Source organism: Drosophila novamexicana, unplaced genomic scaffold (genome assembly GCF_003285875.2).
Source record: "Drosophila novamexicana strain 15010-1031.04,08,12 unplaced genomic scaffold, DnovRS2.1 tig00001361-arrow-arrow-pilon, whole genome shotgun sequence".
In the NCBI taxonomy this organism is placed as follows: domain Eukaryota; kingdom Metazoa; phylum Arthropoda; class Insecta; order Diptera; family Drosophilidae; genus Drosophila; species Drosophila novamexicana.
In genome coordinates this window covers 64,279-125,226 of record NW_020824852.1, presented here as the reverse complement: position 1 = coordinate 125,226, position 60,948 = coordinate 64,279, and the positions used below count along the sequence as shown (strand labels likewise).

General features: G+C 43.0%; 7 protein-coding genes across 7 annotated transcripts in view; 3 read left to right on the top strand and 4 right to left on the bottom strand.

Annotated features, from left to right (window-relative positions):
• Positions 1 to 18,855: 18,855 nt before the first annotated feature.
• LOC115767294 (probable U3 small nucleolar RNA-associated protein 11) lies at positions 18,856 to 19,690 on the bottom strand. Its single transcript, XM_030711527.1, has 2 exons — positions 19,193 to 19,690; positions 18,856 to 19,132 (listed from the first exon to the last, which is right to left on the bottom strand). The coding sequence occupies exons 1-2, from the start codon at positions 19,673 to 19,675 to the stop codon at positions 18,926 to 18,928; spliced, it is 690 nt and encodes a 229-aa protein (XP_030567387.1). The 5' UTR covers positions 19,676 to 19,690; the 3' UTR covers positions 18,856 to 18,925.
• A 409-nt stretch (positions 19,691 to 20,099) lies between these two features.
• On the top strand, positions 20,100 to 23,716 carry LOC115767302 (RNA cytidine acetyltransferase). Its single transcript, XM_030711537.1, has 5 exons — positions 20,100 to 20,387; positions 20,450 to 20,897; positions 21,018 to 22,287; positions 22,357 to 23,350; positions 23,522 to 23,716. Exons 1-5 carry the CDS (start codon positions 20,185 to 20,187, stop codon positions 23,637 to 23,639), a joined length of 3,033 nt encoding a protein of 1,010 aa, XP_030567397.1. The 5' UTR covers positions 20,100 to 20,184; the 3' UTR covers positions 23,640 to 23,716.
• LOC115767303 (ribosome biogenesis protein NOP53) lies at positions 23,658 to 25,537 on the bottom strand. Its single transcript, XM_030711538.1, has 5 exons — positions 25,300 to 25,537; positions 25,059 to 25,232; positions 24,655 to 24,981; positions 24,177 to 24,587; positions 23,658 to 24,117 (listed from the first exon to the last, which is right to left on the bottom strand). The coding sequence occupies exons 1-5, from the start codon at positions 25,425 to 25,427 to the stop codon at positions 23,718 to 23,720; spliced, it is 1,440 nt and encodes a 479-aa protein (XP_030567398.1). The 5' UTR covers positions 25,428 to 25,537; the 3' UTR covers positions 23,658 to 23,717.
• Positions 25,538 to 25,883: 346 nt separating this feature from the next.
• LOC115767310 lies at positions 25,884 to 27,857 on the top strand. The gene is made up of 3 exons (XM_030711548.1): positions 25,884 to 26,102; positions 26,269 to 26,754; positions 26,811 to 27,857. The coding sequence occupies exons 2-3, from the start codon at positions 26,300 to 26,302 to the stop codon at positions 27,616 to 27,618; spliced, it is 1,263 nt and encodes a 420-aa protein (XP_030567408.1). The 5' UTR covers positions 25,884 to 26,102; positions 26,269 to 26,299; the 3' UTR covers positions 27,619 to 27,857.
• Positions 27,858 to 30,760: 2,903 nt separating this feature from the next.
• Positions 30,761 to 50,463, top strand: LOC115767322 (tumor necrosis factor receptor superfamily member wengen). The gene is made up of 5 exons (XM_030711562.1): positions 30,761 to 30,875; positions 39,722 to 40,245; positions 40,315 to 40,549; positions 48,566 to 48,748; positions 49,260 to 50,463. Exons 1-5 carry the CDS (start codon positions 30,761 to 30,763, stop codon positions 49,376 to 49,378), a joined length of 1,176 nt encoding a protein of 391 aa, XP_030567422.1. The 3' UTR covers positions 49,379 to 50,463.
• A 6,072-nt stretch (positions 50,464 to 56,535) lies between these two features.
• On the bottom strand, positions 56,536 to 58,179 carry LOC115767304 (E3 ubiquitin-protein ligase rnf8-like). Its single transcript, XM_030711540.1, has 2 exons — positions 57,514 to 58,179; positions 56,536 to 57,429 (listed from the first exon to the last, which is right to left on the bottom strand). The coding sequence occupies exon 2, from the start codon at positions 57,415 to 57,417 to the stop codon at positions 56,647 to 56,649; it is 771 nt and encodes a 256-aa protein (XP_030567400.1). The 5' UTR covers positions 57,418 to 57,429; positions 57,514 to 58,179; the 3' UTR covers positions 56,536 to 56,646.
• A 1,258-nt stretch (positions 58,180 to 59,437) lies between these two features.
• LOC115767255 (cohesin subunit SA-2-like) overlaps positions 59,438 to 60,948 on the bottom strand; it is a 3,932-nt gene continuing 2,421 nt past the window's right edge. Inside the window, exons 5-7 of the mRNA XM_030711466.1 lie at positions 60,493 to 60,948; positions 60,149 to 60,445; positions 59,438 to 60,087 (exon numbers count right to left, since the gene is read on the bottom strand). The exon at positions 60,493 to 60,948 is cut by the window's right edge and continues 1,052 nt beyond it. Coding sequence (XP_030567326.1) covers positions 59,575 to 60,087; positions 60,149 to 60,445; positions 60,493 to 60,948 — 1,266 coding nt within the window. The 3' untranslated portion in view covers positions 59,438 to 59,574. The remainder of the gene's footprint in view (positions 60,088 to 60,148; positions 60,446 to 60,492) is intronic.

Genomic DNA, 60,948 nt, shown 5'->3' with positions numbered 1-60,948 from the left:
ACAGCTGCTGTACCAACACGCACTTCAGAGGCAGGCCCATGCCCACGGTCCGCAACCCGCGGCCCACTCCACTCCATAGCACGCGGCGCAGGGACGAGCGAATCTGCAAATAAACGCAGAGAGAATGCAGATGCGAATGTGAATGTGGGCATGGGCACGGGTATGGGTATGAGTAGAGGGGGGAGTGTGTAAATGTGAATGTGAATGCGAATACGAATGCACCCGTCGAGACCTTCGGGTCAGTTGTTTAGTGGCTGCTGTTGCCACGACGGATTGAAACAGAAACAAGTGGGCTCGACGGGGTTGTTGTTGTTGTTGTTCTTGTTGTTGCCGTGGAAGTTGATAGGCGGCAAACAGCGAGAGCGAAGGCCGCAAATGAAAGGGTACGGGCACATGTTGCAATCTCTGTACGAGTACGACTGCGAGTGCGAGTACGAATGTGAATGGGTGTCTATCAGGCTAGACATGGACCACAGCCGCCGTAGACAGGCAATATCATGTTGTGGCGCGAGGCGACCCGGCTCGACTTTGCCCCAATCAAAAACTCATCATTGCCATTGTTCGCCGCTGAAAGGCAATTTGATTGATCTTTTCAGCGCAAGACGGCCAAAGAGCCGCCAAGACGTAAGCCCCGTCGCGCCATTGATCGAGAGCGCCGCATGGGGGCGCGACAGCAGCAGCAGCAACATCTACAACAGCAGCAGCAACAGCGGCAGCAACTGCAACCATCATCATCAGCAACTCTTGTTGATCTGGCAACTAATTTTCTTTACCCCCGCAACGCTTTGCGTAACGTTTTTCATAACAGATGCTAACTGGTCGTCCGCAGGTCTTTTGGGCACGGCTCCCGGGGGAGTTTAGCTTTAGCTGTAACAGTTGCAGTAGCCACGCCGGCAGCAACAACGACAGCAACAACAACAACACCTTGCTGCCACACAGGTCATCTATATGTATCTATATCTTTGCCAGTCAATCTCCAAGGCGCACATAAATATATAAAGAAGACAACAACGGAAAACTGCCAAAACATAAAAATACAAAAAAATGCAAATCACTGAACCTCAAAAGCCCAACGAGACACCAGAAACCCAACGCTGAGCTGGGAGCGAAGGGTGTTGGGCGAGAGATTGGACTGGCTTGGATCGGATTGGCTTGGCTTGACTTGGCCTGGGCTGTGCTTGGTTGGGTTGGGCTGGGTTGGAGTTTTTGCGGCAGGCAGCCGATGCTTTGCCGGGTGGTTGGCAGCAAAGTCAAGCCAGGCAAAAGTATTACAATAATTATGATAATCTATGCCATAAAAAAAGCACCACCCAGAAACTCAAATCGACACCAACAGCAACAACAACAACAACACCCATTTGTGGCTCACCCCCTCACTCCACCCACACACACAGAGGACTTGCGCTGTGGCAGGGGCAGGATATGCAGGGAATTACCATACTTTAAGCTACCGCAAGGCAAACGTAACACGGTGAAGAAAACCTGCAACGCAATCCACAAACATTGCCCAAGCTTAGATATCTTCATATTACGTATGCTAAGTACCTAGGTTCTAAGCGGAGAAAAAACTCTGAAAAGCAAATAGACATGAAATATATAGAATGGATGAAAAGAAAGAGAGAGAGAGAAAGAGATAGATAGAGAGAGAGAGAGAGAGGGAGAAAATGCCGTTAGTGTGGCACGAAGAACTACGAGTGGAAGCGTTACAAATAGACCAAACCAAGCTTTAAGATGCTTTCTTGCTTCTGCATTATTTCCGCACGATAAATCAATATTTCAATATCGAAACAGAAAATATCGACAGTTTAGCAAAGCAAGCCTGTAATCGAAACGTTTAAGGACAGCAGAAAGAGGAAGCGCAAAAGTGTACGTGTCTCTTATTTAGTTTGTAAGAAAGCAAAATCCTTTCAAAGCAGCTAACTCACTTGCAATTTATCCACTATTAGGTAGCAAAATGTTGAAAGGATTTTCTCGTTATGCGCCTCTAATCCTTGTTCCACATGTGATGAAACTTCCACTGGGCTACTGGCTGACCATCTATCTGCATTAAAAGCAGGTGTCTCTTAAAGGTAACTGTAACTTTTAATGTGGCTGTTAAACTTGTTGTTGTTGTTGTAGTCGTTGTTGTTTTTGTTGTTGAGTGCTACTGACGACTATTGACCGACCGTTGGCCGTGGGCTATTGGATGTGGGTGGCAAGTGTAGCGAGGGGGGCGATCTGTAGCTTCAGCTGCAGTTTTTGAACATTGTGTGTTTGATTTTTATCTGTGTACGTGGCGTCGCATGGCGTGGCCATTCCGTAACGTCACATAGACGCGACCAGTTACTTTGACCGCCCACTGGGCCACTCGCACTGAGGCAAGGGGATGGCCACGACCCTGGCCCTTGGTGCGCTCCACTGATCCAACTGGCCACATCGACATATCGACAACAACATTGTCCCCGGAGTGCGAATGCGAGTTGGCAACGTTGGCAGTTTCCAGTGCGATGACGCCTACATATCCTTGTGGCCTGCCAGTGTTGTTGTCAACATTGTTGTTGTTCTTGTTGTTGCTGTTGTTGCTGTTGTTGTCGACAGCCCATCAAAATCAGGCAACTGCTGCAAATGCTGCCAATGCTAGCGATGAGGCAGCCGCTCCCCCAGCGCTCGTATTTCGTTTACAATTTGACCCTTGAAAGGCACACAGACGACAACAAACAGTATAAACACCCACACGCATCAAGCGAGGGCTGCCACACAAGTTTCAGCTTCAGCTAACCAGACCTACCGAATCGAAAGTTAAACAAACGCAGTTTAGTTCTAAATTCTTTCACTCGAATCATAAGTATCTAGGACTGGGCGAATCTTATTAAATACGTATTGTTATTATTCGCGACTTTTATATAACTTACATAACTTACATTCCTTACATTCACTATTTAGTTAACAATTATTTAAAAATTAAAATAAAATAATATACATGATTCTTCAGCTAGACATATTATAAGGCTTACTAACATGAAATGCACTTTATTACCGAGTCATTCACGATTACCTTTGATCCCAATTTACGTACTGTTCAGCCGCTACCAACTTAACAAATACAAATTAGATGCGAGCTGCCAGATCGTTTAACTAAAGTTTATAAAGAGCAAACATCAATTTTCTGCAAGTCGACGATCAAATACCCCTTGTAGACATATTCCTGAGAAGAGATTTAGTACAAAAGCCGTGATTCCCAACGATTGTGCCAATAGCAGCCGTATTATATAGTAGTCCGATGTGACAACGTTTTCTTTGCCAGAATAATAAAGTTTGTAGTTGCTTGTAAATATAACCTTATGAAGTGCAAGATATTTCATTCTATGTGTTACGTTATTATATTATAATACCCATGAAAATAATTTGAGCAAAATATGTCAATCTATGCATTATATAATTATTTCATTATCTATTGGCCGATCGATAATATTTAATTACTTAAGCATTATACAGATTTTAGCCATACAGCACTAGGGAATACTACTTAAAATATAATGAAGTTGGGCAATATCTTAAATGTCTAATCAAGTGATTGCTCTTAGATAATGTAACACAAATTTTAGAGCCAAGTTTACGTGTAGACTTTCTTTCTTCCGAGAGCTTATGACTCGAAGTTAGTTAATGTGACTTCCATAACTTCCATTGTAAATAATAGATATGTAGAGAAGTTTATCAAAAACTTGCTAACAGCACCTCGCGCACAGAGCCTGGGACCCGGCAATGGCAATGGCTGGAAGCAGAACGGGCTGAACGGAGGAGGAGTGATGGGAGGGGGTGTCCGATTTTGATTGCAAAGTGTGAGTCGGACGACAGGTTGTTTTCTGTATGGGTTTTGGCAGCAAAGCCATTGCTATCCAATGGCTCCAGCAAGGGGCTCCAATCCTCCATTTGCTGCCGTGGGTAGTTTTGATAAAACGTTTCAATGGCTGAGCACATAACAGTTGACTGGCTGCCTGGCCGTGTCTCTCACTCGGCTGCGAGTGTGTGCCAGTGTATGCGAGTGTGTGGGTGCGTGTGTGTGTGTATGTGTGTGACAAAGACCATAAACTCCAAAAAAGCTCGACATACAACCAGGACAAACGTTGTTCCTGCTGCTGCTGCTGCTGTTGGTGCCTGCCCCGCTCTTGGCCCGATTCGCCTGCTGCTGCCGCTGCTGCTGCTGTTGACGATGCGACGCTGACTGGCATTTTGAGGGTGGCAGCGGTGATAAAAAGTTGTGCTTGTTGTAATAACAACAGCTCTCGATGCTCTGGCAACGACAACAACAACAACAACAACAACAACAACGACAATGCCAACTCCCAAGCCGCATATACAAACATGCTCAAGTTTTTTGCTTGTGTGTGGGCGCGCTGGGTTGGCATTTGGGGCGTGGCATTGATAGAGCGCAACGAGGGGTAGGGTTCCGGGGCAGTCGGGGGAGGCTCGAGCAAGATTGGGAGCTGTACGAGCCGGCTCAATGAGGCTATTTGGAACACAACGATTTCGCGTCGTTGTTGCTGCTGCTGCTGATGTTGATGACGATGATGATTACACATTCGTGTGTATGTATGGGTGTATGCGTGTGTGTGTGTGTGTAGTTGTTGTGCTGCAGATATTCATCGAAAGCAAAATGACAGCCTAGAGACACATTCAACAGCAAAAGCAGCAGCAGCAGCAGCATCAGCGGCAGCAACAGCTCCAGAGCCAAAGATAAGAAATGAATGACAGGCTAAAGAAGAAGAAGAAGAAGAAGAAGCAGCAGCAGCAGCATAAGCAGCACAAAACCAGGAGCCACAAATGGCGACAGCCAGACAGACACACTCCAGCTGGAGCAATGGAGACGCACTCCCGTGCCCCTGGCCCCTGGCCCCTGGCCCGTAGCCCGTAGCCCCTGACCCTGCCAGGCAGTTCCATTATGGAGGTGGCATATCAGTCAGTGTCAGTGTGAATGCGAAATTGCTTTGCTTTTACGATGGCTCGTCGAGGACTCGTTGGGTCGTTCGCATTGCTATATTGCTTCTTCTTCTCTTCTTGTTGTTGTTGTTGTCATTTGGTGGCACGGCAAAGGTACATAAAAGTAATGGCTAATGGATATTATGTACCCAGAAAGAACGTTACGTTCTGTAAGGTAAGCAAAGCTCGCCCCTCTCTGCATCTAGTATAAATCACATGTATATAACTCAGGGCCCCATTGGGATACGTGCAATGATGAAAATCTCGCCGAAATAGTTACGCTTATAAAACAAAAAAACTAAATAGAACATAAACAAAATGTGCGCTCAGTTGGCCACGCGGCATAAAAATGCAAATAAATAAAAGACTCTTGAGTTTCATTTAAATTTTATGTTGACCCGAATACTTCAGATTCCTCTACAATTTAGCATATACATCTGCTCGAGCTATAAACAATTTTAGACAGGGTATGACAAGGCTTCTGCTGCACATGCTCCTGGCAAAGTTAGCTAGTACTTTAATTTAAAACTGGCCACCAACATTCTGTTATCAGGCAGTTTTAGAAGATAAATTTCCATGCTGCCACCTTTTGATACACTGAACATCTGGCAGCACTCAGCTATGTTTACAATACGAAAAACTTCAGTTTAACTGGCAGTTAAATGCCTGTTGATGTAAACTTATCAACAATTTCTACATTAGTCAAATTTGATAATAATTTAATTGTTAGTAGAAAAGCATTATTTGTGACAGGATGAACTATGAACCCAACTTTATATGCATTTTATTTGTGTTAAGTACACAGTAAGTTAATGTAACAACATATTAAAATATCAAGCTCTACTGTCAGCGTTGCCACATCATTGACCAATATCCAATACTCGCTTAAAATCCTGAATGAGACTTCATCGAGATCAACCTTTATGTGTATTTTCTTTGTATAATTTTAATCTAAAAATAATTTTACAAATACTATGTTCTACTGTCGGCGTTGCGATATCATGAACTAATACCTCCTAGAACAGCCAGCTTGCTCATGAATGAGACTCTTACGAGACTCTTTCCAAAATCAACTTTAGGGCAAGAAAAAGACAACTTTATATGTAGACAACTTTATCGACAACATTTTACAATATGAACTGCAACTGGCAGCGTTGCCACATCATTGACTCATCGCCAATAGAACTGCCAAACCGCTTATTACCATGAATGAAGCTCCTATCAAACCCAACCTTGCCAAAGAAATGGACAGCCTTATGTACATTTTCTTTGTATTTTCCTTTTACTTCTATATATTTCATGCTATATATTAGGTCTGCATGACCACGTTAATTTATTTCATTCAATATCATATATATATACATACCGATTCTTATTAATCATATAATTTTATTAACTATATAATTCTATTAAATTTTTTAACATCAAAAATACTTAAAAGTGTTGAAAGAAGGGAAATGATGTTAAGCCAAACCAATTGAAAAAAATAAATTTATTGGCCTGGGCTTACATTAAGCCGTTCTTTATCCAGCCAATTCGCTTTTAAGGTTCTGTTTATGGCATAAGGAATCGAAGTTTGGGCTGCAGCTTTACAACCTGTTTTGCAGCCTGGTTTCAACTGCAGCCAAGTTAAAAACTTATCTAGCTATTCAATAGTTTGGCTTAACTGATTTGTAACTCTTAAAGAAATGTATTCTAGTTATATGCTTATATGCTTATATATGGGCTAAGCCCACGAATCAAGCTACCCAAGAATAAGAACAACAACAACTGCACAATAAATACGTGCATCGGCGTTTTAGTCACGTAGCAGAAAAAATAATTCAAACAACGATAAGGCAGCCCCAAAGCAACAACAACAACAAACAAGGACAACAACAACGTCAGAAGCAGCCGCTTTCGTACTGTTACGGGAAAAATGTCGGCCGGATATCAACAAAATATAGTTACACCCCGCCTAACATATATTCTTTATAGTAAATATGTGTGTGCGTGTGTGTGTGTGTATTTGGGCTTGTGTGTATTTTTGGGGCGTTGCATGTCAATAGTGTGTGGCACTGAGAGAATTGGCCGTATTGGTGGTTGCCACGCTTGGCGGCCATAAACCCAGCCCCAGCAGCCCCTTACAGTCAGCAACTGCGAGGCAATGGGCCTATCTGTCTATCTTTATATCTGCCTCACACATACACAAGCACACACACACGCACACACAATACACAAGCCTCAAAGTCTATATATCAGTGCTCCATCTATGGCTCAGACCTTGAGTTCTTGGCACCGTGGTCAGAAACGTGAATAAACTGAATAAAACTGAGTTTGCGCTTCAATTTCCAATTAAGAAGGAAAACTTGTCAATAATACTCTTTTAATGCTTGTAAATATTTAAATATATTTGTAAATAAAATATTATATTATTAATTTCATGTCTGTCCCAACTGATCCCCATCAATGCACGTCCAAGTTGGGGCTTTGCAAAGTTCCACCCACAAGTGTGGAATCATCGTCATTTATTCGGGGTTAAACTCATTTTTAAAGCTCTCTGCTTAAGTTCATTTAGAAAGTATAATAGCTCCCACTTTTCGACAAGTCTTCTTGGAGGAAATGAGAAAGATTTGATGGGTGAAGTTGCTGGTTCAAACTCATTTCCAAGGATCTTTATGAAGAGCAATTTAAGACGCGTTTTTCGGAAAACACAATTCATTCACAATTCGACGTTTCGGCTCTAAATGTATGCTTTGCGCAATTTTTGAAAATTCACCCAAAACTGTGGAAAATTGGCGGAAAACGGTTACTAGTATTTTTTTATTATTATTCTTTAACCCCCGCCAAGAAAACTAAACTGTAAAACATTTCTTTTTATTTAAACTTTACTTTATATTATTATATATTCTGAAATTGAGTTTGGTTCCACTGTGACATTTCGGTGGCAGGCCAAGCTCGATAAGACACCCAAAGCTCATTTGTTACGCTCCCTGAGAGATGGCTCTGGCGCTGGCGCTGGCTCTGGCTCTGGATTCGAGTTCGAGTTCGATTCCAGTTTCGGGTCTGGGACAACGCCTTACATAGCAGCAATAGCAGCAACAACAGCAGCAGCAGCTAATATTTTTGCTTCTATTTGTAATCCTCAGGGCTGAGTCCGGGGCGCAGAATATTGTTACCTTTGGCGCTGGGTCTTGGTGGAGTAATAACTTTATGCTAAAGTCGGCAACCAAAATCAGGCTCAAACAAGCATAAAACTTTTCCAAACGCCAGTTCTGTGTGTCCATGCGTGTGTGTGTGAGCCAACCCTCAAGATTGCCCGGCCGGATAGTCAGCCAGCCAGCCAGCCAGCCAGCCAAGCGACGTTTCATGTCTGGCTCTGTCTGTAGTTATATCAGCGCCGTCATCATCGATATATAAACTCTTGACTGACTGTGTGACTGACGAACGGACCAACTGACAGACAGAAGCAGACGGAGCCGATGGCTGGTTAGATAGTCGCCCATTGCCAACGTCCCAGGCAGCGCCTTGCCTTGGCCTCTGCGCTCATTCATCCATTCATTCATGCCAGTCCAGGCAGCCCCGTCAGCTGAGGCAGCCCAGTCAGCCAGCAAACCGATACACCGCATTAATCGGCATTGGGGAGGGAAGGAAACGAAGGCAAGAGAGTAGCTCAGTTGCCTCTCGTAGGCAGTGGAACAACACGGGGTGGATTGTGGGCGGGGTGCAATACAGGAACTCACCATGCGTATACGTAATCTGGCATTAGATTACTGATCCATGTCAAATCTTTGGCTTAGGTCCCGTCCAAGCGCACGTCTCTGCAAGCGCGTTGTTTTGATTGATACGAACCAAACGCAACTCCAATTCAAATTCAGCTCGGCTGCCAGTTGCCAGTTGGCAGATGGGAGTCACCTCCGATTTGGTGTCGACGGAGCTCTGGATACATTTAGCAGACCGCCCGCCCGCCTCGAATTCCACTCATTCCATTGCTTTGTTTCATCCTGTTCCTTACGCGCCGCTGATTTAATGCGCATCGCTTCCACATCAACAGGCAGCCGTCCGAATTCCAGGCTGATGGGGACAGCCGCTTACCGCTGCCCTCCCTCCTCCCACCTCCCACCAGCCGCTTCTCTAACCTCTCCAAAAAGAAAAAAAGTAGAAGCATTACTTATAATATTAAGCAGTGGCAAACGTACAAAACAGACAGAAGCCCAAAATCAAATCGAAGGTAACACAAGCTCGTCGAAAGGGTGTGCGTGGTGTGTGCGGGGTGTGTGCGGGGTGGTGTGTGCGTGGTGGCATTTTGGGGTGTTGTTGTGTGGCGTGGAAACTGTGGCTGAACAGGTGAATTATTAGACAGCGGGACGACGGCAACTGGAAGCAAAACTGCCAACTGGCAACTGGAAATGCCAGTTGATTGAACTTTTTGTGGAGCAGCATGGAAGGGCCAGGTGTGCGGCGACGACGGTGGGGCAAGTTCAGGTGTTCGGTTAGGATTTAGTGAAATGCCAAAGAAAAGTAGAAAACCAATCTCGCACTCTGATGCTCTCACATTCGACTGCACGCCGCAGCGCCGCCATGCAAATGACGCTCGAGGACAGCGCAGTCAAAGATTGGCAGCTCGATAATCGAACCGTTTGTTCACATCAAATGCTCTGGAAGATCAACATGAATGTAGTACTTAGTACTTAGTCCGCAGCTGCTTTAAGCTGTCGCATCCAAATTGTCAGCCGCTGTCGAAAGCTTGTGCCGGATTTGACGATAAATGCATCGAGATATTCAACCGAATTCAGTTTCGACTTAAAATCGAAGATAACAAATAACAAAATATATATTGTTACTGTTAATTGATTTTCCAACTAACTTTTAGCTTTCATTGAGATTAACATAAGTAGTTCGCACTTGCTGCGTAAAAGTGTTTACTCTACTTCAAACTAATTAAGGAATTTGATCAAATAATTTATTCTTACAAATTCTCATGAATTAAATTGTGTTTTTTTTTTTTATTTTTACTTTTATTATTTCTTCATTTAATTTTTAGCATTATTTGTTATTGCATTATATATTTAAATAGCAATAAATAAAGTATAGACTCTAAACAAATAGTGAGCTTATACGGAACAAAGTATTTAATCAAACATGAATTTTGTACGAATGCATATAAGTATTATGTATGTGTGTGTGTGTGTGTCTGTGTATGCGTGCATGTTTGTATGCATTTATGAACATATGTATGCATGCATGTTTGTTTTCTAATATTAAAAGCAGACCAAGCTTATTTGTCGCTGTTCTGCAAATTTAAATAAAGCGAATTTCTACCAAGGCTCTACTCCTCGATTCTCAAGAATTCAAGTAGGCTCTGGAGTATTTCATGCCTATCTAGTGTTTTTTTTTTTTTTATGTATTTATTTTTTTGTTGTTTATATTTTTTTTATGTGTGTATGTACGTATGTAGGTATGTATGCATGTATGTATGTATGTACTTATGTATGCATGTATGTATGTATGTATGTATGTATGTATGTATGTATGTATGTATGTATGCACGTATGTATGCACGTATGTATGTTTGTTTTTATATATATGTATGTACGTATGTATGTTTGTTTGTTTATATGTTTGCAAGTATGTATGTATGTATGTATGTATGTATGTGTGTATGTTCTTATGTATGTATGTGTGTATGTGTGTGTATGCATATATGTATGTATGTATGTATGTACATATGTATGTATGTATGTATGTATGTTTGTATGTTTGTATGTTTGTATGCATGTATGTATGCAAAAACGCATGCATACAGACATGCATGTATACATGTTTATGTATACGTATGAATGCATCCATGTATGCTTATATACAAAACAAGCATCAATGCATGTATGTATAAACAGGCAAACATTTAGCATGTATATATAAACTTAAAACTTCGCCCAAAAAATCCGTGAATCGCATTTCTACCGAGGAAGGAATGCATTTTTCGAAAAGTGTGCAACACCCCTCAAATGAATTTTTAAAAAATCTTTGAAAATGAGTTTGGGACTGATCGCGTTTTTCCCGTCTTAACGTGCACCTTCATCAATAAGGTAACTACAGTGAACATTTCAGCTTCCTAGCTTGTAAGGTTTGGCCTGTGCGTTGATCAGTCAGTCAGTCAGTCAGTCAGGATAAATTTTTTTATATATAGAGATTTCATTATTATTATTATACATCATAATTTTTAATTCAATTCAATTTAATGTGTAGTATCTTTTACCAAATAATTTGTAAGTTTTTCTTTCAAAATATTGAAAAATAGAAACTTTCAAAAAGTTTTTTTCCGAAACCGAAGCGTTCTAATTTGAGAATCAAAATGATAAGTTTCAAGACGAAAAAAATACAGATGCTCTCACAAGCTCGCCAGAATTAAATAATTAAATAAACTGAAAGAGAAAACCAGCCTTGGCAAATATGCCACACTTATAGATGAGAAACACATAAGAAATGTTATCAGTCGTGCAACAAATTCGGTTAAGGCATTTGGCTAAAAAGCTAGGCACAACAGATCGAACAGGTGGCACGAGGTGTCTAATAAAAAGAGCGGACAAACGTTGCATTGATATATAGTATAGTTCATGTATAGGTAAACATAGCCTGAACCTAGGGCTTCCACATGAGTAGCTCGGGATATTTACGGCGGGTTAGTTCGATAGGCACGTTTGGGAACTGCGCCCCAAGTGGAAAACGCAGCCCACACAGCGGGACGACATCATTAATAATGCACAGTTTACCTTAAGAGGATTTTCAACGCCTCCCAAGGATAATAGGTAAGGACACAAGAGCACACCACGCCCCACTCCGCTAGCAGCCCCAAAACTTGCCCAAATCCCCCTCGCCGCCACGCATTGTAAGCAAATATGAAAGTAGACGTGGGAATATAATGTGTGTGTGTGTGTGTGTGTGAGAGAGACTGTGTGTGTGTGTGTGTATGTGTGTTGTTGTTGTATCGGTGAGTCCACAGCACGCCCTAATTTTGGGCTTATTATTAACCAGCTCGCTTGGCTCTGTGCTTTGTGCTTGTCCTCGTTTTTGTTGCTTTTGTGTGTCGCCGCCTTTGACGGGGGCGTGCGTTGGCAGTTCGGCGGGTGGGCGGGCGGTTGCACGGGAGGCGTGGCCACAGTTAACGGCAACAACATCTGTGAAGATGCTGCCAAACGCCGAAACGCCAGCATAATTATAATAATCATTTCATAATCATATTTTATTTTAGTTGTATGGCCCGCCCGCTGCTCGCCCGTTCGCCCTCCGCGCCCCCTGGCCCTGTTCCTGGCCCAAGTACGCCCCTGGCTTGTCCCAGCAGGTTTCCTCGCCCGTTTTGCTCTGTTCGCCTGCCTCGACATTTCTTTTATTTTATTCCATATTTTTTGCCTTCCTCATTTATTTTATATACATATATATATATTTTTGAAACAGTTGCCAGCTACGCAGCGAACGGGTATGGGAAGGGGGAGGGAGTGGGCACGGACTGGAGTGCGACAGATGTGTTTCTCATTCGATTTTTAATATGCGGCCAATCTAACTGTAATTGGTTTGTTATTGTCTCCCGGCTACGTAGCATGCGGAGCTGCAGAAACCTCAGGAGACTTTTTCTGCATCGCTTCCCGAGGGGTCGCTTCCCCGTGTTTCGCATTTCGACTCTAGTTTGCTCTTGCCCTTCCCCCTCCCCTTCCCCTTCTCTCTCCATCTCTACCTCTCTTGCTCGCCTGCTGTGGTAAATATCTATCGTTTATTGTTATTGCTCTTGTTCGCTCTATTGTTTTCATTGTTCGTCCTTCGTCCTGCCGACCTGTCGCCTCCCCCCAACTGCCCCACCCCCCTGCGACTGTTGCCGGTTAAATTTATGAAAAATGTTGTTCACACTTTCCTTTCGCAACATTCGAGCGCCTGGGCCTGGGGTTAGAGCCAACCTCAAGGGTGTCTGCTGGGCCATGCCTTTGCTGTTGTTGCTGTTGTTGCTGTTGTTGTTGTTGCTGCTCCTGCTTATGTTGCTGTTGCAAGTTGGTGTACCAAATGGGTTACATGCTTGCACATGTTGTACTCCACCTGCCACCTTTCTCTGGCCGAAAAACCAACATTGGCCGCCTGGGCTATGGCTGAGCAGATTTTAATAGGATCAAAGATTGTGCTTGTGGATGCTGCTTAAGCCGTTGAGCTCAGCTAAAGGACTCCAACAAGTTGATTCTGTGAAGAGTGCTGCCCATTGTGGCAAACAGTGTGACCAGCTGTGTGTTTGTGTGTCTTGGATATATATCTTTATGACTGACAGTGCTTACAGTGTGAGCCCAATATTATTTCATATTATTAAGCATTTTTTAATTTAAGTAAAATTGACATGCAAATTTTTAAAAGTACTTAGGCTATCGTTTTGTAATTGATCATGATCAAATACATTTAATCATCAACATCGCTTAAGTTTTAAGTTAAAATATTCTTACCTATGCGTATGCCTGCGATTCCTAGAAAACTGATCCAGTAATGCTCCTGAGCATGTTGCTCAAAACAGTGTGACCCTATCGACCTATGAAGCATAACCTAAAGAGAACTCTAGAAATTTGAGTGTACTTAATTTCTTAGCTCAACTGCAATGATGGGCACTTTTCCACGCTCTTCTTCTTTCCAATTTCGCCCTACCAGTTTGGGGTTAAGCTCTACCAAGTTTCAGTCAATTCAATTCCTTTTTTGGTCACATCGACTTATTATTATTATTTGTTGGCCGGGACCACAACGAGAAACTTATAAAGCATAACGAATGCCGAAATGCCACAGAAAAGGGTCAAATTCTGGTTCATGTGTGGGTTAAGGGCATGCCCAGAGCGTGGGCTGTGCGGGAGAGGCAGGGAATGGGATTTCGTCGTCGTCGTCGTCTAGCGGGTTTTTTGTGGGTGTGCGCTTTATGGGCGCTTAAGCCTCGTCTCGGGACGCATCTGATATCAGATTTGTCGCCGTGTCACTGTGCCTATCGCTATCGCTATCGCCAAATGTGTGCGTTCCTGCTGCACACACCCACCCCCCTTCCCTCCTTAGGGCTACCATCCCACCCTGTGCGGCAGAGCCTGTGCCCAGGGTCTCTTCATTCTAAACGATTGATGGCAGCAGGCAGCAGCTCCTGTCAGAATCCAGATCCGAGCACACATGCACACGCGGCAGCAGCAGCCCATCAACCCATCAATTCCGCTGACCCCCTCCCCATCACCCTGCCCGCACCTACCCCTCACGGTTCTTGCCACGGTTTTGGTGAGGAAATGATAAATTGCGCATTTGGGAGTTTTAAAGGTCAATTTAGGGGTTAGTCTGTGCGCCTGTCGTGGTTACAAACTGCCTGACAGACAGCCTGCCGAACGGGTAAGAGAGATGGACGGGGAGGGGGTGGTAAGGAAAGGAGGGAGGGGGGCACAGACGGCCAGTTGCGCAGCCCATAAACAGCGACACTTCAAAGTTAACTCGCACAATAAAAAATACTTGTACGATTTCTCACACACACACACATGCACATACATATATATATGTATATATGTATATGTATATGTGTAGCACATTCGTAACCATTTGGAAAAGGTATGAAAAAAAAAAACAAAAGTGCGCTTAAGTTTTGGCTTTTTTATACGTGTCGCAAAGGGGTTGCACTCGAGCACTCGAGCACCACTGCACCGCTGCACCACTGTGCCTGGCAGCGGCGGAGGATGCGCCAGAGGATGGGGCAGAGCATGGGGCAGAGGATGAGGCGAAGGCATTTGCTTACAGCATTTGCCCGGTGCGCCTGTTGACTTCTAGTTGCCGTTTATATTAATGGCCCAGGCAACTCGTCTGTTTGTGTGTGTGTGTGTTTTTTTCTGCCGAGTTCGGGTTCGGGTTCTATGCTGCTGCGGTCAGTTAGAGCGGCGCGTGCTTTGGCCACGGGGGAGGGCGAGGCGCGACCAGGTGCCCAACAAGCCGAAACAATTGTCACTTGGAGTGTCAAATTATGAAAATCTAAATGGAAGCAGGCTGAGCTGGCTGAGACCCAGTCGAGGATCAGGGCTGCAGGTTAAAACAACAGCAACAACATTAATAATAACAACAATAACGACAAGGTGAGAATATCTCCGGCACTCCGAAGATTTAATACCCTTTCAGGCATTTCCTCCTTGCAGATCTGCAAAGGCTAAGCTTGATGCTAAGCCAAATAAGAGACCGACCTTTAGAACGATCTCTTCCAATGCAGCTATATAATATAGTGATCCGATGTGGAGCTTAGTCAAGGTATCTTGAGATACAAAAAAGAGTTTCATGCAAGAATCTACTTTTCGACCGATCGTTCCTATGGCTCTCTTACTAAGTATATAGTGGTCCGATCCGGACGTCTCCGACATATGTTCGCATAGAAACAGACGGACAGACAGAGAGACATGGCTAAATCAACTCGGGTATAAATAGTTTAAAATATTTAAGGTTATAACAATAAGAATATGAAATGAAATGAAGATGAGTTTCAGTTTCTAGCTTAAACTTTGGCTTGTCATCAATTTTTAAAATTCATTTATTAATTTAATTTAATAAATGACTAATTATATTAATCTAAATGCCCGTTGCACTGAAAATATTGCAGTTCTTAAATATTTTCATATGCAAAATGCGGGCAAAATTTGATATGCACCCAAAATTGGCATTCATCAATGATGCTCCGACGAATGCAATGATGGGAATTTAACTTATTAATGCTTTGAAACTGAATCTGTCTATAAAATTGAACTAACAAAGAATTATTTGGGTTAGAACCAGCGCTTTTCAAAGAGGTTTCCAAATAATGATAATAATGAAAATTATAAAAATAATTGAAATTGTGATGAAAAATAATCAAAATAAATATTTGTTCTATTATTATCAATAGTATTAATATTATTATTATTATTATTATAATGATTAATATGAATATTATTATTATCGTTATTATTAATAATATTACTATTACGAATATTACTATTACCATTATTCTTAATAATATTATTATTATTATTTATGTTATCATTGTTATTAATAATAATATTATTAATAATGATATTATTATTATAATTATAATTCATGTCCCATAACTGACATATTCTGTTAGTCTCTCCCCCCCCCCCCCCTCACATACACACACACACACACACACACACACACACACACACACACACACACACACGCACTCCGCACACCTAAGCTATTCATATATTTATATCGTATAAACCAGTTGATGTGCGCGATGTCTTGTATTCCCAATGCCAAAATGTGTGTTCGGTGTGAGAAATTGTTGGGTTTTTGGTTGCTTTGTTCTCAGCTTTGGGCTGTCGCATTTCATTTAAAAATTCTCATGTCAAAAGCACACGATTAACGCGTGTCGAGGGCGGTGAAGCGGCGAATTAAGATATTTACGCTAACAAAGCCATCGATTCAGAGGCTGTTCCTCGTGCTGTTGCTGTTGCTGTTGCTGAAGCTGTCACCGAAGCCGGAGTCTGCAGTTGACGCCGCGACATCAACCGCCCCGTTGTCCCATCCAGCCAGAAGCATGAGCCAGGGCGCTTGGCTAAATCAAGATAGCGGAGAGCGTCAGAGCGTCGAGCTGCTGAAACCCAATGCCTGACGCTGCCCTGTGCCCGGGTTACCTTTCTGCTCTTTGACATCTCTCCCAGCGGCACGCGATTGCCAGAAGTTGCGCTTATCGCAGCAGCCAGGCAACCGGGCAGCCGGGCAACCGGGCAGACGGGCAACCGGATGGCAAACGGATCGCGGCTGGTGGCACGTGCGGACACGTGACCGACGTGTTACACGTGCAACAACAGCGCTGTCGTGTCACGGATGCGGATGTGGGCGTGGCAGCCAGCCAGGCAACCCACGCCACACACACACACACGCACACCCAAAGACAAGTGGCCAAGTTGGCAACTGGAAATCTCATTTGCAAGCTAATTGCAGGCTGACTAACAAATGGCAGCCAAAATTTGCAATTGCACGGAGTGCGAGTAAATCAAAGCAGAAAGAGAGGGGGCAATAGAGAGAGAGAGAGAGAGAGAGAGAGAGAGAGAGAGAGAGAGAGAGTCGCAGAAACCATAAAAACATATGACACCATTTTGATGGACCTCGTTTCGGCACAACAAATTATGCATAAAATAGATTGCTGACTGTGTGTGTCTGTGTGTGTGTGTCTGTGTGAGTGTGTGTGTGTGTGTTGACACTTTAGCTTCTAGTGGTGTGTGCGAGGGGTAGACTCTACACCTAATCGGACTTGTCATGTGGTCATCACAACATCGCGCGGCGCGCTCGGAGGGTTGCGCCCCGCGCACACAAAGGCCAATTGTCAGAACCAGCATCAAAATCAGGCTCAACAAAACAAAAAAAAAACCAGAATGAAAATAAAATTACGGCAAACCCCAAAAACGTACGCATCAGAAAATATAAATCTCTTTTAACTAGCTGCAATTGGGTTTGTAATTCGAAACTGGGCTCAGCCCGGGCGGCTGCCAGGCGCTGGGCTCGGGCCTTGGGCCTTGGGCCTTAACCGCACGGCGCAGCAACTGCTCCGCTCCGGCTGCAGCCTTCGAGTGCAGGCTAAGGCCACGGATCAGGGCTGTCGCACGGATAATACAGTTATAGCCACGCCCTAAAGACAGCTTATTGGCGAATAAACCCGAAATATCTTCCAAGGCAAGTGCTCAACCAGGGCTGCAAAGCAAACCAAATGGCCCGTGGTTCGAACCAGCGCCCTGCTTTAAAGCTCGACTCGTTAACCTGGCGGTAAATGCAGGTTCAAATCTTAGAGCCTCATAGAATCCCCTTTGAAATTGTTAACCAAAACATTTGTGAATACAAACATGCCTCAGTTCGGTTTCTTTTTCGATTTATGGTTCGTTTTTTGTTTCTTTTTTTTTGGTTCGGTTTATGGTTCTGTTTGTGGTTCGTTTTCTGGCTCATTTTCCGGTTCGGTTTATGGTTTCTGGTTCGTTTTCTTTTCTGTTTCAGTTTATAATCGCTCGTTTTCTGGTTCCGTTTATGATTCGGTTTCCGGTTCGTCTGCTGGTTCGCCCCGGTTTTAGTGAACTGCTTTGATTTAAGTTTTTGTTTATATTCAAAAATTCAATTAGAACTTTAGGCAGGTGGCATATTTTTACTAAGCCATATCAAAAAGTCGAACCTTATCAAAGTTCTTCATACAATGCTTTCAATCAAAAGAATCCTCTATAAAATATTTAAAAAAAAGCACTGAGATATTTTTAAGTTTTCGAACCTCTTCATGAAATAAAGTTTTTTTATTTAAAAAAAAAGCCGCAGATATTTGAGTTGTGTTTTTATTTTATATTTTTCGATTAGCCTTAAGTTGTAAGCTTGTTACTAAACTATTAATATGTTCTTAAGTCCAACCGCCCACCTCCCCTTTTTCCTATGCATATTGCAAGATCTGTTTTTAATCTATGAAATTTGTTTCTTTTCACAAGTGCGCCATCTGCTGGTTTAAGCTAAAAGTCAATTGCGTGAATATCGTAAGTCAGTTCAAACAGCAACCGGTTCAAATCTTTACTAATGTTAACAGTTAACAGCCATGTTACAAACGAGAAGACCTTTACAGAGCAGTTTCAGCAGCCCAGGAATCGGTTGCTCCGCAGGATTACTTCCACAAAGGTGAAATGAACTAAAAGCCGAAATAATTAAGAAAGAATCATACACTCGAAGTGCTCAAAAAGTGATACCAACGTTATGTGCATAAGCTGAAAAAGCAGCCATAAACCCATTCTATATATATATGGAGTTCAGTTCTGGCACAGCTATAAGGGATCAGATCAGGTATGCTATTACCCCTCTAGATATATATGGCAACTGATATTTACAATACACACTCTTCTAATACTATACAAGCGGGGTTTATTTCTGCTTTTTAAATAATATCTATATATCTATATATGTATGGACTAAGAGGCTGTTTTCGATTTGGCAGATTTCATTTCTTGCGCTCGTAGGGGAACACATAGACGGGCGCGCTCTCCTTGGTGCCTGGCTGCACCCTTTTGGGCTTGAGTAGGCGTGGCTGCTTAATGGCGCGCTTCATCTCCAGCTTCTGCTTAACAATGCTGAGCTCGCGTTCGCGCTGCTCGCGTTTCTTCAGCTCGCTGAGCAGCTGCTGCCTGTGAGTGCGGCTGCCCGTGTCCTGGAGAAAGGAATGGTTCAATTATGGATCTATATAAAGCATAAACGGGATGGCACTTACGGGATTATCTGCCGATTCGAGACGCTCGCCCAACGTGGCCGTTACCGCTGGCCGTGGGAGGCCCTGCTCGTCGAAGGTGTAGCGCTTGTTTTGCCCGGACGCGGCATCCACATCGACGAGCGTGGCGCGCAGCCGCTCCAGCTTGCGCCGCTCCACAGTTAGCTTCATCAGCACGTACTTGAGATCCTGGGTCTGCATGAGGGCCAACTGCTCGGGCGTGTGCTCATCCTTGGCCTCCTTTTCGTGGTGCACATCATCCGTTAGCTTGGAGTTGATCATGTGGTGATAGAACTCATCGGGATTCTTGTTGAGGGCCCGCTTGTGGAGCAGCTTCAGGGTCTTCTCCTTGCGCTGAGCATCATTGGCGCGTTTCTTGTAGTCTTTCTTCTTCTCGAGCAGGCCGAGATGCTTGCGCGCCTCGGGCTGATGACGTTCGCGATGCACCTTCTGATTACTTTTCGAAGCCTTTTTCCAGGACGACATGGTGAAAAATGCAGCTAGCAATTGTTTATTAACAAAAAAAAAAAAAACCAACTAAAAACGTGCAGCCGATAACAGAATCTCAACAGCGCGTTAACAGAGATTTAAATGCTCCCAATTGCGTTGCTGTTAGCTGTGTATCGATAGCTCGCTTAAGCTGATTTGCACTACGCGCTTTTAACATTGACGTTATTTTTTATTGATTATTATGAGTTCTGTTATGTACATCGGCTATTAACGGGGAGTTTACTGTCTGCATTTCCCAGCTGCAATCGGTTGCAGTCGGTGTTAGCTGTGTATCGATAGCTATGCACTGACAGCTGTTGTGTGTGATAACAGCGGTGGCGCCTCTGTAAAGCGGAGGAGTTTCTGTTAACTGCTATCGATAACTCCACGGTTGTCAGCTGCAAGTCGCACGTGCATTTAAACCGAAAGCTGAAGGAACCATTCAGAATCGCGAAGCTAAAATTGAATATAACTGAAATTATCAATTGACAGTGTGTCAAAGCAAGATGGTTAAGAAAAAGATTGACAATCGCATACGCGTCATGATCGAGAATGGCGTCAAGCTGGGCCATCGCACCATGTTCGTCATCATTGGCGACAAGGCGCGCGATCAAGTGCCGATTCTCTACGACATTTTGATCAAATCGACGGTGAAGGCACGCCCCACTGTGCTCTGGTGCTACAAGAACAAGGACGAGGCCATTTCCAAGTAAGTCACACCTGTTGCTCTTACTAATATGGCAATTAAAAATATAAAACAATTACTTCAAGTCACGGCAAGAAGCGTGCCAAGAAGATTGCCCACGGCAAGGTAGATGTGAATGAAGTGGACTTGTTTGATGCGTTCCGCGTGGCCACCACCATACATGGTCGCTACTACTCCGAGACCCATGCCATACTGGGTCGCACCTATGGCGTGTGCGTGCTCCAAGATTTCGAGGCACTGACGCCCAATCTGCTGGCGCGCACCGTAGAAACCGTCGAGGGCGGCGGCTTGATCATATTGCTATTGAAGACGATGCAGTCTCTCAAACAACTCTACACCATGGGCATGGATGTGCACAAGCGTTTCCGCACCGAGGCACATCAGACAGTCACCTGCCGCTTCAACGAGCGCCTCATCCTCTCGCTGGCCGACTGCAAGCGCTGTCTGGTGGTCAACGACGACCTGACCGTGCTGCCACTCAGCTCCAAGACGATCAATGTGGAGCCAGTGAATGTAAGTGCAGCATTCAAGGATTCGCCTTATTATAATTTCATTACGAGACGTGCATTGAGTTGTAATTAAGCAGCGAACATTTATTCTTGTGTATTTAGTTGAATGTTTTGTTTTTGACAGCCAGCGGAGATTGGGAAGTCGGAGAACGACAGCAACCTAAAGGCCATACAGAAGAACCTTATGAACTCACCTCCCGCCGGCGCACTGGTTAGTCTCTGCAAGACCTTCGACCAAGGACATGCTGTGGCCCAGTTCATGGACGCGCTGGTCGATAAACAGCTGAAGCCGCCAATATCGCTGACGGCGGCACGTGGGCGTGGCAAATCGGCTGCCATGGGCTTGGCCATAGCTGGTGCCATTTCGTTTGGCTACGTGAATGTGTATGTGACATCGCCGCATCCCGAGAATTTGATAACGCTCTTTGAGTTCATACTGAAGGGCTTTGATGCGCTGGAGTATCAGGAGCACGCCGACTACACCATCATACGCAGCACCAATCCGGACTTCAAGAAGGCCATCATACGCATCAATATAACCCGCAATAGCCGCCAGACCATACAGTATATAGCGCCCAGCGATACGCATCTGCTGAATGCCGCCGATCTGCTGATGATCGATGAGGCGGCTGCCATACCCTTGCCGCTGGTCAAGAAGATGATCGGCCCCTACTTGATATTCATGGCCAGCACCATCAATGGTTATGAGGGCACGGGACGGTCGCTCAGCCTGAAGCTGATCGCACAGATACAAAAGGATAACAATGCTCATCCGCCGATTACGCTAGAGGAGTCCATACGCTACAAGCCCAATGATGACATCGAGCGCTGGCTTATCAATCTGCTCTGCCTGGACACGAGTACTGTGGCCGTCGTCAACTCCGGCTGTCCGCTGCCCAACCTCTGCGAACTCTATTACATTAATCGCGATGCCTTGTTCTCATACCACAAGGCCGCGGAGACCTTTCTGAATCGCCTGATGTCCATCTATGTGTCATCGCACTATAAGAATACCCCCAACGACTTGCAGATGATGAGCGATGCCCCCGCCCATCATTTGTTCTGCATGCTAGCGCCAGTGCAGCGCATGGACCAGCTGCCCGAGATTCTAGTGGTCATCCAGGTGGCACTCGAGGGACAAATCTCGGCACAGAGCATCAGCGAATCCCTGGGACGCGGCAAGAAGGCCGCCGGCGATTTGATACCCTGGAACGTGGCCGAGCAATACGGAGACCGAGATTTTCCCAAGCTCTCGGGCGTTCGCATCGTGCGTGTAGCAACACATCCAAACTACCAGCGCATGGGCTATGGCAAGCGGGCAATCATGTTGCTAAAAGACTACTACGAGGGTTGCTTTGCCGATGTCAACGATGAGATCACGGACAACGAAAAGGGTGAGTGAAGGGGTGCTCGAACTCAATTTGTTTATCTGGAGCTAATCTTTTGCTTGGCCCCCCACTCAGCTGGCATCGAGGAGGTTGAGGAGGAGGAGCTGAGCTTGCTCAAGGAGCAGATCCGTCCGCGCAAACGCATTCCCACGCTGCTTCAGCGCCTGCATGAGCGCATACCGGAGCGTATAGATTACATAGGCACCTCGTACGGCCTAACCGCGGAGCTGCTCAAGTTCTGGAAAAGCGTCGGCTACGTGCCCGTCTATCTCAGCCAAAAAGCCAACGAGCTGACCGGCGAGCATAGCTGCATCATGCTGCAGACATTGAAGCGGGCACCCGGCAACTGGCTGCCACTCTACTATCAGGACTTTCGCCGACGCGTCCTCAAGCTGATGGCCAAGACCTTCCGCGAGTTTGGCATTAAGTTGTGCCTCGCACTGCTCAAGAACAAGACCATGGAGGAGTCTGATACAACGATTGCTACTCTGGACAAGTCCACGCTGGACGTGTATTTTCTTCCGCACGACCTGCAGCGCCTGGAGAGCTATGCGCGCCAGCAGTCCGAGTTTCGTCTGATTATCGATCTGCTCGGGGACATTGCTCAGCTGTACTTCCAGGGTCGCATCGAGGGCCTCCAGCTGGATCTGGTGCAGCAGAGTGTGCTCTTGGGCCTGGGCGTGCAGGGCAAGTCGGTAGACGCAATTGCCGCCGAGCTTAACATGCCGGGCAACCAGCTGCTGGCCAAGTTCTTTGATGCCATGAAAAAGTGCAATCAGTGCTTCCGTTCGGTGCTCGAGCAGCACATTGAAGGCGGCATGCTGCAGGAGTCGGAGCTGCCACGTGGCGAGGAACTGCAGCCGCTCTCACTATCCATCGACAAAGAGCTGGAGAAGTCGGCTCAAAAGCTGACCAAACAGCAGCGCAAGGAGCTAAAACGCCTTCAGGCCGAAATGACCTTAGACGAATACCAAATCAAGGGCAGCGAGGACGACTGGTCCAAGGCGCTGGAGAGCAATGGCAAGGGCGTCGGTGCTGGCTCAGGCAGCGGTCTGCTCTCGGTGAAGAGGTAAGGTAGTTGTCGCCCAGAGAGAGACAGCGAGAACTGCTCTCCCTCTCTCACTTTTAGCTGTCTCTCCCTTTCTCTCTCTTCCCCCCCCCCCCCCCCTCTCTCTTTCTCTCTCTCTCTCTCTCTTGTTCATGTCAAAACATATGTCATTCCCTTTGCTATTTTATGCAGCGGCGTTAAGCGGTTGGATGCTGTTATGGAGCCGGAACCGAATTTGGGACCACCAAAGACCAAAAAGACTAAGAAGAATCCGAAATTGAAAAAGGGCGCTGGCAAATCGCTTATCTGATCTTATCTGGGCACAAAATGGGGTACAATCTATATTTATAAGTGTTTCTTCAATAAAATTGGAGAGTTTTGACGTAATCTAAATCTTGATGGTATCATTGTTGGCCTTGGCCGCTGCAGCGGCCGCTTTGCGCTGCGCGCGCAGATCCTGAAAACTGACGCCGGCCTCCTTATGGGAATTGCGCGGAAAACGCTTCACCTTGGACCGCTTGCGTGTCACGGCCACCGTTGTGGGCAGTATGTTGCGTTTCTGGAGCAGCTTAAAGCGATCGGTGAGCAGGTTGCTTTCCGGCTTAACGTTACGCAGATTGCCAGCCAGATCCTCGGGCATGTTCACATCCACATCAGGCTCCACAAACTTGTGACGACCCAAGCGTTTCGGCTCGAACTTTTTACGCTCCGCTTTCGCTTTACGGCGTTTCTTCACCTCATTTAGCTCCTCGGCCTCCTCCTTTACCTCGGCACGTATGGATTTGATTCTGCAAAGGAGGGGCATCGTTAGCTTAAGCCAGTTGCTCGCGTTCGCTTTCTCGCTTACCTAATCAGATCTGCAGTCTGTTTCTTGAGCGCCTTTTTGGCCGCGTGCAGGCGCTGCAGCTCCTTTTGCTTTAGCTCCTTGTTGCGCGATTGCTTGCTCTTCTTCTTGTTCTCGACGGGCGCATTGACTGTGGAATAGCTGTTGTCAGCCGGCTTTTGGTCAGCCCCCTCTTCATCTTCGGATGCCGATGCAGGCTCGCCTTCCTCCTTAATGCCCTCGCTCATTTCGTTTAAGCGGCGCCTGTCGCGCTCCTCGGGCGTCACCTTGCTAAACATGCTGGTGGTGACACGCTTCAGATGCTGCTCCTTCTTGATGATGCCCTCCTCACGGTCCACCACATGTGCCAGCAGCTCCTGGTGCGCCTTCAGCGAGGGATTGTAGCTCATGCCTGGATGCGGTGCCTCAAACTTTCTGCATTTACGAATGAAGCAATATTATTTGGACAAATGTCAGGTTTGATTGGGCATTTGGCACTCACTTGGCCTTGGTAGTTTTGTGGTGCAGACTGGCGTGCGTTTTGACCACTTTGCGGCCGATGTTGCCGGCAATATGCACGGCCAGATCACGACTGATCCAGCCCTTCTCATCCTTGAGCCCGGGTATTTTATCACGGAAGTCCACCTCCTGCCAAATGTCCTTATCAACTTTATTATCCTTCTTGCCGCTCTCCCTGGCCGCCAGACGCTGATCCAGCTTCTCGTAGTAGAGCCCGCGATCGCTGTTCGCCTGGCGATGACGCGCCTTAGTTGGGTTACGCACCTCCAGCTCAATGTTGCGTCCGTTCTTCTTCTGTCGCACATGATTTCTGCGACAACAGCAACCATAACATTTATACATTTATACATACATTTATCCACGTATTGGAGGGGGACAGCCGCTTACCGCTTGACAATCGGATCCTGCACCTTGGATGTGTTCTCCAGTGCCTGATGTGAGCGCATCGGCTTTAGAGCGTTCAGCTTGCGCTTCTTCTTCACGGACAGCTGGCTGGGCGCAGTCTTAAGCGGCGAAGCATCCACCACAAACAGATCCTCGTTCTGTTTGTCTGTGAAGGTGCTGCAAGCGATGCGTTGTCCTCGTTAAGTCATGCAGGGTGCATTGTTTACAAATTGTTGGGACTTACCCAATGCGCTCTTCCTGGCGCTGATCCTCCAGAAACTGTTCGACATCTTGTATGTCTGTTTTGCGCCAAGCGGATTTGTTTTTCTTTGAAATCCGTTTCTTCTTCATTCCAGGTTCCTGCGCAGCCATGGCGCAAACACTTCCAAGTACTACGGTACCGCAACGAAAACAAAATTCCAATTTCAACACGTGCAAGCTGCTGGCGGTACACAGCACTAAAAACGAGCTGAACGTTTGAAAAGCGATTAGCCAACACTGCGTCGCAATTGCCGCAAATGTGTTTAATCAGCTGTTTGGTGGAGCCACACACGTTACGACCGCAACACATAAACTGTACCCTGCAGTACATACAACTACGAACAATTGCACTGCATATTAAATTAAATGTTACAATGCACGCACACACTCACACACATACACCAGCTGTACAATTATGGTTGCCTATTAATGCTACAATCCACAGAGCTGTTAAGCAGTGACAGTTAATCAGCTGTTGGACGGCCCATACACGATACGACCACAAGAGATAACTACTGGTTGCCGCAAATAATACATACACACCTGCCTGGCTGTACAGTTAAGTTTTCTTATCTGTGCTGCGTGGGCGTGCTCTTGTTTTCTCTCTATATTCGCACTGAGCGAACAAATTGCTTGGCGGCAAATTTGAAGTGCAGCATTTTGGTGGCTGAAATCAATTTTATCAGCAGCGTGCTCTCAAAGCACTCCACAGTCTCTCGCGAAGTGTTGACCACGTCAGACATAGTTGCCAATAAATTGATCTTATCACAGATACAAATAGTTTCGGTAGGTATACACACACACACACACACACACACACATATATACATACATATATACATACGTGCGTACCTTGTCTGACGTGTACTAAACGCAACGCATCGTATCGCAACGAAACTTTCCGCACCGGTTATTATTATCAATTAGTTTTATAAATCTCGACGAATTCCAGCAACAGGCACAGTAGGAATCGTGCAGTCAGAATGGCCGAACCAGCATTTGCAGATATATCCGCCAAGTTCACTGAGGCGACATTGGATGAGATCATTCAGAACGCCGGCGGCACCAAGCACACCTCGTACAAGTTTGGGGAGGGCGGCAAGAAGGGTGACTCCTACTTGAGTCGCGTATTCCGGCTGTGCGTTTACGGCGTAAAGGAGCCGGAGGGCAAACAGCTGGAGGTAAATGTCGTTGTCAAGGGCATGCCGGACAATTTGCACAGGCGTCGACTGTTCCGCTCCACGGACTTTTTCCGCAACGAGATTAATTTCTACACGAAGGTCATACCGGCTATTGAGGCTTTCCAGGCCTCGCGTCAGCCCAAGCCCAAGAAGCCATTCACGGAGTATCCCAAGTGCTATGCATCCATCTGTGATGGCGTCAACGATTTCATAGCTCTCGAGGATGTGGGCTTCCGTGGCTATCGCTCACCCAATCGGTTTGTGGAGCACATATTATCCCTTTTTTGATAATCATTCAATTTTACCATTTTAGCCAGAACTACATATCTCTGGAGGACGCACTTCTCACCATGCGCACCATGGGACGCTATCATGGCGTGGCTCTGGCGTTCAAGGCTCTGGATGCGGACAACTTTGAGAAGGCCGCCGGTGCCTTGGAGGAGACCTACTATGGCGAGCATACGCGCGAGTGGTACAAGGACTTCTTGCAGCTGGCCCAGAAGGTGGCTCTGGATGCTGTGAACAAGACATTCCCCAACACCAAGTATGAGACGTTGGCCACCAATTTTCTGCAGCCTCAGCTGTTCGACGATCTGATCAACTTGGTGTCCACGCGCTCCAAGCTGAGTGTCTTTGGACATGGCGACTGCTGGACGCCCAACTTCCTGACCCGCTACAGCGACGACGGTGCACCGCAGGAAATCATCATCATTGACTATCAGCTGGCGCGCTGCGCCTCCGTTGCGCTGGATGTCAGCTTCTTCATATACTCCTGCACCAGCCAGCAGTTGCGCGAGGAGCACTACGATGAGCTGCTGCGCGCCTATTTGGAGAGTGCCCAGGCACTTATCACAGATCTGGGCGGCGATGCAGAGGCAGTCATCTCCTGGGAAACGCTGCAGGACGAGCTAAAGCAATTTGGTCGCTTCGGCTGCGGCATGGGCATCGAGTCGCTGCCCATGTCGCTCATCGAGGACGACGAGGTGGCCGATCTGGATGCCATTGTCGAGAACGCTGTCCTCACCGACGTCTGGAACATAACGCCCTTCGAGCAGCCCGCCAAACAGCAGCGTATTGCCGAAATCTTCAAACATGCCATTGACCAGGGTTACATCAAGTAATCCGGCTGCCAGCCTCACAGCCACCGGACGCGCCTCGCTCAACCTTCAAGACAATAAGTTTAACGATGTATTTTAATTGTATTTTGGCCACCGAGAACTTGCCTCGGCTGTTGCCCCATATCAAGTTTTGATCAAATATTGAGACGAGCCACAGGAACTCAAGTACTAACGATATTACAATATAACTTTAAGACACATATCTGCATAAAAACACACAAAATATTCTGATAAACTTAAAAGAATGCACATCTCAATATCGAATGTACCGAACAAACTGAATCGGGAATTCAAGCGTATTATCATTGATTGAATTCTATAAACTGTCTAAGAACTTGATTTGCCATTTGTATACGACTAGCTGGTGTTTTCTGGCCTTTAACAAACTCCCATTTTTGCCGTGGATTATTTTATGTCTACCTATACTATCATGAACTCCACGTCTAAAGATATTTACAAAATGTATTTGATGTACCACGAATTTAGAGCCAAAAGTTGGAATTCTCGCGTTCCGCTCACTTTACTCAAGTGGTGTGAATCTTGATGTTGTAAAATAAACTTTCGTTTAAATGTCCTTTAACCCGCATTTTCTATCCACGAGGGCGTGGATGGCATCGCGACTTAATTGGGTATTACAAACAAGGATTGTGTAATATGTGATAAATCAGTTTTTGCAAAGAACTTTCACTCGTGTTGGACTTTACGAAACTTTCTTATATATGTAGGTCCTTGGAAATTAATTTGAACACGAAACTTAACGAAAGACGCGAATGAATTTTCTAAAGGATCTTTGCCAATGAAGCTTCGTCCATTCAACCTTTGGCACGCATCTATCATCCAAGGAGGGTGGATTTGACGAAAAGTGAAACACGAAGCAGAGGAATTTTTTCAAAGATCTTTGAAATTGATGCTCTAGCTGATCGGATGCTTTTCGAGTTTTTACCTCATTTGCGGGCGGAATTTTTTAAAACCCCCTCACATAAGGTAACAAAAGTAAAAATGTCAGCCTCCAAATCAATCAATCGGTAAGTCAATCAGGACAAATAGTTTTATATATAGAGATATGGAAATACGATTTATAAACATCTATGGAAAAGTAAGGGCATATTTTTAGTTAAAAAAGTTCATGAACGGAATTATCAAAGTATATTTATGGATATGGGGTCAATATACTGTGGGTCAATAAACTGTGTAAGTTAGCTTATCCGATCAAGAATTATTGAGAATAATATCGCATCTAATGGGATTCGTCAATTCTTCTTTAATGCTCTAATGATATACCAAGAGCAACTCTATCCACGGATATGCCTGGTAGCCAGTGTTGCCAAGCCCACTATAGAATTTCATTTCTATCCGGCTGACTAGAAAATAGCTGAATGGGCAGCACTGCTGTTGACTGAAATATCTGTTACCAACACTTAATTTTGGTCTCTTTGTGCCAGCCTAGAAGTATGCTGCCAATGATGCTAAATTTACTAAAGGCGCATCCTCAAACTGTGTTTGGCCCGGGTTTGAGGTTTCTTAAATGATTTATTTACCAAATACTGAAATTTCTATTATAAGTATATATATGTTTGGTTCATGTTGGCTATTCTTTCAGTCATAAACTGATCTCTGCAGCAGCTTCGACAGGGTACATATCTTGTGATAATCCAAGCAGAGGATTCATGTTGACCTCTTCCGGTCGAAAGTGAAATTTAGAAGGTAAAGTGCGAACAGCGACTGGCTGGGCTCGAAGGGAAATCGTGAGAGCTGAGCCACCCCCAACAGCAAAGTTCACTATGCTAGCTCGCTTGACCGTGCGCTCTTCCTCTCACTCTCTCGCTCTTTTTACCTCTCTTCTGGTCACACTCAACATTGAGAGACAGCGCAACAGTGTTGTCAACTACTGAAAGGCAATCAGAAGCTAATTCAAAAGAAAGCAAAAAATATATATGTTTTGCAGAAGAAAAGCTGGAGATCTATATTTTTTTTTCAATTGTTTTTTACAAACGACTTATAATACATAAATGTTGAAGAGATACAAGAACTAAATAACAAAACAAGAACTAATAACAAATTATTTCTCGAGTATCAATATGGGATTAGTTAGTTAGTGTTACTAAATACTTCTAGTTTCTTATGTGAGCTAGCATTAATTTATATTTAAGTGCAATTGAATCTCAACAACACTAACAATTAACTAGATCAGTGACTAAGTGAAATCCATTTATGTTAATTAACATTTTAGCTATAGCTCCCACTGCTAGATGTAGCGCAAAAATGGCTAGCTTGCCAACACTGGCGTGCGGCGTCGCTTAAACACGAGCATCGCTGCCGTTGCATGCCTCAGTCTCTCCACGCCCGCGACGAGCTGCGGATCATCGCTGCGATCGTCGTTCGTTCCAAGTGGTTCTTAAATATACTAGCATTAAAGAAACGTATTTTGCCGTATTATTTTTTTTGTAATTATTTATATTTTTTTTGTTTGCCGTTTTCAAAATTTGTACAATCGCATGTGGAAAACGCGACGGCACTTGAAACGATGCCATTGCCATGCCTGGTTGTATACTTACCTAGATGCTTAAATACATACGATTATACACACACGCACACACACACTCATACACATACACACACGCACAGGCACACACATCTATGCATATAGTTTTGCATAGAATGTGATTTATACGCTCGATGCGTTAGTTTAGTGAGTCGCGAGTGTTTTATGTTTTTTTTGTTGTTTTTTTAATGCACTTCAAGAGAAAAAAGTTACGCAAAAGTGTCAACGAAATGCCAAGGAAAAGTTTAAGAAATTGTGAGTGCATGGCGACTAATTGATTGAATGATTGATTGATTGATTGATGATCGAAGTGTAACAACAGTGTAACAGATGCAAGAAGCTAATTAAAAAGCCAACGAGGAGAACACCAACAACAACAACAACAACAAATACAACAACATAGTATACGTATGCATATACATATATGTGTATGTGTACATAATCAAAATTAAGAAAAACCGCAAACAAACGAGCGAAAGAGAAAAAAACGAAAAAAGTGAGTGATTTATTTAATACATAAGGTTTATAAGGCACACACATCTGTAGGTAGAGTATCATGATCATATTTGACTATATACAAACGGACGACAGACCGGACAGAACATGGAACAGATCCATGGACCGGGGGCAGACCCCGCCACTCATGAGCTTTGCTACGGTTATGATTATGGTTATGCCCGGTTTCGGAAGCAGCAGCAGCAGCAGCAGCCGCCCGCCAGTTGCCGCTGATGATCATCATGATGCTCTGACTCCCTCTCGCTCTCTGTCTGTCTCCCGCTCTACCGCATTGCCGGTCCCGTTTTGGTGTGTATGGGGGAGGTGGCGGGGCTTTGAGCAGCAGCTCTGGATTCAGCCTGGGCTGGGGCTGGGGCTGAGGCTGAGGCTGGGTCTGCAGCCGAAATGGAATGGAATTAAATTAAATCAAATGATAAAAAATATAAATCGAGTGTAGAAACAGTAGCAGCCCTCTGTACAGGCAGCGCAAAAACAAAAACAAAAACCACAACAAAAAAAACAAAAACAATCGGAATCAGAATCAGAATCGGAATCTGAATGAGAAACCCACAGATTCCGACAACTGACTAACTGACAAACTGTTGCATTGATGCACGGCCATTAGGGGGCACAGCACACACACGCCTACGAGTGTGAGTGTGTGAGTGTGTGCGTGTGAGTGTACTCGTGTTCATGCTCATAGACGCACGCAAAACTAATGGATATATGCTCGCCGTGCTATTAACGTGCACACACATGCTTTAAAGACCCAAAGAGCGGAAGGAATATCCAAAGGGTAAACATCGCCAGAAGCAGCAGCAGCATCAGCAGCAGCACGAGCAGATCCAACTCTGGCCCGGCCAGACTAGACCCTAGAGTCGGCACTTGTTGTGCCCAGAGCCTGCAACTGGTTGCGATCAGTCCATAAATAAATGGAAATAATACATTGAACTCTTCTGTTGCCCGGCATTGCTTACATAACAAGCGGACGGACGGACACCTTCTCCATTTCGAATATCTGTCAAAAATCTGTCAGTGTAAAAATAAGTCGCCTGCCCTCCAAAACTGCATCTGTATCCGTATCTGCATTTGTCTGTTTGCATCCGTGTATCCGTATCTGTATCTGTATCTGTAGCTGTAGCTGTATCTGTATCTTTAGCTGTATTGTTATAGACAGCATCCGCCATCGACTGTACCCGTTAGCCCAAAGCCAAAGCCAATCGATCGGCATTCGTCTAAATATGCAAAACATGATGCAAACATACTTATGAATATACAATGGTATATATATACATATACGTATATATGTATCTAGCACCTATAACACCTACACATAAGCAGACTGCTGGGCGAACATCTTTAAGTCTTTTGTTTGCCTTGGCCAGAGTTCAGCAAATCATCGTTTGATATTGCGGTTGAAGATCGCACAATTCTCAAACCCAGTAAAACCAGCTGTACGTTAAGTATTTCAAATGAGAAACAGACGTTTTGCAATGTTAAAAGATTCTTTTATAAAAGTTCTACTTATGTTTTTTATGAAAGCTGCCAATTCAAAAAGTCGATGGTTTGGTGAACGGTTTGAACCAACTCCTTTTCCCTTTGATTCAACTCTTTAGATTTTAAGTAAGCAAAACAAGTAATAAAAATAGTTGCCCATTCCACCATATATATATATATATATATATATATATGTATGTTTATATATATATATATAATAATTATATATTTCTTTCTGATAATTATTATAACATAGTTTCTTTTTACCTTTCTAAAATATAATTTGGTTCTTGATCTATGTAAGCATAATAATAAGAAACTTTCCTTACTCTTTAATTATATATATATAATTCTTATATTTCTATAGAAACGCGAACAAAATTATATTTTGGCAGGGTATAAAGAAATATATAGAAATAGGTCAGTTTGTGAAGTTAATAATATCACTGTTTTACAGGGCATTTCATAATCGTGCACTTGCAATTAGATTTGCTTCTGTTTATCTTTATTTGCAACTTTTGATAAATGATTTGCAAATGGTTTGAAATTTTTTTGTTTTCCTTAAATATTGCGCTTCGCAGTTTAACAGCTCTTCCCATTCTAAAAAGCTTAGAAAAATATAAACAGAAAATTTCTTGCTCGTTGCAAAAGTGGACTTTGCATTCGGGGTATTCCATATGCTGGTAAATGCAAATAAATCGAACTAGCCAAAGAACAGCTGTCAGCACAGGCTAAAAGCATTTTTAGCTGCTTTTATTGTTTATTTAGAGGCTATGGTTTGCTCTTATAAATACTATTAGCTTTTCCAGCCAAGTGTAGAAAAGCTATAGGAATAGTTTCTTATTGTTATTATTATTAGGCTTTAAATGCTATCGTGCATTAGAGGCTGCGGTTCGAACCAGCGCCTATCAATTTGCCGTTGCCCGAATGTTTGTCTAGACAAAACAACTGTTTACAACCAGGTTTTATATACATATGTACACATACATATATACATACATATACATTTAATTTCAGTGTCATTTCATTCTTGGTGAGCCCTTGCTAGGATCGTGCCTTATATAGTTTGCCTACGCCCACTATGAACGTGGCACAATCTATTATGTAGGTATTTGCTGTTCAAGCTGTTATTAGGCTGTACTTGAGTATTACGCAGTCGGTTGTACCCGATTGCAAAATTCTTACTTCTTGATTTTTATTGATTTTACACTGAAATTTCGCAAGCACAGCTGATTGCACACACACACACACACACGGACAGACAAATGTGAGACAACTAACTGCAGAACTCTAAACAATTCCACTAAATTGTTGTTGAAATGCCGCTAATCAGTCGGCATTCTGCTTGTTGTTGTTGCTGGTCTTGTTGTTGTTGTTGTTGTTGCTGTTGTTGCTGCTCATGGCGCGTTTCATTAAATTGTTGCTTTTGCTCATGGAAACGTTTTAATGGTTTGTCGCGCTTGGAATTTACACAGCAATGGGAAATAGTGACTGCGAGAGAGAGAGGGACAGAGACAGGGACAGGACTGGGCGAGGGAGAGGGAGAGGGGATGTAAAAACAAAAGCAAAAGCAAACAACATACAAAGTTATACTAATCAACAACAACAAAAACAATCATAAAAAATAACAATAATAATAAAAACTGTGAGCATTCAGTTGACATTTTAATAAATGTCTCTGCCGATTGCACTCTGCCTGTTTGTTGTTGTTGTTGTTGTTGCTGTTGTTGTAGCTGAGCGAGGTATTGCTCAAATTGTTGTAAAACATTTCAAAAAGTCGAAGATTTCAAATGGAATTTCTTAATGTTATTTTTGGCATTCATTTTGCGCAATTACTTTCAGAAATGTTCGCTTAAGAGCAGGCACGACTATGAGTTGCCCTGTAAAATTGAAAGCAGATGTTTTATCAATGAATTAATGCCTAACTTTCCTTTTATTGCTATCCATTCCCATTGATTTGAGATTTGAATATTTTACAAATATTTTTGGCCATAATTCAGCTCACTTTAGCCAACTCGAAGATTTGTACACTCAAAAAAATGATTGCACTACATTTAAGAAAAACGCCAAAATAACAGAGAACAAAAATACATGCTCCCATTAAGAAACATTTTTTCATCTGCATTCAAAGACATTTTGTTTTTGTAGCAATTTTCTGAAATTTAGGGCAAAACTTTTGCTGAGTGCACGTCTGCGTATTTTCATTATAATAGATAAACCATATTGCAGCTTTCACTTTTTGGCAAACATGTCTGGCGACAGCCGCCAGCTGTTGGCCTAAAAATGCGAATCGCTAAAGGGTTGCCTTTGATAAAAAGTCGCAAAGTCGAGCTCGACTACGAAATACTCTACATATCTGTTTTTTAAGGAGAGTTGTTATATATATAGATTAGCTAATACACATTCAGCTCTAAGGAGAGTATATATAGAGCGTATTTGGATTTTAAACTTAAATTTAAAGCTATGTTAGGCATACACAAAGCTGCATACTAAATTTTGGTAGCTCTCACTTAAAGGATCTTCAAGTTTCGACCGAGATCCTAGCCAAAGCTCGGATATATGTGAGCTATCTGGGCGTCTGCTTTAAGCGCAGGCTCAGCTGACTGACCCATTTCCCCTCTGCCTGTCCCTCTCCCACTCCCCCAGTCTATATCACTCTTCCTTTTGTGTCTTTTCGGTTTCAATTAGCACTGAGCTGAAAATGCAACATGATGTAAATTGCTGTCGCTGTCAGTTGTCAGACAAGAACGATAACAACAGCGACAGCGGCAACGACAGGGCGCAGCACGCCTCAGTCAGTCGCACCAAAATGTATCTTATAGATACATGTCTCTGACATAATAATCTCCGCGCACATTGTGCGACTGGCGCTTGTTGTTGCTGTTGCTGCTGTTGCTTTTGTGGCTCTGCTGCCTCAATGTCTCCGCAGTTGCCATACGGCCAGCCTTTGGCCTCCATTGCCGCACTCCTGGCATGTGTCGCGGACTGCTTGGAAGTTTTTGGGTACTACGTGTTAGCGAACTGACAGATCTTCGAATACTGTTCTATATATATATATATATATCGCTAAAAATACGCTACACTTGATTTTCTTGCTGTTGTCGCCTTAACTGCCCGCTGTTGTCGCAGACACAGCTGCTCGACTAGCACGTAGCTAGTTTCTGGCCAATTTCAGGAGCAGCATCTACGCCAGCAACAATGGATTGGATCAAGAAACCAAGCTAGGTCAGGGACAATGCGAATACTCGAGTCGCACAGTCTGAGTCGGGCGCAACTCTACACTCGGAAACCCCTTCAAAATTTGGCATGAGAGAGAAAATTATCATAAATAATGGAGGAATGGAGGGATGGGAGAACAGGATAAAGCGGATGTAGATGATTGAATATATCGATTAAAATTGTATCGATGCAAGTGTATTTCATATGGACTTAGATATTGCGATATAGAAAAGATGAACGATGGATTGATAAGAATAATGAATCGAACTCGATGATAGATTTATTATATCGATATTTTATTAATCTATTAATTTAAAGGTAATTTAAAGTAAGCTAGATTCAGGACGGGAAACTCAAATCAAATGGAAATGGGAACCTTCGAGATGAACTCTTTTTTTGGAAGAGTCATAAGTATAGGGACACAGCAATTGGAATAAGATATAATATTTGTTTGCAACATATGAGGAAAGTGCTTTAACTAGCAAACATTATGATTGATTTATGATTAATGTTTCGATATTTGTTTGGTTTAATTGTTGCGACAAGCCCGAGACGATTTGCCGACGAGTTGCCCGGCAAATGACTGATTGAACGACTGTCTAATTGGGCGACCGACAGACAAATGGCACTAGGCCAACAGATAATGAAGAGGACGCAAATTGGCGCATTTGTTAAGTTGGCCAAAGATCAAGGCAAAGTATCTTACAGATACAATTCGAATCATTTGTTATGAGCGTATATACGGTATGTAGTATCTATGTATATGGAAAACCGGAACCACTTGGCGCGATAAACAGAAATCGAATACAACTAATAATTATTCAATTTGCGTTGAAATGCATTTTTAATAGTCGAGTGGAAAACAGGTGCCAGACACACACAGAGAGAGAGAGAGAGAGATGGCGAGAGAGAGAGAGACACACACACGACTGAGGAAATGCCATTGCCTTATGGGCCATTTCCGATTTGAATTTCATTAGAAATTAAAATTGTTGACCGGATCACATTGACTCGCTTTATGGTAACGACACAAAATGTTTGTAAATCGAACCGCACAGCTAATGAGGGGGTGTACCCTGCACCACGCCACCCCTCAAACCATTGCAGAGCTGGCCCCTTTTCAGCTTTCCAATTGCCATCCGATTGATTTTCACTTATCTTTCAACAAACATCGATCGTTGGGCTCTGCCCCGGCGTTAGGGCTTTGGCTGTGGGCTGACAGTTGCTGGGCATTATCTATATACTGTACGCTGATACACATGTACCCCCTTAGTGAGCTGTGCTCATCCCCTACCCCTACCACCACCCCCACCCCTAACCCGTACCCCTGTGCTGTGCCCTTTCGGTGTTCGCAGCTCATTCAGCTCAGTGCGTCGGTTCACGTTGCCGGTGGCCGTACGAGTTATGGTTGATTTTAATTAAATATATCTTCTTCCTGTTGCTGTTTCCATTTTATACGCTGCTGTCATTGCTCTATGTGACTTGTGACTTGTGCGGCTTTGCGATACCGAACCGCTTTAATACCGCCCATTGAGCCGCTCTTGCCCATCCACACTTTCTACAATTTCCATAGTGCCCCAGCAACAAGTGCGTTCGGTTATGATATGATTTTATCTTTTATTTTGCAACATTTCAAATTCTGTAGCGGAAATTTGGCTCAGGCTAACTTATTTCTCTCTCTCTCTCTCTTCCTCTCTCTCGCTCTATATATATATATATATATATATATATATATATTTATATATGCATACATCTTAACCTTTGCAGGACTATATCTGGCTGGACTATTAGGATATCCATAGGTCTAGGAACATCTTGTTTATTTATTTTATAGTTCATATTCATAATAAGTTATTCATATTCATATAAAAGTTATTCATATTCATATTATAGTTATTCCTTCCTTCGTCGACCCACTGAGCATACGAAGTTTAGGAATCCAACCCATGTGTAGAACAAAAACAAATGTAGTTCTTCAAAAAATGGATTATATTTCAACTTAATTAGAATAATTGTCCTGAAAATATGCTTGTCATTAATATATGTGCTTCTCTAGCTGGCATTTGAGACGTTTTTTCAAGTTCACAAATTTAGAAATTTAGAAATTCCAGAGTACAAATAGAGCATATGCTTCAGCTGCTGACTTGCGCTGGCTTTTCCATCTGTTTAACTGAAGAAATACTAGAACCCAAATCCTTCTCTTTGAGATATAACTCTCCTTTGTTTTGTATCTTGCGTTTAAGAATTTTCAACTTTTAAATACTTTGCCAGATATATTTGTTCAAAACTTAAACATGGAATTAAGTCGGTTCAGAGAATAGAATAGTTAGCGAGTGACTTCTGTAATTGCAGCACATTGTCAGGTCAAGGTTTTTCTATGCACCGAATTGGTATACGCTTTCTTTTCGCAATGAAATGCTGCACATTAAATACTTGAATACTGGATAGCTAATCGACCATAGACCGGCAGGTATTCGTTATGCTGGCCACCCAGAATTGAGGCTCGTCTTAGCTGTTCGATTTGTATGTTTTCGCCTGGCTCCTCCTGGTTTCCCTTGGGCACAGTCTGTGCGCTGCTGCAGCGGAAGTGAAGCCACTGGCTGAGTGGATGTGGAACCAGTGTTTACCCTCGGCTCCTCACCGCACCTTACCCCTCTCTCAATTACTCCATTGACTGACGGCAGCTGCATAAATAATAATTGTATGCCATTTATAATAGTTTCGTTGTCGTTGTCGCTGTCGTTGTCGCTGATGCAAAGGAATCGGAGGCACTGCCAGAACTGCAGCCGGCCGACGGCGGAGGGCGGACGGCGGACGGCGGCTGAGCAATGAACCAGACCAGAGCTGTTGCAACATCGGTGGTGCATGAGGAGGGGGGAAGAGGGGCTTAGCTTTGGCGAAACGCCTAAGCACCCCGTTGACATTAAAGTTGATTGCAAACTGTACGCATTTATGATCACGATTGTGTTGTTGATGATGATGATGATGACGGCGATGATGATGATTATGATGATGGCGTCGCATTATCAACATCATTGGCCGCCGGTCGGCTTATTAGTTTGCCATTGCGCGCGCTTTTATGGTCGATAATGCAGCGGGACAACGGCGGATGAGTGGGTGGAGAGGGTGGTGGGGGGGGGGGGGTTCTTGTACCGGTAGAGCGGCACCCTGCCCATGTCTCAATGACGCACAGCGCCCCACTGTGCTGCCATTTTCCATTAGTTTGCAACTCTATATCAATAAAACAACAAAATATAGCTGCGATTCCGCAGCGATTGCCGTGATGAGTGTGTGAAAAGCGCGCGCCTGGGAAAACAGCAAATGAAAAACTTCTGGCGACAGATGTCATTTTCAAGCAAATATCAAGGCTATACCCTACAAAAATAATCTAACGTAAATGTGCAATAAACTTAACGTGATTCACATCAAACGGAACTCTACAGCACACATTGGAAACTTTGGGTCTAATTAACTGTTAGAACGAGGGTACTCCTGATATATATATGATATACATATATATAAAATAAAATTTATTTGGGGTTAAGGGCTTAATGTCTATGTAACAAGCTGGTGGAAGCATCTTCTAGAAGTATATATAGTCTGGATCATGACGACTAGCTGAGTCTAACTCGAAAACTACGAAACCTAGAAACTTTAAGTTCCAAATATTTATGTTTTTATATCATAAGCAATACGAGTTTTTCATATACATAAATATCGGTTTTGAGACTTGATTCTTTAAGCATAACTCGAGAAATATAATATATACCAAACTTATTATTTAGGTTTACGTTTAGTATATGTCGATTTAAAACATTTAATTAAGTTTGATACCTTTATTAAGGCCAAGATATATTGTACCTGAACGTTGAAAGTAACTATCTATTGGACTGATCCCTTTACATTTTGTTGTTTTTGTTTTAAGATATGAAAACTTACTTTATTATGAAGAGTTAAGCTTAAAGAGATACAAAAAAATAATTAATAATTTGACTATATTTTCTGAATTTTTACAAAAATAAGAGAAACTGCATCTTAGAATTTGCTTGTAAAAGATATTATCTTACATTATCTTCAACTGCCTGCTTATAAGTATATTTGCACAATTTTAAATTATGGCAAACTTGTATAAACTTGAAGGCCATATTAAGCTTATCTTTGTTGCATTTTTCATCTCTTTCTGTTTCGCAGAGATGCAGCCGTTAATACAACGCGGCAGCGCAGCCAGCAGAGCAGCAGCAGCAGCCGCAACGAAATTAACAACAACGAGTAGCAGTAAATGTAACAGTAACAACAACTACAAACACAACAACAACAACTTAACATTAGCTATAATGCGCACAACAAAAGCAACAGCAACAACAACAACAACAAAAACAAACGCAAACTCCAAATTTCACAAACGTCGACGAAGGCGACAGCGCAGTCAGCAGCGCAGCAGCAGCACAACAACAGCAACAGGAACATCACCAGCAAGAGCAACAACAATCCGTAGAAGAAGCAGCATCCCATATCTAAGCAGAACTGGCGCCTACCTGACGCTTCTGCTCCTAACCACAACATGTTCCTTGTGCGCTGTTGCTGCCGCATCCGCATCCGCCGCCACCGCTTCCGCTGCCGCCGCTGCCGTCGCCGCTGCCGCTGCCTCTGCCACGAATAGCGCCAGCGCCAGTGGCTTTGTGGTGCCCAGTTCACCCTGTGCACCGCAGCACTGGTGGGATCAGCTGCAGCACAAGTGCACGCCCTGCACTAGCTGCCAGGGCGAGATGATGACCCATCGCCCGTGCCAGCTGCACATCGATACCGTTTGCAGGTCCATCTACGATCTGCCAATCGATTGGGTGAGGGTGTCCAGAACGGAGCCAAACTGGAAGGAGGTAAGCTGTTGGCACATATGGATCGAATGTGCTCGCTTCTCATTGATACGATTTCCGCAACTATTGCAGCGCCGAAAGTTTTCGGAATATGAGCATTTCGATCATCCAACGCCGCTGCAGCACTTGACCCACGAGCAGCTGCAGCAGCTGCACGAGGAGGCAGCCGCTGCCTTGCCCCTCGACTGGCAGACGGGCGCACTCTTTATCGCGGCGCTCGCCTGCCTGCTGTTCTTCTCGGTGGCCGCCTGCATACTCATCCATCATATGCGCCAATGGCGCCGCATGGAGCGCCGATTGGATCAAGGTGAGTTCCGTTTTTAACATTATATATATATCTTAAATATATGGATATGAAAATAGGTGGTAGTACTTATATGTTGAGAGCTTAGTTCAAATTACATTTTACTTATAATTCGCAACGAGTTCTAACAAAATTTCAATGATTGCAATAGACACAAAATTGAAAACTTCTTAAAACTTGATAAGACCAAGTGCTTATTTGGATCGTTTAGCTGTCTTTGTTAGGTGAGCAACTATAATCAAAAATTAAATTTCTTCTTAAAATTCGCAACCAGTTTTAACTAAACTTCCAATTTCAATTGAAAATCGAATGTCTCTGTAAACTGTATTAGTGGATCGCTTGCTGTGGCCTTTGCTTTAACATTCACACGCGTCGACAGCGACATGGTTCATGCAGCGTGGGCACCTTTAACCCAACAACAAAGTGCTGGGGCGGAGCTGCTTTAAATGTGCAACACGTTGCACGCTGCATTGCCAAAGGTTGCCCACACTGCACAGTTTCCCAAACCCAGGGGCAGTGGCAGTGGCAGTATCAGTTGCTGTTGGCCCGACTGCCTGCCTGCTCCGGCTTCTCCGGCTGCTTAGCATGCCCGGCGTGCGATTGTGTGTTGTTTGATTTCTAGTAGAAAGCTGAGAAACAACCTGCTGCGGCCCTAAACGTGGCCCAACGCACTAGCGCGTACATATTTATAAGCCAAAACACGACACTTTGATGTATGGGAGCTCCCGACAATCGCCAGCGGCATCTCCTACAGCACAACCAAAGCCCGGAGCCGGCATCGCCAAAGACGCGCGCGTCCCTTTGCGCAGATTTCCAGCGAATTGCTGCACGAGCTGCGAGATCTGCAAGTTGCAGTGAGGGATGGGGGCAGGCAGCTAGTGGAGGTGGCACTCTCAGGAGCTGGCCATCAGACGCATATTAATGAGCCTGCTGCCTGCCCAGAGCTGCGCCTGCGCCAAAGTAGAACGAAACGTCCAAATATTTGGCGCATGTGCGTCCATGACGTCGCCGCTCTGACAACGTCGACAGCGACGCGTTTTGCATACAGCAAGCAAGTTGTCATGATTCTTATTAATATTTTTCGCCAGCTTTAAATTTATTTTTATTTATTTTTTAATAAATTATTTACGCTTGGCGCTCGTGTTTTACCTGACCGCAACATGAGTTCCATATAGGAACCGAGCGAACCACAGGCGCGCATGAAGGGTAACAACAATTTCAGAGAGCTTGGATCGATATGACGAGCAGGTGCTTAAAGAGTTGTGCTCGGACATTTGCATGCCACAAATTGTATAATATAAACTATTGCAGTATTAGTTAGTAGTTTCAGTTGAGCCAAAATCTACATTGAACCATCTTTTTAGCAAGAATGAACGGATATCTTTGGTTTGCCGCCTTTATAATGCCTCTTTCTGACAGATAGCTCCTATATAATATAAAATACTCATTTGCATAAAATTAAGCTCGTAATGTTCAAGATATCTCGAGAAACAGATCAATTTTCCCGACTTAAACTCATTCTTTGATCAATTCTTCACTTTGGTATAGTAGTTCGATGTTGATGAGATATTCCCAGTGTGTAAGAAGAAGGAAAAACTAGTCAGTTTGGGTAAATAAATCTTGAATCATAAATATACATGCTGATCATAGAAGAACTCAGTTTTAGACAGATTATTATTGTTATTTATACTAGACGAAGAATCAATAATGTTATATCCATAAATATTGTTTTGATGTTATTAATTTTCATAGACTTTTAACTATATCGAATTTATACAACAACTAATTTAAAGGTATTTCAAGCGATCAAACTCTGCACAGATTTATTGAGAGAGTTTAACATTCAGCGAAGATTTCTTATCTTGTTCCTGACCTGACTTTTGATATCATGTCAAATTAAAGGCTTTTATATAAATCCCACGATCTGACATTAGGATTCAATTTCGGGTTGAAAACATAAAGTTTGGAAATGGATATAGACTTTGTTTTTACATAATGCTGGGCCTTACTTATATTTTCTATATCTGCGCGTTTCGAGTTTCCTTCTACAGCTGCCAAAGGGCGCATCGACGAACTCTGTCCTTGACAATGATATTTGCCTTTGCCTTTGTTTTTGCTGTCATTTACGCAATTGGCGTTCCGAGACGGCAGCATTTAAGCACATTTATTTCGTTTCATATGACATGTAGTATGTTCCCTCTCATATGTCATAATAAAGCAGCATATAAGAGAGTCGCAACTCAAATGAGGCATGCAACACGACCACACACACACACACACACGCACTCGCACACGTTCACTCGAAACTTCTTTCAATCTTTGAATTCGGTTTTCGGTCCCCAAGTTGTCAACGTTTATCCTTTGCGGACTCACTTTAAAGTTTTATGAGCCAGCAGCTTCATAAAGTGTTCGGCATATAAAGTTTTATTTCTTTTTCTATGTGGCAATGAAATTGAGCATGGAGAACCCTTTGTGCCTTCATTATACTTATATGGATATGTGCGCATAATTCAGCGAGCTGTCCAAAATTATGAAAGCTGAATAGCATGGAATATACAAGAAAGAACCAAAGGTTTTCAAATTTCAAAACAAGTCTTCCAAAATCTCAATAAATATATGAGCTCATGATCAAAATAATAAGCACATTATCACAACTTCTTTTCAATGATATATTCATTCATTTGGATTTCTTTCCTCTTTGAATGCCTCAAGCTAGAGAAAAATCTGAAGTTCAAATGAAATTAGTTTTTGTTTCCAATCGCTCGCTAAATTAAAATTGGAGCAAAATGCTTAATGAAATTCATTGGGATTTGTTAGCTCAAGCTAAATCTGACAAGATCTTCATGCCTTCGCTTGTATCTTAACTTATACGAATATAGATATATATATATATATATATATAAACATATGCATATGTATGTAGTTATAGTTGCATTTTGAATGCCTTTGTGAGAATATGTATACACATGCTGTGTGGATGCGCAACAATAACTAGAGGCAAAGAATAACAACAACATTGGTAAAGAGCGTGAATTTTCCACGCTTTTCGCGCCTTTCCACCCACCAGGCCGTGTCTGCGGGGCCAACGTGAAAATTTATGCCTTGCTTTGATAGGTTCACGTCTTGTTTTTCTTCTTGTAATCATAATTCAGCGCGTGTCGACGTCGCCGTCGCCGTCGCCGTCGCTTTCGCTGTCGACCCACGCAGCGCCCAGGGAAAAAGTGCAGCCATGTCCAGCGTGAAAAATTTATGAAGCCGCCAACGAAACGATACGAAACGTAAACAGAGAAGCGAGACAGGCGGAGAGAAACCAACAACAACAACAACAACAACTATAAGAACAACAACAACAACAACCGCACTTGCTAACGATCCCAGACTGAGCGAGTAGCAAAAGTACTTCCCAGCGATTTTTAGAGATGTTTCAGCTATATCAAATACTCAGCCCAAGGCCGGAAGCAGACACACACACGCACACGCACACACACGCATATGCCACTTTGTCCAGGTAAAAGACACGTGCAAGTGGAAGAGTGAGGGTCCCCGCCTGCTGCCCCTGTTGCATGTGCAGCGTGTCTAGCTCAAGGACAAGCGGATGTTTGTAGACCGTAGAGTCGAATCACTTCCGCGGGCATGTAATGAAATTCCAAAATCATGTCACAGCCAGCCAAGTGCTATAAAACAGACGAAGGGCAGGAAATGCCGTGCGACTGTGACTGCGACGCCGACGTCGACTGCAACTGCAACTGCAACTGCAAGAGATCAGCAACAGATGAAAATAATGTCAACTGCATGGAAAATCGAGCTGTAATCGAATGTGGCATGCGTTGCACTTGGGAAATGCCATGCGCAGGCATTTTCTTTGTACTTCCCTTTGAATGAATTCTTATTGGATTTCGGTTGCAACTGGCTGCTGCTGCATCTCATGTTGCTGCTGCTGTTTCCGTCGTAGCATTTCTATAAATAGTTGGCGAATTGATGATTAAATATTGGACCAGCTGCCTGGCGGGTTGTACAGGAAGTTGTTGTTGCCTCTGCGGCAAGGAAAGGTGTGACTGGGCGCATTCAAGCGCTCAATTGACAATTGCCAGTCTGTTGCCCTTTTCCCCCTCGCTCTCTCTCACTCTACCGCCCACTCTCTGCCGCTCTCTGGCTTTTCCCTGGCCATAACCATTTCCATTTCCATTTCCATATTCAGTCGTTTGGCACGCGCTTAGTGTTTCCTTCAACTTGGAATTGTGCAGGCGATAAATTCGCTCAATGTGCCAGCTGAGCAAATGCAGATCCAAATGTGTACGAAGATTTTCAGTCGGGTATAACCAATTGCATAATACGCGCTCACAGTCCAATAAAAGCCCTATTTAAAAAACAATATCAAAATATATTTTGTTTAATCTTGAGCAGAGCTGAACAGTAGTCTTTAATCCAAATTTGTTTATACTAGCTCTTAAACTATTTAAGATATTTGGGGCTTATCTGCTTCAATTTCCATAAAACCAATATGCTCTTTTTACGTTTGTGAACGAGTGCAAGAAGATCGCAGAAATGTTGCAGTCACACACTCGGCGATCTGTTCCCTGTATTTTACGGCTTGTTCAAAAATAGCGATGCCGTTCCTGTCTTGCACTGCACCGCCCCGCCCCTACCAGCGGCGTAGGGGTAGCTGGAGGCAGGGGGCGGCTGCTGAGGCGGAGAATACACGAACTACCAGCGATAGGGCGAGTCGCGTGGCAACTCAAACAAACTTGCAATTTCCGAACACATAATATTGGCACATCCATAATGAAAGGGAGAAATCAAAGAGAGACGGAGAGAGTTAAATCCAATAAGAACAATAAAGGCTAGAAATGCCACTCGACAGTTCAGGGCCAAAAAGTGAAAGAGAGGTAAAAGAGAGACCCCTTGAATCGAATTAACTATAGAATCTTTAGCTTAAACCTTTATGAATAAGCCAAATCTATTTTCCATATTCTTCAATTGAAAATGGGTAAAAAGGGTATATTGTATTTGTGCAAAATGCAAATGTATGTAACAGGCAGATGGAAGCATCTCCGACCCCATAAAGTATATATATTCTTGATCAGCATCAATAGCCGAGTCGATCTAGCAATGTCCGTCTGTCTGTCTGTCCGTCCGTCCGTCTGTCCGTCCGTATGTATGAACGCAAGGATATCATAACCTATAAGAGTACCTGCGCAGATCGAGTTTTTTCCGATAATCGATAACTTGCCCCTTTTCCAAGTAATCGATCAAATCGATATCGAGAAATAATAAGAGTTAGAGTCACCAAACTTAACAAGTAGCTTCTAGAATAGTATATATATTTGCATTTGTTGTTGGAAGAAGAGGGTTCAGGGTATCCCCTAGTGGGGAGCTCCCGACTAAAACCTCTTACTTGTTCTTTTTATTCTTCCTTAACAATATCAATGAGCTCCCATCAAGATTCCTACACATGATTATATATCCTATATAGCTTCTCTCTCCAGATCATTTAACTCAAATAATTTGTTTAATTGTCAACTGAACTTATTATTAATAAACTAAATCTATGTTCTAAGGTCTTTAGTAGATATTTTCACTAAAAAAGATGATTATAGATTGTATATATGCAAGTATAGTTTCTTTCGGAGAACACGTTAACCACATGATCTGCAGAATCTTTAATTTAAATCTTTAATAATTAGCAAAATCTCTGTTCAATGCCAAAGTCTTTAATCAATAGTCTGCAAAAGAGATCTTCAATCCCACGCATGATAATAGATCATATATATAGATTCTTTTAGAGATCACTTAAATCACATGATATGTACAAATAGTTCATTTTGAGTTCTTTGTTTTTTCTCGGATTTGCTGCTTTCACTAATCAGTTTGCTAGAATCTTCTTGGCATACAGTTTTCCATGGAAAATTCAACTGTGCCGCTTTTCCCAATATATTACTAGCGAGCATACACACACACACACACACACACAGGCACGCATACAATACGAGTACATAAACAGATACAAGCGAGTACTCGTCCTCGTACTTACACACACACTCATACTCACACTCATTGTACCCGTTCTCGTACTCGCACCTCTCTAGAGACTACTCATCCATATGTGCTTAATTTTCTTTGGCGCATTGAAAATTTTTGAAACTAATTGAACTGCGCAAATTTGAAAATTTGTTTTGCTTTTTTCCATTTTGGTATTTTCCTTCTGCTTTTCCTCAAAAATTGTACAACGTAGCTGCCGTTTGCATCGTTCTAGTTGCTGTTGTTGTTGTTGTGTGAAAATTTGCTGGGATTGTTTATAATAAAATGCAAAGAACCGAAAGGCAGCCGTCGCGTCTGTTGGGCAATGGAACTTAATTTTCATGTTGATCTTATTTTTTTTCTCTCTCTTTCGTTCGCATTTCAGTTTTCTGTTTTTCCTCGGCTCATGTCGATTTTCTTTTTAATTTTGTTCTTTTTTTTTTTTGTTTCTTCTTTGTTGACTACAGTTTAAAAATAAATGATAAATTATCTGCTGGCTAGCTGGGTGGGTGTCTGTTATGGCCACGCCCAGCATTTACGCCCACGCTAGTTTGTTTACAAGTCGGAAATGCTGCAGCAAAAGGCCCCTGAACGACCCCCTTTCGATTTCCTGGCATCGATCAAGAATGGGCTGGCAGTAATAATTGTTGATCTGACAGCGCGAATACAAAAATATAATAAATATTTTAACAGCCTTATGGCCGTGTTTATGAAGGCCATAACAGTATATTATACAGCTTGCGAAAATTACATACATTATACTATAGTATAGGCAGACGTGATCCGAGAGAATTTTGAACCTTGAACACGTGCAAATGGAAAGCTTTCGTTACTTTTGGCTAAATACAATCAAACGTTTATCCAATTGGTTGCTAATGCCAGCATTTTATTATAAATGTTTAAGCTTATAATGCAAATCAAGCAATAAAGGACCTGATCTACAGCAAACAATTGAGTCTGATATGGTGCAAAATAATCAATGCTCTCTGCATCAACAAAATCGGCCAAGCGAAATTTTTTCACTTTGATTTAAGCCTTGTTTTTGAAATTCTTAATAAAGCAACTCCGATTAAAGCAACAGAGATATGCTCCTACAACGGCAGGGCTAAATCCAACGCGAGATTAAGTTCTTAACCATAGCGAGATTCGTCGTTGTAAAGCTACACAGCTTTTTGATTTCATTGATTTCCAGACTTGGTTTACGCGAGATATCAAATAAATCATCATAAAGTTTTGATATTCAATCCGACCGTCTTCTTCGTCAAATTTTCTCAAAATTTAGATTTTCATTCTGTGAATGCCAATCGATAGTACAGATCCTAACGAGCCCAAAATGGTATATCGTGTCGAAATCGGAAAGTATTTGGCCAAAATATTTAAAAAATGCATCAGAAAAGATTGACATCATGACCGATCCGGTTTTTGTCAATAATTATTATGTAACCATTGGATTGTTGATTTGGTTAACTGTGAATCGATAATAGGGCTCCGTACGATTTACCTGAGATATTCAAAATAAATGTTCAAAAAAGTTTTGATTTTCGAACAGACCCCGTTTTTGGAAAAAACCACTGTCTTCTTCGTCAAATTTTCTCAAAATTTAGATTTTCATTCTGTGAATGCCAATCGATAGTACAGATCCTAACGAGCCCAAAATGGTATATCGTGTCGAAATCGGAAAGTATTTGGCCAAAATATTTAAAAAAGCTTCAAAAAAGATTGACAACATGAGCGATCCGGTTTTTGTCAATAATTATTATGCAACCATCTTGGGATGGTCTAACAAGAGTTGTTTGCGTTTAATTGACTCTGCTGATCCCACCATAATATTATATAGAGCTTGTTGCCAATACCAACAGTAGTTATTTAATTTAGTTTATTTTATTTATTATAAATGTATTTGGTTGATTTGTATAGCATATACATATATTTGATTTATCTGAATCAAATTCCAGATGGTACTTAAAATGTACATTTTTTTGCTTTCTCTTATGCTTGCAGATGTGGAAGAGTTGTCCACGAAGCTGATGGCCAAGCTGGCCGAGGTGCAGAGGCTGGATGGCGGCACCTTCTTCATAGGCAATGCGGATGCGCTGCGCGGTCTGCCCGCCTCGGCAATGACGTCGGCGTCAGCGTCAGCTGCGCAGTCGGGCATCTTTCAGCCGCAACATGTGCTGCTGCCTGGTAAGTGTGTCAAAGGTCAAACCACTTGAGATCGTTCCAGCCCAATATGATGCGCCTGGCAGGGGGCTGGCCTGGGCTGGAACTTCACTGGGCTGGGACTGGGCAGGGCAGGCGCTGCGGGATGGCATTCCACAGACGAAAGAATTTCTTTTTACGTTTCATTTGTGTTTGTTTGTTTTTTTTTTTTTTGTTTTTTTTTGCGCCTTTTTGGTCAAGGCGTTTGCCAATTTGCATTTAAATTCGCCATTGAGCCCGTGGGCGGCGGCCTCTTGGCGGCGACAATAGCCGCTTAATGGGCCCATCCAATGCGATCGCAATTGATTCCATGGCAAATGCAAATGAGAACGCGCCCGCACAGAATTTTAATACAATGGGGCCTACGGCTGTCACTCAGTTTTGACAGCCACGCTTGTGGCCTACACAGCTCAAGCAAACATGCACCCCTCTCTCTGCCTTGATCTCTCTCTCTCTAATTCTCTCTTTCTCTCTCGGTTATTTTGTCCTACTCTAGCGGAGAAGCATACCAAGCATCACGAGCGACGCATCCTGAAAACCCTGCAGCCGGGCAATGTCTACATCGAGGAGAGCAACGGATTAGGAGCTGGTGTCTTTGCCGGCTCGAAGGGCTGATGCTGCAGTCTGGTCAGCAGCTTGTTGGAAACTACTTAAGTGTCCGTTGACGTCTAGTACAACCACAACAACAGCAGCAACAACAACAGCAACTACAGCAGCTACAATTCTGTACAAAGAGAACGCTGAGGGAGCTCGGGACTTGCAAAATTTGGAGAATTATCTACGCGTACGATTAATATATATTTGCCTGATATTTAATTTAAATGTTATGTTGACTTGTTTGTAATGCAAAGGCACAGCAATTAATTAATATAATTAATTATTAATTAATCAACACGTTCATGCTGGCAAATAGTTGTGTCAAACGGCTTGCACAAGCAATTGTTTCTGAATTCGGGTTAGTCTAAATTGAAAATTTGTGCAAACTTTTTCAAAAGCCTTTTGTCAAAACTCATAAAAGACTTTTCGTGAAACACTGCTTTAAGTTAAATATTTTTTACAATTCAAGCTGGACTAAATTTGAGATTTGTTTCAAACTGTTTGTCAATTTTTTTAGCCAACTGTCGGGAAAACTTGTCTCGAAACTCATGGAACTCTATTAAATTGAAATTAATGTAGAAATACTCGAACTTGATTTCCTCTTCGGAGCTGTTTGCCCAAACCATTTGCCACGCTGAGCGTTACATTAATTCTAAATGCGGAATTGGTAAATTGTTTTTGTATATATAAAAGAGAGTTTTTTGTTTTTTTTTTTTTTTTTTTTTTTTGAGCAAGAGTGTGAAAGATGGTGAGAGTGAAGAGTTACACACTATGAATGCATTATAAGAGAAACCCATCTACGTATGATTAACAAATTTCTACTTAATGTAAATATTGAGGCGAGCGAACGGGACGAGTGCTACAGAACCAAGCAATATCGGCAGCATATCAGCTACTATATGTTTACTATATAGTCATGCATATTGTATATCATGCATAATATCGTTCACCCATAGCCAACACACACACACACACACACACATACACACATGCATACGATTATATATATATTTATGTGTAGGCGTATTTGAGAAAATATTAAACGTGTATTAATTATAAATATTTTATGTCTTTTTTTTGTATTTGTTCTTAGCGAAATGCAAAAATATTCATTTAGGATTATAAATATTTAATATTTCATAATTATTAAAACGCATATGAAATACAAACTAACAATAACAATAACAAGAACAAGAAGAGAAGAAAAACAAAAAAAAAAAACCGAAAAATCGAACACACAAATAAATGTAAAAGAAACATTAATAAAAATGTGAAAAATCGAAAAGAAAATTGTATGGAAAAATTGTTTATATTTTAAGTGCTATAAGTGTGCAACAATAAAAACTTTTATGAATTAATTCACTTGCTTCAACTTAATTTCATTTGTTGCTCGGCATTTTCATTCTGTGAATTGAGGGCTTTCAATTGATTTACGGCCGGGTGTCGGCTGCGTGGGGCGGATGGGGAGAGGGGTTGTGCGAGCTAACTCGACCCTGAAGATTGAGAATTGAATCTTTGGGCCGATATTTATGGCAAGTGCTATCAGGGAACGTGTCTAATTATATTCCATGGAAGCAAATGTTTTGCGTTTTTATACCCTGAACCCATTAAAAATGGGTATAAGGGTATATTGTATTTGTGCAAAATCCAAATGTATGGAACAGGCATATGGAAGCTTCTCCGCTCGGAGATATGACGAAAACGACATAACTCCGCGAGGAGATATGACGATCCAAAACGACATAACTCCAGGCGGAGATATGACGTTCCAAAACGACATAACTCCGCACGGAGATATGACGTTTCTCAACGACATAACTCCGCACGGAGATATGACGTTCAAAAACGACATAGCTGCGCGCGGAGATATGACGTTCCAAAACGACATAACTCCGCGCGGAGATATGACGTTTCCGTCCGTCCGTATGTATGAACGCAAGGATCTCAGAACCTATAAGAGCTAGAGACTTGAAATTTTAGATGTAGGTCCTCCTAGTGCCTGCGCAGATCGAGTTTTCCTCCGATAATCGATAACTTACTCCGTTTCCAAGCTATCGATAAAAATCGATATCGATATCATGTTTTTGGGGCAATTTTGGTAAATAATAAGAGCTAGAGTCACCAAACTTGGAATATAGCTTCTAAAATATAATATATATATGCATTTGATGTTGGAAGAAGATGGTTCAGAGTCTCCCCTAGTCGAGAGCTCTCGACTAGAGCCTCTTATTTGTTATTTATTTATTTTGTGAAATTTATGAAGGTGTGAGCTGACGATTGACCTAGGACAGATTTCTTATATGTTTATCTTTAGGAAATCCGATTTGGCAAACAAATTGAATGTTCTTAAAATTGCTAAATAAACATGGCACTTAGATATGGTCATATACCTGATCCGGTTGGACTTGCTGCGACGGCGTTTAATGCTTTAAGGATCTACGCAAGCAGATCTTCTAACTGAGATTCTATTGACAATGAAGTTGGATATTCGAAGAGATATTAAAACCACATTTATATATATATATATATATTTTTTATTTAAATTTGTTTAACTTTTTGCGGTTAAATCAAGCTCTTTGGGATATAGCTAAATATATATGATTCAAAAACTCTATGATAAGGGCCTTTCTATAAAAAAGAATAAAATAGTATATTATTATATAATACGTATAGCATTCTATAGTATAAAATAATATCATATGCACGATGATAATGGTATACAAATAACAATATATAAATAATTTTATTTTAATTTTAATTAAATTTTCTATTTAATGACCTGGAGCTTGAAAGAGTTATAGGATATATAAATTTATATTTAGATTTATCTATATACATTTTTACCTTTCCTTATCCAATCTATAGTATGCATGAGGCCGATTTCTAAGTATGCCAGATACACATCTTTAGTAGAAGCTACTCTCCTCCTCTCTCTATTCGTCACTCTTACTACTTATGTGGCACCATAAATCTGTGACAATTGCGCGATCTGCCACGCCCATACGCCATACAGCTTATATATATATATATATATATATATATATATATATATATATATATATATATATATATATATATATATATGCAATGCAACGGGAACACGACAGGCAGGAAACGTCTTTCAATGGAAATGAAAACGAAAATGGAAATGCAAATGGAAATGAAAATGGAAATGGGCAGCAAGACAGAGATATGCGCCCACTATGCCTAGGCAAGCCAAGCGCGTCTACCCCTATCTTTGGTATCAGCGGAGCTGACAAAGTTGCTCTCATGGGCGAAATTTGCATTTTGCATAATGCATTTGAAATTTTTATTTTCCCATTTTGCATTTTGCATTTGTCGATTAACATTGAAAATGGAAATGGCAAGCGACGAACGCCTTTGAATTTATTAATGTTGCTTTTGCAGCTTGTGCAGTTACACAATTAAATGCTTGTAAAGGCAACAACATTATTGTTGTTACTGTTGTCGATGTTGTTGCTGCTGCTGTTGTTGTTGTTGTTGTTGTTGTTGTTGATGTTGTTGCTGTTGTTGGCACATCAAAGCGCGAGTTTGGTTTGACCAAGGCAAAATAATAATATAATAAAAAATAAAATGGCGATGCGCCGACTGAAAAACGCGCAAACATTTCTAATGAAAATCCCAAGAAAACAACAGCAACAACCACAACAACAACAATCGACACCCATTGGCTATTCAATGCACGAGCTGTGAGACTTTCTTGTTTGTTGCTACTGCTGTTGTTGCCGCTGTTGATGTTGTTGTTGCTGCTGTAGGTTTGCCAATGCTGCCCCCTTGTCTTGACTGCCCAACAGAAATTAATTAGCTGCGACGTGGCATAAATTAGCAAAAACTGAAAACCAAATACGAAGCGTCGAACACCCGTAGTCTCCCGCATGTCCGACGCTGGCAACCAACCACGAATCAACAGGTCTTCTATGCTATATAGTCCATGGGCCATACAGCTGGCGATCCTACAGACGATCCTAATTTAATTCCAATGACAAAACGGCAGCGCAGCTTCGTTGATTTGCAGCTAATATCCCAATTGCCTTGTATAAACGCTGGACTCGAGTCCCTGGCAACTGTAAAGAAGTCTTAGCCAGGGTTTCCTCGAGTTTATGTTTCGGGATGCCAAACCATCTCGCAACCTAGTTTTCATTATAATTTTTCATGACAATGACAATTGACATTATTTTGTGAATTTATCATTTAATTTTCAAGATCCCCAAACAATTTTTGCATATCAAACCACAAGAGTGGGACAGTAGTAAAACGTTACCGACTACGAGATACATCGTAGATTTCTAGTGCCCTTTTTTAGTATTTCATAAGATTGGATGCATAAAATCCAAATTTGTAAATACATTTATGTTAGTATAATAAATAGAATATTTGTGTATGCTTTATACAGCCAGAAATCTGTCCAACTGTATGTGAATTTCGTATATTATAAGGAGCAGTTTTCTTGTATTCTTCCCTCCAAAATACATGTACTAAATCCTAAGTTAACAATGAGAAACGGTCAACTTGTTTGTTTGGTAACAGGTCGATTACAGGGCATTAGGCAGTTGATCAGCTTGCTTATGCGTTCCGGACTCGAGTGGAAGGTGGAACTGGCACAGCAAATGCCAATTGCCATGTGGCATGTGGCATGTGGCACGACCGTACTGCTGTGCTGAGCTATTGTGGCACATGCCACAACTCATTTCGTGTATTTTAAACATGCGACACGAAGGCGGCTGAATTGTCACAGCTGCCCCAAGATGCTGACTGGCACTGCCACTGCAACTGGGCTGCACTTGAAACTGATAAAGCGTGGAGGAGGATCATAAAAAAACGAAAGCGGAAGGAAGTGAACATCGGGCGCTAGAAATTGAAATACAAGAACCACTTGAAGCGCTGAGCAGCTGCTGCGCTGTGGGCGCCGAGGGGGCTGCAAGGGCGTGCCCATTAATCCAAATCGTGTCGAGCTGTTGCTGTTGCTGTGGAACGTGATTGCCAATCGACTGATGTAGTCGAAATAGCGCCAAGAACGCGTCTATTGAATGGAATTGATGATGGCAGCAGCGTTTTGGCCATGGGCGTACGCCTGCCCTGCCCAGTGGGTGTGGGTATGGTTGTGGTTGTGGGTGTGGGGGCTAGTTTCGAGTTTCATTCACAAAGCGAAAACGTCGCCACATTGGAATGCGATAGGCGTCCGCTTTTGTGTGTGTGTGTGTGGGGGGGGGGGGGGGGGGGGGGGGCTGTTAATTAGCCAACGCTGCCAAAATTGGTGGCGCAGCGGCGTTTGATACACTTTGGCATATCGATTGGGCCCCACGATTTTGGACGTTGCGTTTCCGCTGGCCGAGAAACGAGCGACACGGCGGAAATACGAGAATTGCAAAATGTGCCGTGCGCTGTGGCTTTGCTTTGTTTTTATCATTAAGTCACACAAAGTCTATAATTGTTCATGAATTGTTTAAACAATTTAAATGCATTACGCGCGTTGGCAACAGCGCAAATGCGAAGCATCCCGAAACGGATGCTGCGCCAGGAAATGATCAACAAGCGCTTCCTGTGCTCAACCCTTATCGTTAGATTGCCTTGGCTGCCACTCGGACAATTAAAATAAATGAAAATTCTAGAATTTCCCACGTTTCGAGTGAAATTGAGAGCCCAAACTGGTCTGAACAAAAAATATGTTTATTAGGCATGCAAAAGATATTGAAATGTGGCAAAAAGTATGTTGCATTGTGTTTAAATGTATTTATTTATAGATAAAAAAAAATACGTTTAAGTATCTTTAATATTTATTTCAATTCAAATTTAATAATTATATGAATATTCGTTCGCAATAAATAAATAATTATAATAAATTTGAAGATTTAGTTAATGTTTGCACATATGCATATTCATAAAATTTATAATCGGCCATAAATAATGAAATATATCTAAAAATTGCAGGCAGGATAGGCAATCGTGCTATTCCTGCCGATATTTACCAAATACAAATGCAATCGATTATTGTGGAGCAAGATTCAAGAAGCTTTTAAATCTATGTTTGGAAACATGAAAACGAAACAGATATAAGCTCATGTGTTTGTTGATTCGCTATGCAATTTAGGCTCGGATTGCGTACTTGTTAAGCTCCTTTAGTTGGGCGTCACGTGGACGCTGAACGGTGCGTGTCCCCGCTTAGCCGGTGCACACATTCGTTAAGCAAAGACTGTGACACTTGTCAGCCAAGACACGAACTGCTGGAACATGTGGAATTGAAACGGAAGTATGCTTTAGTGTTGGATAATTTGCTAAAGGACTCCGAAAGTCTCTGAACGAATCTTTTGGTCTTTGCAAAGTCTATGTTCTATACGATGAATTAAGAATAAAATTCAATAAGTTTTTAAATCAATGCTCTGACACACGTAAATTAATCGAAAATAAATTTAAGCGCTTGATAATTTTCGGAAGGACCTAAATATGCGGTAAGTGTACTTGCTAATTTTTTTTCGGTTTGCGCCATGCGCACTTTAAACGGTGCGTTTCTCCACTTAGCCCGAGCACACATTCGTTAAGCAAGGACCGCTACACTTTCGGCCAAGACACGAACTGATTCTACACTTGGAAAAGGAACTAAAATTAGCTAAAGGGTTGGGTTATTCGCTAAAAAGCTTCAAAGCTTGGGTTGTGTAATTGCTAACCTTTTTTAGGTAAGAGTTGGAAGGTGCGTATCCCTGCTTAGCCCGGACACACACTCGTTAAGCAAAGACTACATATTCGAGCTACACTACGAGTTACGAACTGAACGAATCTTATAATTACATGTGAAGACAATATAATATAAGTTACTACTCATAACGTATTTATACACATATATCGTAAAAAACAATTAATAATTAAATAGTTTTATTATTTATTATATATGCTAAGCCTTATCGCATAGATGGAATATCTAGACTTTTAAACCAAATTTCTTTTTTTTATTATTATTACTAATTTATATGTATATGTATAGATGTATATACTATATATATTTACAAATGTACAATCATTATGTTCATACATGTATGTGTACTTCTACAGAATTTGTATGTAATGTTTATGTGTGCATGCACGTGTATGTATGTGCGTATCTGAATGTACAAGTGTATGAGAGTATGTGTGGCTGCATGTGTATGTCTATGTGTCCATGTTGTGTGCGTATGTCTGTATGTGTGAATGAATAGGTGTATGTACATGTGTGCGTGTGTGTGTAACTTTATGCTTGCATGTCTCATTGTGTGCATGTCTGAGTATGCACATAGTTAATCCGATAGATTGATGAAAAGGCGACACACATCGGAGCTGGAGCACGGTGTGCGACATTGTGGACAGTGCCGGTAATGCTCGAGGGATCTCAGTATGCAGTTCTCGCCGTAGATGTGGCCGCATGGCAATGAGACGAGCCGATGTTCCCCAGCATCGGTCCACTGCAGCAGGCATACCGAGCAGGACATAACGTTCTCCATGGTGCGCAGCATCCTGTCGAGGGTTAGCTCCAAATCGACGCGCTTTTGCGACTCCTGCGCCAGGTCGTGGCTGAATGCTCGAGTAAGAGCCTCAATAGTGGCGACCGTTTCCTGCAACTGGATGCGCAGCTCCTCTCGGACCTTGTCCTTCTTGTTCAATTGGTTCTGCAACACGGCTAAAGTTGCGATCGTCTTCAGTTGTGGCGGCTCATTCTTCACCGCCAAGCGAGAGTGAATCTGCTGACCTTGCTCAAGCAGAAGATCCAACTGTGTCTTCAAGCTGGCGAACGGCGCACCACCGAGCAGGGTGCGGAAATAGCCCTCCACCTTCTCGAATGAGGTCGCCAACAACGTCTTCTCCAAATTGGTTTTCGACAGCTCCATCTTCACATTGTCAAGCTCGGTTTTCAGCGCATTGCACTCCACTGTCAGCTGCTCCATTTTCTCTTTTAGCTCGGCGTTTTGCTGAGCCAACGTCGGGCGCAGACGTCGACGCTTGGCCGATGGAGCCTGCTGCTCTGGTTGTTTTTGTTGTTGTCGATCATCTGGATTATCACCTGAGTCCATTTTTTATTTGCGCTACGCATTTTTGATATATTTATGAGAAGTATTTAACAAAATAAATAATGAAAATAGAAGAAAAAAAAAATATGGAATACTTACGGAGGTCTTCAACCGACTAGGAAGAAAATTGTAATGAGACCTGAGCAAGATGCAGACCTCAGCTCCCAAAAAAAGCTCCAGTATTGCCAGGCAAATTAAAAATTAAAGAACAAAAATTTAATTAATTGAAATAACTCATTTTGGATGTTGGGAATGTTGGAAAGACTGACAAGACAGTGTGACCCTTTCAAAATTTCAAATTCAAAAAGCCACGTCAGCTATCTAAACCAGTTGCAATTGAACGGGGTAGGGGCAGGGGCAGCATAAAGAAGCTGTCATATGTACTATGCAGCTTTGATTTATATAAAATCGCATTGCACTCAATCCAAACCTACACGCCGGAGAGCGTGGTAGGGAGCCCTTATGCCTCAGACTCAAGCCTCGTGGTTTTTGTCGCTAGCCGTTTGGCGTCAGGTGGCGAAATTAGTGCGATTTCCGCCGCAAGTTTCTGGGGCCGGAAAACCCCGTTAACGAGCAAAAACTATGGCAATGGCAACAATGGAAATGCTGGCGACCAACTTGCTAAATCACCAAAATCCGCATCTTTAGCATCTTAACGGCCAATTTAGCGGGTGGCAACAACAACGACAACAAACGATAAGCTGCAGCAATGGATGCACATAAAGAACAACAACTAAGACAAAGCGCAGATAATAATAAAAGATAATAAAACAAACGAAATGTCTGTGTGCGCCATTGGCAAGAAAAAAGCCCCCACCACCATCCCCGCCCATACATCAGGACTCTTCTTGGCCAAGCTAAATAAAAACACTTTGGGGAACAATAGACGCCCTGCCCGCCCTGCGCGCTCTCTTTTTCTCTCATCAGCACTCTGAATGTGTAAAAGGCAAAAACTTTGCGCAACACCTCTCGGCGTCCCGTGAGAGCCGCTAGGAGGCAGCCGAAGGAGCCATGGGGCAGGGGCTGTGGCAGACGCCGCTGCTGGGCGTTTGTCATTCTTTTGTAATTTAGCGAGCCCTGGAGCCAGCTCAAACTCCATTTGCCTCCAACCAGCAAACGCTTCATTATCTACTTGCCCCAACCCCTAGCTCATTGTCTATGCCCAGAGCCCTCCCCTCCGCCCCATCCAGCTCACATAGCCCTCCGCCGCGTTGCTTGTCTAATTTCGCGTGCCGCAACGCACAATTACACCAAGAACACAAGAGAGCAGGCGACGCCACGTCCAGGTGAGCAGTCAGAGACGCTCAAGAAGGTTTGAGTAAAGGGCAGAGTTAGTTCCGTATTCTTAATACTCTACAATGCATGCAAATCGTACGAGTAAGATTGGTAATTGGGGATACTCTTCTTTTAAGGATCAGCCAGATTGAGTTCCACAAGTTGTTCCAGCGCGAGAGAAAGGATTATCTTTCGTGAAAACCGTGCGGGTTATATTGGACTTCTGAATACCGTCTAGCTCTACTTAAGTTTTTCTATTGTGAGATTAAGGATTATATTCCATAAAAGCCATGCGTGTAAGATTGGAATGTTAAATACTCGTCTTAGTAGTTGGACTGCTCCTTGTTATCCATTTAATCTTAACATTGCTCAATTTACTCCTTCCATTAAGAGAGATTAAGGATAATATTTCTTAAAAAAGACACTTCGAATAAGATTGAAATTTTATGAGTAGTTTGATTGCTCTTAAAAGTCAGCCAATTTCACATCATTCTAAACTACTACTAGTAAGAGGTTAAGGATTATATTCCGTTCCGAATTTGAACCGTGCGACTTAGATTGGAGGCAGATTAGAATGCTTAGTAATCTTATTAGTAGTTGGTATGTTTGTTATGAATCATGCAATCTAATCGATCATAGCTCTCCTTAAGTTCTTCCATTAAAAGAGTAAGAGTAAGAGTAATTCTAAATTAATGGTGCGAGAAAGATTAAGATTTTGAATACTTGTATTGGTCGTTTAGAATGAAGTGATTTTCTCGTTTGTGTTTCAGAACTAGATACTAGATTTTATTACTTTTGAGTGCTGAATTTCGTGTCGTTTGTTTTCGGTACAACTTCCAACTGTGTTGACGAGAAGGTTACAAAAGGGATTCTAAAGGTTGGACACTACATATCCAGCTCGCGGCGACAGCTTTGATTTAGTGCCCTCTCTAGGCTATTGCGATAGGCAAGCAGTGGTTCCCATCCAGTGGCGCAGCTAGTGGGTCGCTCCATATTGCTGGTGCCATCGAGATAATTGAGCACATCCAACATATCCTCGGCAAGCAGCTGCGGCACAAACTGCCTGAGCACCTTTAAATAGAGCAGATTCGCGGGCACCTCAGTTAGATCTTTCGACCATTCCGTGGCGTAACGTATGCCAGCGCGATGCAAAATAAGCACAGCCGGACGAGACTTGATAAGGTTCTGGCTCAAGAGATCCCCGAAAAGCCTGGCCATATTGATCAGCTTGGCGAACTGGGCCGAGTCAGCCGCCTGGGCAGGGCTTGCATGGTCTGCCCGAATGCGCTTGTACACCATCAAGCATGTGTGCATCAGGGCCATGCCGAAGTTGATCATATTGATGGACATGCATCGCTCCAGGGTGGCATGCAGAATATCGCCGAAGGATGTATGAAACTATGGAGTATATGGATTACTGGAGGCGTAACAGTGGGTGGATGGAACCTGGTCTGCTCACCTGCTCGTAGTACTGGAACACAGCGGAGGCACGCAACACGGGAATGATATTGTTAAAGGCCAGCTTACAGAAGCCGGCCAGGACGCGGCGCTTGCTCTGGAGTGTGGCTAGCATTTGGACATCGCTGGCCTTGGCGACACTTCCATTTCCGTTAAACACATACCGGAGCACAAAGTTCTCCAGCGTTTGTAGCTCGCATGTCGACGACTTGTACTCCAACGAACGAAGCGCATTGTTGCCGCTGCGACGCAGTGTATCCGCGAACAGAACCAAAAGATCGCAGGTGGAGACGAAGGCCTGAGGGGAGTCAGTGAGCAAGAGCCAAGCGGAACATTAATACTCACCTCGCAGCTGATGCTCGCGTCGCTGGAGCATTCAATAATATAAAAGGCAGCTAGGAAAAACTCCTCCAGGTGATCGCCCAGCATGAGGCAGTCCTCGTCCACATACTTGCCAGCGCTGACCGCTTCCTGGACGCGCTTTAGATCCCAACAGATGGCCACATAGTATATCTCCAAGCACAGTCGCACAGCCTCATCGGGCAGTGAAACCTCCGGTGCTTTGTTCTCATCACGAATGGCGCGCTTCAGGCTGGCCAGCACGGTGTCCGTCAGCTGATACTCGTGCAGGTCGAAGCGTTCATAGAGTGCCGAGATGAGACGCAGCGCGACAAGTAGACGCTTGTTGCACACTTTGAAGCGGGAATGCTGTGAACTGATAACTGCCTGCTGCCAGGCACTCTCTGCCTTCATGTAGTTGACCACCGCCTTCTCCAGCAGATCCTTGCGATAGTTGGGCAT

What these genes read in the sequence shown, in the direction of transcription:
- LOC115767294 (XM_030711527.1), bottom strand. Translation starts at nt 19,675, where the DNA reads ATGTCGTCCTGGAAAAAGGCTTCGAAAAGTAATCAGAAGGTGCATCGC. An exon ending in TCGAATCGGCAGATAATCCC is followed by an intron (nt 19,133 to 19,192) that starts GTAAGTGCCATC and finishes TCCTTTCTCCAG; the next exon opens with GACACGGGCAGCCGCACTCA.
- LOC115767302 (XM_030711537.1), top strand. Translation starts at nt 20,185, where the DNA reads ATGGTTAAGAAAAAGATTGACAATCGCATACGCGTCATGATCGAGAAT. An exon ending in TCAATGTGGAGCCAGTGAAT is followed by an intron (nt 20,898 to 21,017) that starts GTAAGTGCAGCA and finishes TGTTTTTGACAG; the next exon opens with CCAGCGGAGATTGGGAAGTC. An exon ending in GATCACGGACAACGAAAAGG is followed by an intron (nt 22,288 to 22,356) that starts GTGAGTGAAGGG and finishes CCCCCCACTCAG; the next exon opens with CTGGCATCGAGGAGGTTGAG.
- LOC115767303 (XM_030711538.1), bottom strand. Translation starts at nt 25,427, where the DNA reads ATGGCTGCGCAGGAACCTGGAATGAAGAAGAAACGGATTTCAAAGAAA. An exon ending in CGCCAGGAAGAGCGCATTGG is followed by an intron (nt 25,233 to 25,299) that starts GTAAGTCCCAAC and finishes CATCGCTTGCAG; the next exon opens with CACCTTCACAGACAAACAGA. An exon ending in CAGGATCCGATTGTCAAGCG is followed by an intron (nt 24,982 to 25,058) that starts GTAAGCGGCTGT and finishes CTGTTGTCGCAG; the next exon opens with AAATCATGTGCGACAGAAGA.
- LOC115767310 (XM_030711548.1), top strand. Translation starts at nt 26,300, where the DNA reads ATGGCCGAACCAGCATTTGCAGATATATCCGCCAAGTTCACTGAGGCG. An exon ending in GGCTATCGCTCACCCAATCG is followed by an intron (nt 26,755 to 26,810) that starts GTTTGTGGAGCA and finishes TTACCATTTTAG; the next exon opens with CCAGAACTACATATCTCTGG.
- LOC115767322 (XM_030711562.1), top strand. Translation starts at nt 30,761, where the DNA reads ATGGAACAGATCCATGGACCGGGGGCAGACCCCGCCACTCATGAGCTT. An exon ending in CGGAGCCAAACTGGAAGGAG is followed by an intron (nt 40,246 to 40,314) that starts GTAAGCTGTTGG and finishes CAACTATTGCAG; the next exon opens with CGCCGAAAGTTTTCGGAATA. An exon ending in GCAACATGTGCTGCTGCCTG is followed by an intron (nt 48,749 to 49,259) that starts GTAAGTGTGTCA and finishes GTCCTACTCTAG; the next exon opens with CGGAGAAGCATACCAAGCAT.
- LOC115767304 (XM_030711540.1), bottom strand. Translation starts at nt 57,417, where the DNA reads ATGGACTCAGGTGATAATCCAGATGATCGACAACAACAAAAACAACCA.